This window comes from Primulina eburnea, chromosome 1 (assembly GCF_022965805.1).
Source record: "Primulina eburnea isolate SZY01 chromosome 1, ASM2296580v1, whole genome shotgun sequence".
NCBI lineage: Eukaryota > Viridiplantae > Streptophyta > Magnoliopsida > Lamiales > Gesneriaceae > Primulina > Primulina eburnea.
The window spans coordinates 54,725,509-54,797,597 of NC_133101.1; the positions used below are offsets into that span (position 1 = coordinate 54,725,509).

Below are 72,089 nucleotides of genomic sequence, written 5' to 3' on the forward strand. Positions count from 1 at the left end.
TCTATGATTTACCTAACACGTACTGAAGGGTAATAGTTACGAGTATCTAATCATTGTTCTAGTACAAGATTTTAAAAAAAAATTATTACTTCAGAGGTTCCATTATTTGGAGACTATAAGAAATAAAAATAAAATGATTGGAGCACAAAAATGTTGATAAGTAAAACATATTATATTTTTTACATCGGCTGGATTAAGTTTTAAAAGTTGTATATAAAGACAATCATACCTAGATTTAGCTTTAGAGATGAAGTTAGGCCTAGATCCATAATCTTAATAATAATTCATTATTTTAACATGGTCTTAGAAATCAGACTTACCGTTATGTGTTGAGCTATCTTAATGAGCAACCGCTAATAAATTGTAAATGTCTCGACCCAAATATTCATTCCTGGGAGTAAGATGTTCGTTTGGTATCTGAAATCTCAAAAATTACAAATGAAATATGCAGTAAACTGAGAGTTGAGGTAAGTGTTAAACACTTTCTCCTTAAGACGAATTTGTTCGGAGTGCTTCGATTTATGGAAATTCTTTGGTGCTTCAGTTTATGGAAATTCTCCCATAAGATACAACTCTTCTTACAAATACATCACAATGATTTTCAAGAACAATAACCCAAAATAAAATGTACTCTCTTTGAGGCAGAAAGAAATAAGATGCGCAATAATTCAATTTATGACAGTCAATATATTAAAAATTCAAGATGAAACTCTTCACAAAAAATTTGAAAAACCTAATATTATATATATATATATATATATATAATATTTTATTTGAGATGAGTCACTATTCCAATTATTAAAATAAAAAAGTAATATTTTGACATAAAAAGTAATATTGTTTCATTAGTGACTCAAATAGAATATTTGTCTTACAAATTTGACCAATGAGACTGTCTCACAAAAGTTTTTATGATATATAAAAGTATCAGAAAACCCAAAATCATAACCAAAATTAAATGAAATTACGTAAATATTTAAATTTAGTTTATATTTTCAAGAAACATCATATTTAAATTAAATTTTTAAACAATCGAAAATATTTTACATTTAAATGTATTTTATATTATAGTTCTGAATAAGATGCATAATAATAATTTCAATTTATCGACGATCAATAAATAAAAAATTTACGATGACACAGTTCATTAAAAATTTAGAAAATATAATATTATATATAAAAATATATTATATTTAATATTTTAGATTGCATGTAGAACTAAATATATAAAATTATCATAAAACTTAAAACCACAACCGAAATTAAATAAAAAAATTATAACCAATGCATATATATATATATATATATATATATATATATATATATATATGTATATATATAAATGTATCATGCTGGGATATTTAATGTATTAACTTCTAGTTTTTTTGACATGGAAAATATTTGAATTAAAATAAATTAATGTGGCAAAAATGCATATAGTGAGATTTTATAGATGACATTTGGAACTAATAAGATGATCTCGAGGCATATGTACAATTATCAATTGGTACAATAAGTCATCAAATTTTGATGTATGAATTAATGGAGCGGGTGAACACATTACCAATGATTATGAATTCAAATTTCAAAGAACATTTTCTTGAGATAGTCTATCACACAAAATTTGTCCAATGCGATTTACATTGCTAGAGTAGTTCGCAGTTAATGTGTTTGCTCTATGATTTACCTAACACGTACTGAAGAGTAACGGTTACGAGTATCTAATCATTGTTTTAATACAAGATTTTTTTTAAAAATATTATTACTTAAGAGGTTCTATTATTTGGAGATTATAAGAAATAAAAATAAGATGATTGGAGCAAACAAATGTTGATAAGTAAAACATATTAGATTTTTCACATCTGCTGGATTAAGTTTTGAAAGTTGTATATATAGACAATCCTACTTTGAGTTAGCTTTAGGAGTGAAGTTAGGCTTAGATCCATTCTCTTAACAATAATTCATTATCTTAATATGGTCTCAAAAATCAGACTTACTGTTATGTGTTGGGCTATCCAAATGAGCACCCATTAATAAATTGTAAATGTCTCGATCCAAATATTCATTCATGGGCGTAAGATGTTCGTTTGGTATCTGAAATCTCAAAAATTACAAATGAAATATGCAGTAAACTGAGAGTTGAGGTAAGTGTTGGACACTCTCTCTTTAAGACGAATTTGTCCGGAGTGCTTTGGTTTATGGAAATTCTCTAGTGCTACAGTTTACGGAAATCCTCCCATAAGATACGACTCTTCTTACAAATACATCACAATGATTTGCAAGAATAGTGACCAAAAATAAAATGTCACACCCCGAGCCCGGACCCGCGGCTGCGTGACTGCACAATGGGCCCCTATAGCAACTACTTCGTATTCGTCCTCGCTTTACGAAAATGATTAACCCAAGTTGTTATAGAAGTCCATTGTAAGCCATTATAAACTCATTTTAAATCTTGATTTTTTTCGATGTGGGACAAGGGTATCACAATCACCCCTTCTTCAGAACGCGACGTCCTCGTCGCGGCCTGACCTTTCGATCCACCATAACCTAGAATCTAGAGATGGCTCCTACACGTTAAAGAGGTGGCTCCCGTCATGTAGCACTTTGCCCCGCAGGTTCAAGAGGTGGCTCTCATGCACGTAGCACTTTGCCCCGCATAGCACTTATTTCCCGGTGTTCCATGCCGGTGACCTGGCTCTGATACCATTCTGTCACACCCCGAGCTCGGACCCGCGTCTGCGTGACTGCACAATGGGCCCCTATAGCAACTACGTCGTATTCATCCTCGCTTTACGAAAATGATTAACCCAAGTTGCTATAGAAGTCCATTGTAAGCCATTATAAACTCATTTTAAATCTTGATTTTTTTCGATGTGGGACAAGGGTATCACATAAAATGTACTCTCTTTGAGGCAGAAAGAAATAAAAGGCAGATAATATGAGTTCAATGGTATCCGGAAAAATCTCATGCAAAAGTGTTTAATGTTGATCCTTGATCATGTTTATATAGTTATCAATCAGTAGAGACATGATGTTTCGTCAATGTGGCGTCCCTTCGGTGCTTCTCTTGGTGCATGAAACAATAGCTTAAGTTTTTTCTTCTTATTTTGATTAATTTAAATTCATTAAGCTTTAAAACATTACAACAATCTCCACATGAATGAAATTAATACATTAATGTACGTGATATAAAAAAAGAGTATATACATAAATATTATCGCAATAGGATATGTGGTTTTGGCTTTGAACCTCCTTAACATAGTGTTACCGGATTTACTAGGTCACAAAGTGAACTTGATGTCTTGAAATTCTTGGCAGTTTGTGTAAAACCAGACAACAATACCTACACAATAACTTCCCTACCATTTTTATTTGGTTCTTTATTGGCTATGTCCATTTTGACGATGTAACATTTCTTGGTTTCACAAGTGTTTCGTTGAGGCGGCCCGTCCTCACAGTCACATTTGTGCAAACCACATGCATGAAAATTATTTAAAATTTTTATTTATTTTATTAATGTTTAAATGATATATTTTATATGATTAAATGTTTAAATTCATGATTTTATGAATTAAGGATTTTCCCCGATATTTGATACTAGGTCGGGGAAAGGAGATTGCGAACGACCAAGATGAAAATATTTTTTGATAAATATTTTTAAAGCTCAATAATATGATTTAAATAGGAATAAAATTTTCTAAAATTACAGTAATCTAAATTATTTTACGAGTCGAGCCTTAATTTATCGGAGAAGTCGATTTTAGTCAAACAAAGTTCTTTTAAGGACTCGAAAGTTTTATTTTTTGAAAATGATTTTTGTAAACTTTTATTTTATAATTAAATGGACCTTAATGGACCTAATTTTCCTAGGAGTGATGTGCCTAATTATTCCTAAACCAAAAACCTTAAAAATCCTAACTTTTAACACATGAATTTCGAAATTATAAAACCAAGACTTCTTCCCAATCATCTCTCAAAAACACTTTCTACCAATACTACGGTGTGGTAAGCGAATTTCTAGAGTGAAGCTGATCCGACTCTGTACCGCCTTTTCGATTTCCACCATTTCATCTGTTCTCACGCGAAAATCAAGTTAGTTTCTGTCTGATGTTTTTTTTCAGTTACAAGTTTTTATGTGAGAAGCCTTGACTTTCTCGTTCGAGTTTAATTTTTTTGTTTGTCATTTCGTTTGCTGTGGTTTTGTTTACATGTGTGTGGATCTGAAGATTGGTTTCTGGTGAGTCGTTAGATGAGAATATATGCTATCTGTATAGGTTGGGTGTAGGGGAGATAAGTGTTCGTTGTCTCTGTTTTGGCGGTTTTTGGACGAGATCTTAAACTTCTGATTGCTTGAGATACGATTTTTAGTGTGCTGATTTCTGGAGCTTTTAACTAGTTTGATATTTTTGGAGTACCTAATTTGTAGTTAATAGTAGTGGACAAGATAACAACGGAGGATTGTTAACTCGGTGGATTGATAGCATGAAGACTCTAGTCGCCGTTCCTCATCAGAAGAATCACCATCAGTATTATGATAGCAACCCTGGCCACAGCACTACAAAATTGGTATCATTTGGAAGATGTCGCTGCTGGCCATTTTCAGGGATTAATTGCGGGACTTCTCATCGCGGAGCTGGGTTACTCCAACTCCTATGAAATCTTGCTACTCCGCCATTCCTGTTACACAAAACCCCGTCCCCACCATCAATGAAGCCAAAAAAGCTCCAAAAGAAATACAAAAAGCTGTGCAATCCCATCCCATTTAATAGAAAGTTTGAAATCAATGATAGGTCACCCGATGATGGTTTTCGTTTTTCTGAGCGTTGGGCTGGACCTGCCTATTCAAATTCCCCTCCTCCCGCGCTTTTACCCAGCCAAGTTTTCCCTCCAGCCCTACTAGAACTGTGTCCCTTGACTTGGCTACCCTCGCCCTGTGAAAATGATTTGTGTATCATCCTGATTCTGCACCTGCTTCTCCATCCAGGTTGCACAGCCTGTTGCCTGGCGATCTTTATAACAGCTCCGACTCTGCTACTAAAACCCTGCGTCGCATCCTTAATCTTGACGAGATAGAGATGAGATCTGTAAAGTGCTCGTGAATTTGTTCTGAAGTAGTGTTGTGAAGTAGAAAGTAGTAGCAATACTAAGAATGACAAAACTGATACAGGGATAATTTCTTATTAGGATTCCTTTCGGAAGTGTTGTCATGAGTGGTTGGCGGTGCAAGTGCTCTAATGGGTTGTTGGTAACCTGTCTCCATATATATGTAAAGTGGATTATGTCTGTTTAGGAAATTTGACGGTTGCTCAGACATGGATTTCTCCTGGGTGAAAGCATTGAATAAAAACTTTGTCTGCCCAATATCAATGAAAGATTAGAACAGATTGGAGAATTGACGCTTAATTGTGCATATTCAGCATGGAGGAGTCCACAATGTTTCGGAATTGCAATTGAGGTCTTCGATGTATCTCTTCAGGGTCTTCACTCATGTTTTCCCTGTTTTTTAGTTGATTTATATCTTCTAGTTAGGTACATGTATATGCTGTAGATCCCTAATATGGTTGTCTATAGATTTTATCTTATCAACTCCTTACCCACTCTCTGCCTGATGTTCAACTTGGCCTTCAGGATTTTCTATAGCCTTCATGAGTTTTCTATATCTTCAGTTGAATACCAACTATATGTTTCCAATTTAGTCTCTATGTTATTGACTACCTGAATTGTGTCATCATTGCTTCTTCCCTGTACCTCAATGCCTCTATTTTCTTTTCTTTTGAAGTGGTTCTCACTTCTGCGTCTTAACCTGCAAGATGTCGTTTTCCCCTTCTCCATCTTTCTGGTTTTTGAAAAGGAAAAATGGGAAGGAAAATAGATATAGCTTATCTGTATGCTTTCAGCTTTTAGGTTTGATCCTTGTTGAGCTGTCTTCTATTCGCGTAGCTTATCCTCTTTGCCGAAGTGGTTCATGATGTTCTATGCTCTACTTCCGAGTCCTTGGGCTTGATCCATGCGGACGTGTCTTTTTTATTAGCTTTGCCTATTCCACTATGTTAAAAGTTGGTTCTAGATAGTCTATTGGCACGAGATGGTTGGTCGTGATTCCATTTGAGCTCTCTATGAAATGCTGGTCCAACCACTTCTACACCTGGTGCTAAAGTTCATTTTCATTGGAGATTGTGTTCATGCCCAACTGTAAACCTGGTAATTTTACTAGTTTTTGCACCTCTCTTTATATTGATCTTATTACATTTCACTTTTAATAATGTATCTTTTTAATGTTTTTGTTGCTAGTGTTTTGTATGGGTGCTGATTGAAGAAGATACTTCTGGTGGCTGTGTCGGTTCCTTGTTAACCTTTTCATGAAATTGGTGCACTTTTATGTAGCTCTATACACTGTTTATGTACATGTAACGAGCTTGTGGGTTCTGAACTTCTGGGAGACTTTTGTAATCTTTTATATCTTTCTAGTTTTCTAGACAAGGATCTTGATAGGCAAGAATATTACTCTCTCTCATAGAGGTTTGCCCTCTTGGCATATTTCAAGGTTCTAATATGTTATCATCTGATAAAATATGGTAGGAATCTACATAGCTCTGAGGTAACTTTTTTCTCTCCTTTTCGTTTCTGTGTGCGGAGTTCATGTTTTTTAATGACAAAAGTGTGGTTTTGCTTCTTGGGTTATGTGATTGTAAATACCTTGAAGGTGACTCGTCAACTTGCTTTCCAGCTGGGCCGTTCTAAATCATTTAACTAGAAATTATGTATTCAAGTTGAATTTTTTGTGATTTGTATTCAACCAGCCGACTTTGTTTTCTGGTACTGTTCCGAAAAGGAATCAAACCTCTTTACTCATTTCACTATTTTTAAAAAGACTTTTGCCTATCATGGATCATATTATGCTTGAAACGAAAAAAAATGTGGTGATAATTATTTGACTAATCTTAATTTATAATTATTTGTAAAAAATCAGAAGTTAGAGCTCAATTTGTGACGTAGAAAATTTCCGCCCATTGAAACGAAATTTTTGGATGGTATTTATTTTATACTCTTGTTTTTAGTCGAACATGAAGTTTCTGGAAGTTTTAAGAGTTTCAGAAGTGATTCTTATTAGGTCTCGTCGCGTAGAAATATATTTTCACAATCTCATTTACGTTTGCCTTTTTTTTTTTATAGTTAAAGGTGAGTTTTGGAGTGAACATTTGAAGGTGGTTCCAAAGAATTTATTTATTTTACAAATCCAAATTTCTCTAAAGACCTGCATTTGGATTATACGCTTGGAAGAAAATTAAGAATATTAATCATTTATTAATAAGGCTTTCGTGTTGAGATGATACTCGAACCAGATAATACCAGTCCTCTTGAGAAGCACACCAGCAGTGATTTTTTTTTATAATGAAGGATTGATCTATGTTGTGCTAGTATGATACATACTTATGCTCAAAGAAACGATATCTCACTTCCTTTTGTTTAATTTTGGTCATTCTAATCTGCGTTTCGTTATACGAAAGCAACTATGCTTGATCGTTCTATATCCGATGTCTCATACGAAACTCCATTCGTTCGTACGCGTCACTACATCGATTTAACTCCCTCCCTAGACATCGATCTATAGACAAGAGTGTTTTACATAGACGTAAGCCAAAATGCTCTGGCATCGGCTCTTACATGTTATACTGTGGTATCAATCGAAGTGGGTTCTGAATATGGATAGGCATAAAGTGCGACTACAAAACCATAAAAGCATACCTCGAAGCAAATTTTTCATTAGACAGCCATATTGCTCCATCATAGGATGTACTGGACTCGAACGAACCAGTAGAAAGTGATGGAATTCACTGTTCAAACCCACTATGGAAATGGAATGCTGGAATATCTATTGCTGACACAAGAGGGGCAGAGAACAGAATCATGATTCAACTCGGGTTATTATTAAGTATGGAAAATCAAGTTTCACTTATTCCACAAATGTCATTCTGCGCGCAGCGGTAAATCAGGCGCAAGTCATTTATCAGATCTGAAAAGGTTTAAAACCATTCCAAAGTATCAATCCCTAGATAATAGCAATCATTGTTACCAGAGTTTTAGGCCTCGAACTGAATTAACCTGTAAATAATATCTTTCCTTGGTCAAGAATGTCTCCGCAAGTGTGACAATAGCTCAAGAAATTTGGTGATGGAGAATTGAACAGTGATTTCAAAACCACTTTCCATTCCCTTGGTATCAGAAGTTATGTCATCACATTTCCGCAGCAATTCTCCACAATACAATCATCGAAAATATGAGTGGTTTTTGGATTCGGGCCGTGGGTGATCACGCAAGTGTAATCCTCAGAAAGCTCCATTTCTTTCAAAGATAGCTGCCTGCTAAAGTTCTTTTCCGGGTTGCTGGAAAAAGGGCTGAAGCACTGAGAATTCCTAGTCTTTATTCCGAAATCCGCCAGATTTCGGAGATTGAGCCGGAGAATGTGAAGAGGTATGATCATTGGATGAATCTGTACCTTAAGTTTGATCCAAACAGAACCATTCTGCTCATGGTCTAAGTTTCCATTTTCATCATTCTTCTCCTCATCGAGTGAATCAATAAGGGCCAATCCAATGGCTTCTTGTTCTTGTTTACTTGGAGGATTGGATAGACTGATATCATAGCCAAAGGGTTCACAAAACTGGATGAAACTTTGGGGTCAAGGATTGAAGTGGTACTCATTACATTAGCTTCTGCATCAGAAAGATTCTTGGTAAAGAAGAATCTTGGTGATCCCAAGAAAGATGAAATTGGGTGTGGGAGTTCTAGTAGGGAAAAGCAATGAATTGCTTTGATCCGCCATGAGAGCTTGCTTGCTGGCCACAGTTCTAGATCATATACTCTCCATTATTACACTAAAACCAGTAAATCTTTTCAAGCCGATACTTCTTCTGTAACGAACCGAACTGCAAAAACAAAAATACCATAAATGAACAAAATTACGAACACGCGTAGAAACAAAGGGATAAAGAACATCAACTAAAGTTAAAAACAAATAATAGATTTCTAAAATAAAGAACTAACCAGGACTCTGACGTTTTGTTAATCCATGAACAGCTGATGAAAGACACAAACAAATGAGAAGGAAATTCCCCTTTTCTTCGCCTTAAAAGAACAGAAACAAAAGTGGGTTCCTCTCAAAAGCACATAACTGATTAAAGAAGTATAAGTAACAAAGTTGATTAAATTTTTTTGGTGAGATTTAGAATCTCTGCTAAATCTCATGGCCTCCATATTCAGAACCATCACAGTAAATATAAAACCCCGTCTTTCCTTAAAAGATAAATTAATAATCTTTTCACACTTTCCTTCCTTTCCTCGACAAAATATGAGCTTAATCCCCATCAAGCTTGCAGCCCAGATACAAATCACACAAAGTTTCCATTTGCTATTTAATTTTAGCACTGGGAGAGAATATCTACCAAATGGGCTTGTAGAAACTTTGCAGAAAGAAGAGCTTCGCTAAGAAATAGATCAACAATGGCAGATTTTGCTGCTTTTAAAAGAAGGGAAGAGGAAGAATTATTAATTATTATTATTTTTTGAAAATGATGGGAAATTAAAACAAGAAAAAGCAAAATTAACGAATAGGGCCCCTTCATTTAATATTTTCCCCCATTTTGGATTTTGCATGAATTGTTCACGACAATAATTTTCTAATTTTTTTTTTATAAAACTATTATTGGTGTTTTTGATGTAATTTTTATATATTACGATTAAATTTAATATGATTGTTTGAATAATTATTTAAATTATTGATAAAATATATAATATATGTAAATTTATAAAATTTCATAATTTGAGATTATGTTAAAGTAAAATAACAATCTTCTATTATGAGTAGGGATGTAATCGAGTCGAGCCGAGCCTTCTGATGTTTGAGCTTGGCTCGTTAATCGAGCGAGTCTCGAGCTTTATTTGGAATATATGACTAGATGCGTGTTATTAAGTTCATTACGCATTTCGAGCGTAAACAAGTTTAATAAATATGAATTATACATTTAAATTTTCATAAATTAATTAAATAAATTATAATATTTAAAGAAAAATATATTATTCTCATTAAAATTTGTAAATTTATTATAATAAATAATTTATAGATTTTTTTTATTATTTCATAAATAATATGCAAAATCAATAAATCAAATATCAAAACTATTATTTTTTCATCTAAAATATTACTCATGAACTTACCAACGAACATGTTCACGACTAACGAGCCGAATACTGTAAAGTTTAGTTTGGTTTGTTTATCTTAACGAATCTCATTAAACGAGCTCAAATTTATCGAATCGAGCTTCGAATAGTCCACAACGGTTTGGTTCATTTACAACCCTAATTATAGATTGATTTTGTTACAGCTGTCTTCGATATTTTGGATGAGCGAAGCTGTTACTAATAAAAAATTAGAAAAAAAATTAGAAAAAATATTTAAAGAACTATATAATATTTTTTCTATAAAAATTTAAAGAATAATAAATATTATTAAAAAATTCACAATTTTTGACATTAATTAGAATAATGAATTTTGATTAAAAAATGTAATTAATATTTAGAGCATGTTATAAAATTAATATTAAAGTTCTAATAAGATGCACAATAATTTCAATTTATGACCGTCAATATATTAAAAATTCAAGATGAAACTTCACAAAAAATTTGGAAAACCTATTATTATATATAATATATTTTATTTAATTTTTTTAGATATATGCACATATATATATATATATATATATATATATATATATATATATATATATATATTTAATGTTTTTAGATATATGCACATATATATTATATATTGTGTGGTGTAATAAGTTTATTGTGAGACAACAATATTACCTTTTATTTTCATAATGGCAGAGTGACTCGTATAAAAAATAAAAATATGTGAGATTGTTTGTGTGTGTATATAAGTCTATTGTGAGACAATCTCACATATTTTATTTTTTATGAGTCACATTGCCCATTAAATTCAATTCTTAATAACATTTCTTGAGATAGTCTATCCCACAAGATTTGCCCAATACAATTTACATTGCTAGAGTATTTGCAGTTGTTGTATTTGCTCTATGATTACCTAACACGTACTGAAGGGTAATGTGTACGAGTATCTAATCATTGTTCTAGTACAAGATTTTAAAAAAAAATTTTACTTCAGAGGTTCCATATTTTGGAGACTATAAGAAATAAAAATAAAATGATTGGAGCACAAAAATGTTGATAAGTAAACATATTATATTTTTTACATCGGCTGGATTAAGTTTTAAAGTTGTTGTATAAGACAATCATACCTAGATTTAGCTTTAGAGATGAAGTTAGCCTAGATCCATAATCTTAATAATAACCATTATTTTAACATGGTCTTAGAAATCAGACTTACCGTTATGTGTTGAGCTATCTTAATGAGCAACCGCTAATAAATTGTAAATGTCTCGACCCCAAATATTCATTCCTGGGAGTAAGTGTTCGTTTGGTATCTGATCTCAAAATTCAAATGAAATATGCAGTAAACTGAGAGTTGAGGTAAGTGTTAAACACTTTCTCCTTAAGACGAATTTGTTCGGAGTGCTTCGATTTATGGAAATTCTTTGGTGCTTCATTTATGGAAATTCTCCCATAAGATACAACTCTTCTTACAAATACATCACAATGATTTTCAAGAACAATAACCCAAAATAAAATGTCTCCTCTTGAGGCAGAAAGAAATAAGATGCGCAATAATTCAATTTATGACGTCATATATAAAATTCAAGATGAAACTCTTCACAAAAATTTGAAAAACCTAATATTATATATATATATATATATATATATATATATATTATTTAGAGATGAGTCACTATTCCAATTATTAAAATAAAAAAGTAATATTTTGACATAAAAAGTAATATTGTTTCATTAGTGACTCAAATAGAATATTTGTCTTACAAATTTGACCAATGAGACTGTCTCACAAAAGTTTTTATGATATATAAAGTATCAGAAAACCCAAAATCATAACCAAAATTAAATGAAATTACGTAAATATTTAAATTTAGTTTATATTTTCAAGAAACATCATATTTAATTAAATTTTTAAACAATCGAAAATATTTTACATTTAAATGTATTTTATATTAAGTTCTGAATAAGATGCATAATAATAATTTCAATTTATCGACGATCAATAAATAAAAAATTTACGATGACACAGTTCATTAAAATTTAGAAATATAATATTAATATAAAAATATATTATATTTATATTTTAGATTGCATGTAGAACTAATATATAAAATTATCATAAAACTTAAAACCACAACCGAAATTAAATAAAAAAATATAACCAATGCATATATATATATATATATATATATATATATATATATATATATATGTATATTAAATGTATCATGCTGGGATATTTAATTGTATTAACTTCTAGTTTTTTTGACATGGAAATATTTGAATTAAAATAAATTATGTGGCAAAATCATATAGTGAATTTTATAATGACATTTGGAACATAATAGATCTCGAGGCATATGTACAAATGCGTTCAGACTTACTTCAGAGATATCTTCCAATTCCTCAAGCTGGTGCAGTCTGAATCCTCTTGAACATAAAGAGAGGAATCATCATCGGTACCCATAAGTAGCAAGTATTTGCTTTTACAACGATGTTGTGGTCCGTATTTTTCGTCACAATTGAAGCATAAACCTTTCTCCCGTTTTTCTTGTAATTCTGTTGGTGAAAGTCGTTTGATGGGCAAGGAAGAATGAGATGCAGTAGGTTTTGGTTTGGGTAAAGGAATAGTAGAACTAGAGGAGTGTGTTTGAGAAAAAGGTGTTGGCAATGATGTAGAGAAAACGTGTTTACCGGAAGCTTTAAGAGCCAAAGCTCGAATGTCATGATACTTTTGCTCGTATACCCTAGATAATGCCATGGCTTGAACTAATGAAGTAGGTTGCACTATAAGTAGCTCACGTTTGAGTTCTGGTTTCAGCCCATTAACATAAAAACTAATAAGAAGAGATTCGGAGATTCCAGACACTTTATTAGAAAGCAATTCAAATTCGGATTGGCTATGTATCTGCATCAATTTGGCAAGCTGACCTTGATAAACTTCAGGAGTTGAGTACATATTAAAAAATTGTTCTGCGCAAAATATCCATTCACCCGGGTTTGAGCCATCAAACCGAAGAAGTTCAAGGCGTAGAGAGCGCAAATGATGAGAAACATCAGATCCAGAAGTAGCATCAATACGAAATGGTGGCGGTCCGAGAATGCCTTGTCCATGGTTATCTGAATTATTCACATTACGCTGGGAAATAGCTTCAATTCGAGAATCCATTGATAGCATTAACTCTTGAAACTGCTGGAGAGTTTTGGAGATGCCATCTAAGCGTCATTCTTGCTCTTTCAATGTATCATCAATTCCCTTTGAGGCCATGACAACGAGAGCACCTTGATAGAATCTAGTTAATTAGATTCAATATTTTAAACCTTCTTTGAGTGAGGTTGACTCCTGCTCAAGAACCAAATTAAAAATAAACAGAAGAACTTAGAATAGGAAGTAGAAGACAGAATGAGAAAGAAGAAAGGGATAGAGACACAAATAATTTCTTATATATCTCCTTGCCCATTACAAACCCATATGAATATATCTATCTCAGTAGTCATTAGCAACTCTTAAAATTCTCTTGTATCTTAGCTTGCTACTTGGGAACGTAATCTTTCATCATCCAACGTGGAGCTTTACGAGTCCTTACCGTTTGATCTTCCCACTGATTGGCTTTCTTTGTTTCTTTCTCCTGTGCTTCTGGAGCTTTCCCAATTTCATTTGTATTCCCAAGTTCTCGAGAGTCATCGGTAATAATTTCTTCAGAGTGGGACTCTGTATTTTCAGCCCACTTTCTTACAACACTTTGGGCCATGGTGTTGTCAATAGGTATGTTCAATATGCTATCACCACTTATCACAAGATGTTGTTGCCCACAAATGGCAATAATATAAAGAAATAATTCAAGATTGAAGTTCATATTTTCAAATCTATAAAAGCTTCTATATATATCAAGATCCAAGGAAGATGAAGACATCATTCAATTTCTTCATTTTCTTTCAAATAAATTTATAATTTTTCTAATTGTAGTTTAGGTGTATTGTATTTTCAGCTAAACATATTTATCCTCATCTACATGAGATTACTATGTAATAATATTATGTATGTTTAAATAAAAGAATCAAACTTATGTCTATTCCATATATTATTTTCAAAATTAAACTTATTTCATGTACACCCCGAGATAGGAAATGATATAGAGTTGTCTTAAATGACGTTGAAGGGATCTACTTTAAGAACCATATGTTGTGACTGCGTGATTAATTTGTGAAGAACAGTTTGTAAAACCAGATGGATATGACCCGACTACATTATGATTAAAAAGATAAATGGATAATTTATTATAAGGATACATGATGGGCCATAAAAAAAAAATGACATATACTCTGAAAAACTTGCATAGTCTTATGCTTTTGGACAAAATCAATAAATATAACAATGCCAAAATGCTCATATCTCTAAAAAAAAGAAGAGAAAAGTAAAAAAAGAAAAGAAAATACGTGTAAAATGAGAATAAAGACTGAATATAATTTTTTAAAACAAAATGAACTGAACGAGGACAATGAAAGAAAAAAAAAACTAAATTAAGAATAACCAAAACAGGAATTACCCCTAATTTTCTCATAAATATTTATCTCCGATGAATTGAACCTTTACTCCAAGATTTGTGACTCAACAAGTTTTAAGAGCGTGGATCTCAAATGCGATTTGTGATCTGGTCGTGGAAGGGCAAAATGGTCTTGTCAGCGGTTTACTGTCGGTGACGTAAGCCGGTAATTAGCTTCCATGTTCAGGGTAATCTCGTAAATTCGCCCCCTCCACAACTCTATTCAGTGTTCCCCCTCGCCCTGCATTTCATAGCGAAACCGCAAAAAGGAAACCATTGCTCCGCCGTGCAAAGCCGAGGAATCTGAGCTTTCTTCCCAATCATCTCTCAAAAAACACATTTCTACCAATACTACGGTGTGGTAAGCGAATTTCTAGAGTGAAGCTGATCCGACTCTGTACCGCCTTTTCGATTTCCACCATTTCATCTGTTCTCACGCGAAAATCAAGTTAGTTTCTGTCTGATGTTTTTTTCAGTTACAAGTTTTTATGTGAGAAGCCTTGACTTTCTCGTTCGAGTTTAATTTTTGTTTGTCATTTCGTTTGCTGTGGTTTTGTTTACATGTGTGTGGATCTGAAGATTGGTTCTGGTGGATTCGTTAGATGAGAATATATGCTATCTGTATAGGTTGGGTGTAGGGGAGATAAGTGTTCGTTGTCTCCTGTTTTGGCGGTTTTTGGACGAGATCTTAAACTTCTGATTGCTTGAGATACGATTTTTAGTGTGCTGATTTCTGGAGCTTTTAACTAGTTTGATATTTTTGGAGTACCTAATTTTGTAGTTAATAGTAGTGGACAAGATAACAACGGAGGATTGTTACTCGGTGGATTGATAGCATGAAGACTCTAGTCGCCGTTCCTCATCAGAAGAATCACCATCAGTATTATGATAGCAACCCTGGCCACAGCACTACAAAATTGGTATCATTTGAAGATGTCGCTGCTGGCCATTTTCAGGGGATTAATTGCGGGACTTCTCATCGCGGAGCTGGGTTACTCCCAACTCCTATGAAATCTTGCTACTCCGCCATTCCTGTTACCAAAACCCCGTCACCAACCATCAATGGAAGCCAAAAAAGCTCCAAAAGAAATACAAAAAGCTGTGCAATCCCTATCCCATTTAATAGAAAGTTTGAAATCAATGATAGGTCACCCGATGATGGTTTTCGTTTTTCTGAGCGTTGGGCTGGACCTGCCTATTCAAATTCCCCTCCTCCACGCTCTTTACCCATGCCAAAGTTTTCCCTCCAGCCTACTAGAACTGTGTCCTTTGACTTGGCTACCTCGCCCTGTGAAAATGATTTGTGTATCATCCTGAATTCTGCACCTGCTTCTCCATCCAGGTTGCACAGCCTGTTGCCTGGCGATCTTTATAACAGCTCCGACTCTGCTACTAAAACCCTGCGTCGCATCCTTAATCTTGACGTTACTGATGAATGAAGGATTTGGATCATTTAGTGCTCCTGTGAATAAGTTCTGAAGTAGGTTAGTGGTAGACTATAGAATGAACAAAAACTGATACAGGGATAATTTCTTATTAGGATTCCTTTCGGAAGTGTGTCATGAGTGGTGGCGGTGCAAGTGCTCTAATGGGTTGTTGGTAACCTGTCTCCATATATATGTAAAGTGGATTATGTCTGTTTAGGAAATTTGAAGGTTGCTCAGACATGGATTTCTCCTGGGTGAAAGCATTGAAGTAAAAAGCTTTGTCTGCCCAATATCAATGAAAGATGAGTAGACAAGATTGGAGAATTGACTGCTTAATTGTGCATATTCAGCATGGAGGAGTCCACAATGTTCGGAATTGCAATTGAGGTCTTCAATGTATCTCTTCAGGGGATCTTCACTCATGTTTTCCCTGTTTTTAGTTGATTTATATCTTCTAGTTAGGTACATGTATATGCTGTAGATCCCTAATATGGTTGTCTATAGATTTTTATCTTATCAACTCCTTACCCACTCTCTGCCTGATGTTCAACTTGGCCTTCAGGATTTTCTATAGCCTTCATGATTTTCTATATCTTCAGTTGAATACCAACTATATGTTTCCAATTTAGTCTCTATGTTATTGACTACCTGAATTGTGTCATCATTGCTTCTTCCCTGTACCTCAATGCCTCTATTTTCTTTTCTTTTGAAGTGGTTCTCACTTCTGCGTCTTAACCTGCAAAGATGTCGTTTTCCCCTTCTCCATCTTTCTGGTTTTTGAAAAGGAAAAATGGGAAGGAAAATAGATATAGCTTATCTGTATGCTTTCAGCTTTTAGGTTTGATCCTTGTTGAGCTGTCTTCTATTCGCGTAGCTTATCCTCTTTGCCGAAAGTGGTTCATGATGTCTCTACTCCGAGTCCTTGGGCTTGATCCATGCTGGACTGTCTTTTTATTAGCTTTGCCTATTCCACTATGTTAAAAGTTGGTTCATAGATGATCTATTGGCACTAGTGGTTAGGCTGATTCCATTTGAGCTCTCTTATGAAAGCTGGTCCAACCACTTCTACCCTGGTGCTAAAGTTCATTTTCATTGGAGATTGTGTTCATGCCCAACTGTAAACTGGTAATTTTACTAGTTTTTGCACCTTCTTTATATTGATTCTTATTACACTTTCACTTTTAATAATGTATCTTTTTCATGTTTTTGCTAGTGTTTTGTATGGGTGCTGATTGAAGAAGATACTTCTGGTGGCTGTGTCGGTTCCTTGTTAACCTTTTCAGAAATTGGTGCACTTTTTATGTAGCTCTATACACTGTTTATGTACATGTAACGAGCTTGTGTGGTTCTGAACTTCTGGGAGACTTTTGAATAATCTTTTATATCTTTCTAGTTTTTCTAGACAAGGATCTTGATAGGCAAGAATATTACTCTCTCATAGAGGTTTGCCTCGGCATATTTTCAAGGTTCTAATATGTTATCATCTGATAAAAATATGGTAGGAATCTACATAGCTCTGAGATAACTTTTTTCTCCTTTTCGTTTCTGTGTGCGGAGTTCATGTTTTTAATGACAAAAGTGTGGTTTTGCTTCTTGGGTTATGTGATTGTAAATACCTTGAAGGTGACTCGTCAACTTGCTTTCCAGTGGGCCGTTCTATCATTTTACTAGAAAATTATGTATTCAAGTTGAATTTTTTGTGATTTGTATTCAACAGCCGACTTTGTTTTCTGGTACTGTTCCGAAAAGGAATCAAACCTCTTTACTCATTTCACTATTTTTAAAAGACTTTTGCCTATCATGGATCATATTATGCTTAAGAACGAAAAAAAAAATGTGGTGATAATTATTTGACTAATCTTAATTTATAATTATTGTAAAAAATCAGAAGTTAGAGCTCAATTTGTGACGTAGAAAATTTCCCCATTGAAACGAAATTTTTGGATGATTATTTATTTTATACTCTTGTTTTTAGTCGAACATGAAGTTTCTGGAAGTTTTAGAGTTTCAGAAGTGATTCTTATTAGGTCTCGCGTAGAAATATATTTTCACAATCTCATTTACGTTTGCCTTTTTTTTTATAGTTAAAAGGTGAAGTTTTGGAGTGAACATTTGAAGGTAGGTCCAAATGAATTTATTTATTTTACAAATCCTAAATTTCTCTAAAAGACCTGCATTTTGGATTATACGCTTGGAAGAACCAATTAAGATAATTAAATCATTTATTAATAAGGCTTTCGTGTTGAGATGATACTCGAACCAGATAATAACCAGTCCTTGAAGCTACACCAGCATGATTTTTGCTTTATAATGAAGGAAATGATTCTATTTGTCTGGATGTTACAACTTATGCTCAAAGAAACGATATCCATTTTTTGTTTAATTTTGTCATTCTATTCGTTTCGTATACGAAACAATGTTCGCTATCCATCTCACAAATGTCTTATCGATACACCAGATTTAGAGCCCAACGGATTTTACAATAAGAGTTTTTTACATTATATCTCTGCCTCTGGCTCATTATGTATATGTATCAACGAGAGAGGAATTCAAGAGAATAAGAAAGCCAAAAAAAAAAAATTCAAGAAATATTTCACATTGATGCACGAAACTCAGTCCTTGAGCCACGTCATGTTCCCACTCAACTAAAGGGGTGGAAAATTTGGAATTCTTTGTTCAAAATCCCTTTTGAAGATGCTAAATTCTTCTGAAACAAGAAAGTGGAGCAGAGAGAATCATATTCAACTCGGGTTGTAAAAATTATCATCCAACTTCGGGTTCTTCATTCCGTCCATGATCATTTCTTGGCAGCGGCATTCATGCTGCAAAAGGCTTTTTCACCTCTAAAAAGTAAAACCAATTCCAAATATCAAATCCCATGAATAATGAAGCCATCAATGTGTTAAACAGAAAGTTTAGGCCTCGAACTGAATTAACCTGTAAATGTAAATATCTTTGCCTTGGTCAAGAATGTCTCCGCAAGTGTGACAATAGCTCAAGAAATTTGGTGATGGAGAAGTTGAAACAGTGATTTCAAAACCACTTTCCATTTCCCTTGGATTATCAGAAGTTATGTCATCATCATTTCCGCAGCAATTCTCCACAATACAATCATCGAAAATATGAGTGGTTTTTGGATTCGGGCCGTGGGTGATCACGCAAGTGTAATCCTCAGAAAGCTCCATTTCTTTCAAAGATAGCTGCCTGCTAAAGTTCTTTTCCGGGTTGCTGGAAAAAGGGCTGAAGCACTGAGAATTCCTAGTCTTGATTCCGAAATCCGCCGTAGATTTCGGAGATTGAGCTGGAGAATGTGAAGAGGTATGATCATTGGATGGAATCTGTACCTTAAGTTTTGATCCAAACAGAACCATTCTGCTCAATGGCTTGCTAAAGTTTCCATTTTCATCATTCTTCTCCTCATCGAGTGAATCAATAAGGGCCAATCCAATGGCTTCTTGTTCTTGTTTACTTGGAGGATTGGATAGACTGATATCATAGCCAAAAGGGTTCACAAAACTGGATGAAACTTTGGGGTCAAGGATTGAAGTTGGACTCATTACATTAGCTTCTGCATCAGAAAGATTCTTGGTAAAGAAGAATCTTGGTGATCCCAAGAAAGATGAAATTGGTGTGGTGGGAGTTCTAGTAGGAGAAAGCAATGAATTGCTTTGATCCGCCATGAGAGCTTGCTTGCTGGCCACAGTTCTAGATCTATCACTCTCCATTATTACACTAAAACCAGTAAATCTTTTCAAGCCGATACTTCTTCTGTAACGAACCGAACTGCAAAGAACAAAAAATACCATAAATGAACAAAAATTACGAACACCGTAGAACAAAAGGGATAAAGAACATCAACTAAAAGTTAAAAACAAATAATAGATTTCTAAAATAAAGAACTAACCAGGAACTTGACGTTTTGTTAAATCCATGAACAGCTGATGAAAGACACAAACAATAGAGAAGGAAACTTCCCCTTTTCTTCGCCTTAAAAGAACAGAAACAAAAGTGGGTTTCCTCTCAAAAGCACATAACTGATTAAAGAAGTATAAAGTAACAAAGTTGATTAAATTTTTTTGGTGAGATTTAGAATCTCTGCTAAATCTCACTGGCCTCCATATTCAGAACCATCACAGTAAATATAAAACCCCGTCTTTCCTTAAAAGATAAATTAATAATCTTTTCACACTTTCCTTCCTTTCGTCGACAAAATATGAGCTTAATCCCCATCAAGCTTGCAGCCCAGATACAAATCAACACAAGTTTCCATTTGCTATTTAATTTTAGCACTGGGAGAGAAATATCTACCAAATGGGCTTGTAGAAACTTTGCATGAAAGAGAGCTTCGCTAAGAAATAGATCAACAATGGCAGATTTTGCTGCTTTTAAAAGAAGGGAAGAGGAAGAATTATTAATTATTATTATTTTTTGAAAATGATGGGAAGAAATTAAAACAAGAAAAAGCAAAATTAACGTAATAAGGGCCCCTCTTCATTTAATATTTTCACACATTTTGGATTTTAGCCATGAATTGTTCACGACAATAATTTTCTAATTTTTTTTTTATAAAACTATTATTTGGTGTTTGATGTAATTTTTATATAATTAACGATTAAATTTTTAAATATGATTGTTTGAATAATTATTTAAAATTATTGATAAAATATAATAAATATATGTAAATTTATAAAAATATTCATATAATTTGAGATTATGTTTAAAGTAAAATAACAATCTTCTATTATGAGTAGGGATGTAATCGAGTCGAGCCGAGCCGAATTCTTGAATGTTTGAGCTTGGCTCGTTTATAATCGAGCCGAGCTCGAGCTTTATTTGACGAATATATGCATGACTCACAAGCTTATTCAAGCATTTATCGAGCGTAAACAAGTTTAATAAATATATGAATTATACATTTAAATTTTCATTAAATTAATTAAAAATAAATTATATATTTAAAGAAAAATATATTATTCTCATTAAAATTTGTAAATTTATTATAATAAATAAATTTAATAGATTTTTTTATATATTTCATAAATAATATGCAAAATCAATAAATCAAATATCAAAACTATTATTTTTTCATCTAAAATATTACTCATGAACTTACCAACGAACATGTTCACGAGCTAACGAGCCGAATACTGTAAAGTGTGAGTTTGGTTTGTTTATCTTAACGAATCTCATTAAACGAGCTTTTATCGAATCGAGCTTCGAATAGCTCACAAACGGTTTGGTTCATTTACAACCCTAATTATAAGATTGATTTTGTTACAGCTGTCTTCGATATTTTGGATGAGCGAAGTTGTTACTAATAAAAAATTAGAAAAAAAATTAGAAAAAAATATTTAAAGAACTATATAATATTTTTTCTATAAAAATTTAAAGAATAAATAAATATTATTAAAAAATTCACAATTTTTGACATTAATTAGATAAATGAATTTTGATTAAAAATGTAATTAATATTTAGAGCATGTTATAAAAATTAATATTAAAGTTCTAATTAAGATGCACAATAATTTCAATTTATGACCGTCAATATATTAAAAATTCAAGATGAAACTCTTCACAAAAAATTTGGAAAACCTAATATTATATATATATAAATATATTTTATTTAATGTTTTTAGATAATATGCACATATATATATATATATATATATATATATATATATATATATATATATATATATATATATTTAATGTTTTTAGATAATATGCACATATATATATATATATATATATTTATATATGTGTGTGTGTAATAAGTTTATTGTGAGACAACAATATTACCTTTTATTTTCATAATGGACAGAGTGACTCGTATAAAAAATAAAAATATGTGAGATTGTGTGTGTGTGTATAATAAGTCTATTGTGAGACAATCTCACATATTTTATTTTTTATAGGAGTCACATTGCCCATTAAATTCAATTCTTAATGAACATTTTCTTGAGATAGTCTATCCCACAAGATTTGCCCAATACAATTTACATTGCTAGAGTAGTTTGCAGTTGTTGTATTTGCTCTATGATTTACCTAACACGTACTGAAGGGTAATGGTTACGAGTATCTAATCATTGTTCTAGTACAAGATTTTAAAAAAAAATTATTACTTCAGAGGTTCCATTATTTGGAGACTATAAGAAATAAAAATAAAATGATTGGAGCACAAAAATGTTGATAAGTAAAACATATTATATTTTTTACATCGGCTGGATTAAGTTTTGAAAGTTGTATATAAAGACAATCATACCTAGATTTAGCTTTAGAGATGAAGTTAGGCCTAGATCCATAATCTTAATAATAATTCATTATTTTAACATGGTCTTAGAAATCAGACTTACCGTTATGTGTTGAGCTATCTTAATGAGCAACCGCTAATAAATTGTAAATGTCTCGACCCAAATATTCATTCCTGGGAGTAAGATGTTCGTTTGGTATCTGAAATCTCAAAAATTACAAATGAAATATGCAGTAAACTGAGAGTTGAGGTAAGTGTTAAACACTTTCTCCTTAAGACGAATTTGTTCGGAGTGCTTCGATTTATGGAAATTCTTTGGTGCTTCAGTTTATGGAAATTCTCCCATAAGATACAACTCTTCAACTCTTCTTACAAATACATCACAATGATTTTCAAGAACAATAACCCAAAATAAAATGTACTCTCTTTGAGGCAGAAAGAAATAAGATGCGCAATAATTCAATTTATGACAGTCAATATATTAAAAATTCAAGATGAAACTCTTCACAAAAAATTTGAAAAACCTAATATTATATATATATATATATATATATATATATATATATATATATGTATATATATAATATTTTATTTGAGATGAGTCACTATTCCAATTATTAAAATAAAAAAGTAATATTTTGATATAAAAAGTAATATTGTTTCATTAGTGACTCAAATAGAATATTTGTCTTACAAATTTGACCAATGAGACTGTCTCACAAAAGTTTTTATGATATATAAAAGTATCAGAAAACCCAAAATCATAACCAAAATTAAATGAAATTACGTAAATATTTAAATTTAGTTTATATTTTCAAGAAACATCATATTTAAATTAAATTTTTAAACAATCGAAAATATTTTACATTTAAATGTATTTTATATTATAGTTCTGAATAAGATGCATAATAATAATTTCAATTTATCGACGATCAATAAATAAAAAATTTACGATGACACAGTTCATTAAAAATTTAGAAAATATAATATTATATATAAAAATATATTATATTTAATATTTTAGATTGCATGTAGAACTAAATATATAAAATTATCATAAAACTTAAAACCACAACCGAAATTAAATAAAAAAAATATAACCAATGCATATATATATATATATATATATATATATATATATATATATATATATGTATATATATAAATGTATCATGCTGGGATATTTATTGTATTAACTTCTAGTTTTTTTGACATGGAAAATATTTGAATTAAAATAAATTAATGTGGCAAAAATACATATAGTGAGATTTTATAGATGACATTTGGAACTAATAAGATGATCTCGAGGCATATGTACAATTATCAATTGGTACAATAAGTCATCAAATTTTGATGTATGAATTAATGGAGCGGGTGAACACATTACCAATGATTATGAATTCAAATTTCAAAGAACATTTTCTTGAGATAGTCTATCACACAAAATTTGTCCAATGCGATTTACATTGCTAGAGTAGTTCGCAGTTAATGTGTTTGCTCTATGATTTACCTAACACGTACTGAAGAGTAACGGTTACGAGTATCTAATCATTGTTTTAATACAAGATTTTTTTAAAAAATATTATTACTTAAGAGGTTCTATTATTTGGAGATTATAAGAAATAAAAATAAGATGATTGGAGCAAACAAATGTTGATAAGTAAAACATATTAGATTTTTCACATCTGCTGGATTAAGTTTTGAAAGTTGTATATATAGACAATCCTACTTTGAGTTAGCTTTAGGAGTGAAGTTAGGCTTAGATCCATACTCTTAACAATAATTCATTATCTTAATATGGTCTCAAAAATCAGACTTACTGTTATGTGTTGGGCTATCCAAATGAGCACCCATTAATAAATTGTAAATGTCTCGATCCAAATATTCATTCATGGGCGTAAGATGTTCGTTTGGTATCTGAAATCTCAAAAATTACAAATGAAATATGCAGTAAACTGAGAGTTGAGGTAAGTGTTGGACACTCTCTCTTTAAGACGAATTTGTCCGGAGTGCTTTGGTTTATGGAAATTCTCTAGTGCTACAGTTTACGGAAATCCTCCCATAAGATACAACTCTTCTTACAAATACATCACAATGATTTGCAAGAATAGTGACCAAAAATAAAATGTCACACCCCGAGCCCGGACCCGCGGCTGCGTGACTGCACAATGGGCCCCTATAGCAACTACTTCGTATTCGTCCTCGCTTTATGAAAATGATTAACCCAAGTTGTTATAGAAGTCTATTGTAAGCCATTATAAACTCATTTTAAATCTTGATTTTTTTCGATGTGGGACAAGGGTATCACAATCACCCCTTCTTCAGAACGCGACGTCCTCGTCGCGGCCTGACCTTTCGATCCACCATAACCTAGAATCTAGAGATGGCTCCTACACGTTAAAGAGGTGGCTCCCGTCATGTAGCACTTTGCCCCGCAGGTTCAAGAGGTGGCTCTCATGCACGTAGCACTTTGCCCCGCATAGCACTTATTTCCCGGTGTTCCATGCCGGTGACCTGGCTCTGATACCATTCTGTCACACCCCGAGCTCGGACCCGCGTCTGCGTGACTGCACAATGGGCCCCTATAGCAACTACTTCGTATTCGTCCTCGCTTTACGAAAATGATTAACCCAAGTTGCTATAGAAGTCCATTGTAAGCCATTATAAACTCATTTTAAATCTTGATTTTTTTCGATGTGGGACAAGGGTATCACATAAAATGTACTCTCTTTGAGGTAGAAAGAAATAAAAGGCAGATAATATGAGTTCAATGGTATCCGGAAAAATCTCATGCAAAAGTGTTTAATGTTGATCCTTGATCATGTTTATATAGTTATCAATCAGTAGAGACATGATGTTTCGTCAATGTGGCGTCCCTTCGGTGCTTCTCTTGGTGCATGAAACAATAGCTTAAGTTTTTTCTTCTTATTTTGGTTAATTTAAATTCATTAAGCTTTAAAACATTACAACAATCTCCACATGAATGAAATTAATACATTAATGTACGTGATATAAAAAAAGAGTATATACATAAATATTATCGCAATAGGATATGTGGTTTTGGCTTTGAACCTCCTTAACATAGTGTTACCGGATTTACTAGGTCACAAAGTGAACTTGATGTCTTGAAATTCTTGGCAGTTTGTGTAAAACCAGACAACAATACCTACACAATAACTTCCCTACCATTTTTATTTGGTTCTTTATTGGCTATGTCCATTTTGACGATGTAACATTTCTTGGTTTCACAAGTGTTTCGTTGAGGCGGCCCGTCCTCACACTCACATTTGTGCAAACCACATGCATGAAAATTATTTAAAATTTTTATTTATTTTATTAATGTTTAAATGATATATTTTATATGATTAAATGTTTAAATTCATGATTTTATGAATTAAGGATTTTCCCCGATATTTGATACTAGGTCGGGGAAAGGAGATTGCGAACGACCAAGATGAAAATATTTTTTGATAAATATTTTTAAAGCTCAATAATATGATTTAAATAGGAATAAAATTTTCTAAAATTACAGTAATCTAAATTATTTTACGAGTCGAGCCTTAATTTATCGGAGAAGTCGATTTTAGTCAAACAAAGTTCTTTTAAGGACTCGAAAGTTTTATTTTTTTGAAAATGATTTTTGTAAACTTTTATTTTATAATTAAATGGACCTTAATGGACCTAATTTTCCTAGGAGTGATGTGCCTAATTATTCCTAAACCAAAAACCTTAAAAATCCTAACTTTTAACACATGAATTTCGAAATTATAAAACCAAGACTAAGGCTCTAAGACTCTTAGTTGGCTGCTGAAAACATATATAACACACAATAAAATTTTTGAAAATCACAAGGCAAAAATATAAGGCACGCCGCTTCCTGTTCGCTCCTCTTCGCAACCAGCGCCGACGATTGAATTTTCGAGCATTTTTAACGCAAAAGCACGTTGATAAACTTTATTTTTGCACTATTCAAATCATAATATGTGTGTTTTATGTTTTTAAGCATGAAAAATATATTGCAGTAATAATTTAACGTTTGAATGATTATTTTTCAAAGTTTTGATGTTTCTATACAAATATGAATCATGTTGTGAATTCTAAGGGGATTGCTGCCAATACGGGATGTTTATGGGTCGTAGAAAGAGTCATTTAATGGAAGAACATAGGCTGGAAACGAGCAAGGTTAAGGGGAATATGAACCCAGGGTTGTTATGTTTTGGGGGGCATGCTTGTGGTTAGGGATCAGCTAAGGGGTGAGACAGTGCCCAGGGCTTGGTTCAGGCCATGTGTTTGCTAAAGACGTGTGGTTGAAGGGGACTAGGGGGCTAGGATGTATCGGCGGCTTGTGGAGAGTCACAAGCCCAAGGACACTGTGGTGTACGCGGTTCATGGGGCTGCTTCGCGGTTCATGGGGGTAAAGTAGGAATGATTAATCTAAGGGTTAAATTTGGGAAGAAAATATTATGTTTTGAATTAATTCGGGTTTAAAACTCTTCACGGTTTAGCTATTAAATTATTTAATCGAGAGGCTCGGGTTTAAGTTTAAAAAAATTATTAGAAGTCAAAAATAAGTTTATATGATTATAGGGGATAGGCTCGAGTTAAGAAAAGTAAGAAAAAGTCAAAATCAAAAAGTTTGGATTGTAGGGTAAAATGGTCATTTTATGTCCCGAGAAGTTTAAAAGGTCTGACAGTGTCCCGAAGAATCATAATACATGTTAAATAATATGTTTAAAATGTTTATGTTGAACATATGATATTTTTATGATAAATTCTAAAGTTGTGTGATTTTCCTGAAATACTATTTTTACGATTTTTGAAGGACACAATATTTTATAATAAAATGAAAAAAAAGTATTTTGAAGGATGTGAATTGACTGTGACACAAATGATATGTGAGACATCCGTTTTAAGAAGGAACGATGAATTTACAAATGGGGATATCGTGAGGGAAAAATCATCAGAGGGATTTCGTTTACGGGAGAATGCCCCATAGGGAGCCCAACGATCATATTTCCATTTTGGCCATGGCCCAGTGAAGAGAGTTGCTGATGCTCTGCCCCCAGGTACTTGGTGTATATAGACTGATCGGTCGACCACGGAATGACTTGATAAAGGATAGTCATTTTCAAGGATCAAACATAACCCAAAATGATATACGATGATGAAAGACTTTATGATTTAATAATTTATTTACGCTTACAAGTTTTATGCCAGCTCATATTAAATAGAAGTATGATTTTTAATGCATGTGACTGTATATATATTATTTGTTAAGTATGGTTAAAACGTGCTGAGTCATTAAATTCACTAGGTTTGGATGATTGAACGTGAGGGTGATGTTGGGGGAGGCGCTGACGATTGAGTGGATCGGGTCCAACAGTACATTCCCAAGATACTTTTATTTTTCCACACTACTATATTTATATTTAAAGTTTTAAAGAAAAGATTTTGAGGATTATTTTATTAAATTTTATGTTTTGTTTTGAAGTTTAGTCGTTGGATTATTTTAAATGGACGTATGATTTTACGGTTGACATTGTATGAGATTTTATGCAATTAAAGATTTTTAAAGCTTGAGTTTATTTTTAAATGAGGGGTTCAAATTTCATGAAATAGAATTATATATATGAAAAAAAAATTCCTAGTAATTATTTAAATTTTAAAGTTAAGAGTAAATGACGTTTCAGTATCCTATCGTACTCCTTTTTTTACAAGCTAATGAACCATTACAAGTCCAATACTTAACCTCACTAAATTGGTAGACAACAACACTCATCGTCATAGGAATGAGAAGAGAAAATTCTTGAGTGTTAGCCTAAGTTTTTGTAATTTTGTTTTCCATTGAACCAAAAACTTGAGATCTCCAATTACCAAGATTGAGTTTTAATTATGAGAACTTTATTTTGTAGGTTTTAAACTCATTCCTCTAGACAAGTTGTACACATGATCTCTATTCATTACTTTCGTAAGCGGATCCGCGTAGTTTTCCTTTAATTTGACATAATCAATAAGGATGACTCCATTTGAGATCAATTGTCGCACTATATTATATATTCGACGAATATGTCGAAACTTACTATTTTACATATTATTTTGTACCCTTACTGTTGTCAACTGACTGTTGTAATGTATTACTATTGCAAGCACTGAACTTTCCCAAGAATGAATATCTTATATAAAGTTGTGAAGCCTTTCTGCTTATTCTCCAGCTTTATCTAGTGCAATAAATTCCAATTTCATTGTAGATATAGTGATGCATGTTTATTTTGATGACTTTTAAGAGACCGAGACACCACCAATGCTAAAAATTCAGTCACTAGTGGATTTGAAATCTTTGGTATCAGAAATCTAATTAGAATCACTATATCCTTCTACCACCGCATGATATTTGTATAATGAAGTCTATACTCCAAGACGTGTCTTAAATATATAAGCACCATTGTCAAATCATTCTAATGAATGTCACTTGGATTATTCACGAATCAAACAAACTTACTTAACGGACAAGCTATGTCTGGTCGAGTACAAGTAGTAGTATACATAAAACTTCCAATAATTCTGGATTATTCCATTTGGGATGTTGGTTCTCCATGTTTTTTAGCTAGATATAAACTAGCATCCATCTGCGTCCGAGGATGAGTCAAAGGTATTAAAATTCGTCAAAACATTCTCAACATAATGAGATTGTGATATGATTATTGCTTCTGAAGTTTTATAGATTATAATCTCTAGTATAACATCAGCAATGCTCATATAATTCATATCAATTTTTTTTTCAACATTTTATTTGTTTCTCAGATCGTGTCTTGTTTAATCCACATTATAAGCATGTCATATACATATAGACACACTATTATATAAGATTCTCGAGTGTCTTTAATGTGAATGCATTTGTCACACTCATTAATCCTACAATAATTTGACATCACTTTTTCAAATTTCTCATGTCACTGCTTGGGCGCTTGTTTAAGTTTATATAAAGACTTTTTTTTTTACCCCGAACAATGTAACCTTTGGGTTGTTCCTTATATATATCTTCTTCATGTTCACTGTTCGAGAATACAGTTTTGACATTCATTCGGTGTATATCAAGATTATGTAAAACTGCTATTGCAGTGAGTACTCGAATGAAAGTTATTCTAGAAACTAGTGAATACATATAAAAAAAAATCAAAAGTCTGGTATCTTTTAGCCACCAATCTGGTTTTGTACTTTTCAACAGGTCTATCACCTTTATGTTTTCTTTTCAGGATCTATTTGCATCTCAACAGTTTGTTACCTGGTCGAAGATCCACAAGTTCCCATGCATGGTTTGCATAATGAAGTCCATCTCGGTATTAACGGCTTCTTTCCAATAAGATGCTTCAGGACTAGACAAGGCATCTTGCAACGGTTTTTTTTTTTCTTCTAATATATAGTTGTTGAAATCTGGACCAAAAGTCTTCAAAGTTTTAGACCTTTTACTTCACCTATGTTCTTTTTCTTTTGAAGAACCTTAGTTTTTTCTGGCATTTTTATCTTGAATAGGTTCCACATAAGGTGAAAAAGCTTCATTCACCATCTCTATCTTTCTTTTGCTAGATCATTCTTCTTTCATTTCTTTGCAACGAAATATATTTTAAAAAAACACGACTCAATTTTCATGTCTACACTCATTTCAGAAAGTTCATACTTGTGCATTATAAATCTATAGGCACTGTTGTTATGTGTATATCCGGTGAATATGCAGCCGACTATCTGCAGTCTAATTTTGAATTTCTTTGGCTTTTATATTTCAACCTTAGTCAAGCGCCCCCACACTTTCCAGTATTTGTAGGAAGGTTTATGATATTTTCACAATTCATATAGCGTTTTATCAGTTTTCTTGTGGTGCATCTTATTCAAAATATGATTAGCCGATAATATTGCTCCCTTCACAAGTTTTGGGTAAGTCAAAGTTTATCAGCGTGTCATTTCAAGGTTCGAATTTTGCTTTCTGCGATGCCATTAGTTTGAGGTAAGTATAGTGCGGTAGTTTGATATATTATGCCCAAGGATGAACAAAACTCATGAAAAAGTGCTCCATATTCTTTTCCTCTATCACTCCGAATCTTTTTTATTTGTTTACCAAGTTGATTCAGTTTTTGAATGACTCAAGCGCTTTAATTTTACTTCTTAAAAGTTAATAGTATTTCGTTAAATCTTCAATAAGCATTGCATAATACTTTTTCCTTCATCTAGTTTGCACAAACTTTAAATCATCAAGATCCGTGTGTATTAGTTATAGAGGAGTTGTACATATTCCGATAGAATGGAAATGAGCTTTGATCATTTTTGCTTCAACACATATCTCCCATTTATTTCCTGGATCAATGTTGTATTTGGACAACAATTATAAATTCATCAAATGTCACAGAGTATTAAAATTACGTGTCCTAAACGAAAATGTCATAAATCAATACATTCAAGAAAGTAAATATAATAATACTTTTATTGTCATCAACATTGCGGCAAACATTGATATATTTAAAATTGGCATTTTTTTTGTCAATACAAGCTTATTAGACCACCAGTCTAAAACCATGTTTGACCAACAATTAAAACAAAGCGAGGTTCTTTCTTCTGTCTGGTGCATGAAATAAAACATTAAGGGTCACTTCCATCCCTGATGTCATCTTGAAGGCTACCTTTCCAATCCAAATATCTCCGATGTAGCCGAATTTTCATGTAGAGCTTTCTTCCATAAATTAGGGTGTATGTGGAGAACATCTCTTTATCGGAGCAAAATACGGTGATTAGCACTCATATCAACCCATCATTCATTAGGGATGTCCACCATGTTTGTCTTAAATATTACTGCAGATAAATTAAGTTCAAAAAAATAAAATGATACCGATCTTTCTTGAACCACATTTGCTTGCTCTTTCCCTTTCTTTGGTTTCTTGAAGTGCTTTTCCTCGTGGTTGTGTTTACCGCAACTGTAGCAAGTTCCCTTGAACTTTTTTTTTTTTTTTGACTTGGTTGGTGTTTTTGTTGCCCCGTAGATTTCCTCTTCTTCACTTTATCACATGTCTACATAATATTGACTTTCGCAGCCATTTTTTTCATCCTGGATCCTTAGTCTCATTACCACGTCTTCCAATACCAACTCATTTCTTTGTGCTTTTTGTAGTTCTTGAAATCCTTTCAAAGAGGAGGGAGTTTCTTGATAATGATAGTAACTTAGAAAAACTCGCTCATACTCATCCCCTTCACACGAATCTTGTTCAATAATACTTGTAGTTCTTGAACTTGACTCACAAAGGATTTTGATTCCATCATTTTTGATGTCCAGGAACCGTCCCTCTATGATTTTTTCAAACTAGCATCCTTCGCCCTATTTTTCTTCTCGAGCATTTCGCAGAGTTCCTTTGCAGTTTTGATTTGACAATGCACAGAGTAGAATGCATTGTCCAGTCTATTTAGAATATAGTGTTCGTGCATAGAAATTCACTTTGGTTTTCCATCCATCCAGTGCATCCCTCCTTTTAGGATCGACTTCATCCTCTACGATGGTGGGAGGATTCTCCTTGAAAAATTTGTCCAAGCTTAAAGTTGTAAGATAGAACATTTTTTGTTGCCATCGATTGAAATTTTCACCATTGAACTTCTTGGGTTTCTCCCCTTATGCGATTAGAACATTTGTTTTTTCAGTAGATGAAGTGACCATCTTCGCAATTTCAATATAAGATTAATCTTAAGATTGTTGTTTGTATGGTACTTGAAATCTAAAAAATGGCAAATGAAATATTTAGTAAATTGAGAGTTGATGAAAGTGATAATCACTTTCTGCTTAAGAAAAATTTGTCTCGCCTTGGTACCTTGGTTTATGGAAATTCTTCCTCAAGACACAACAATTTCCCTTACAAATACAAGAGGTGCTTTTTTTTAGTAGAAAGAAATAGAATGTAGACAATATGAGTGCAATGATATTCATAAAAATATGTACACGTGTTTAATGTTGATTATTGATCATGTATATATAGATATTAATTTGTAGAGATATACAGTTTCATCAATGAGGTGTCATACATTCAAAAGTAAGATGAAAATCTACAAAAGACACAATTTGGATGCAAAAAATCATGAAAACTCGTAAGTTTATGTCAACCAGTGCCGTCAGGCGCTTCCTCCACCGACCTGGGAACGGTCCTGGCCTCCCCTGCATCTTGGATTATTGCCTACCGCATTTGGGGAGCCTCAATGCCTGGCGCATGGAACGATCGTTTGAGTTTTTTTTATTTATTGTCTTTTACTTAATTTTCATTAATTAAACCTTGAAACATTTCAACATAAGGAATGTGTGTTAAATGTCCTACATCGGCTTAATTAAGTTCTTGAAAGTTGTATATATGAATTTGAACAATATTCCCCCTTAATTTATCTTCTTTATGGGTGGAGTTAATCTCAAGTCTATAATCTAACAAAACCACTTATATTTTTTTTTATTTTCTTAAGAAATGTTCTTTTAATTTAATTTTAAAATATAAATTACGTACAACTAATATATTAATTTATATTATGAAAAAAAGTGCAATTAATTATTTTTTTTCTTCCAAATATTGAATTGATAATCTCTTGTGATCGTGTATATATAATATCGGTTCCTGTTTGCCCTTTTGACTTAGTTTCCCTTCTGTCGCTAATCTGTTCCCTCTCTAATAATGATGCTTATCATTTTCCTATCAATAATATTTTATGTAAATAATATTAAATTCTTTTATTATATTATATTATGTAATTGAATAAATAAAATAAAATAAAATAAAATAAAATGATTCTGTACTTGTAAACATGGCTCGCACGATAGTGAACCTGGGATTCTTTTCAATGTTTATTTGTATTTTGCAGGAGTATTTGTTTTTTTGAGTAACATATGATATATATACTATTTTCAAAATCTTTGATTAAAATTTATTATTTCACTCTATTTTATCTTTATATTTATTATTTTAATTAATGTATAAATTCATTTTGCCCGATAAACATATACGTAAATAATCAAATTAATTGATGAACGATTATTATAGACAATTCAACTGATACATATACTACAAGCTAGTATTAGGATTGAATGTTTACCGATTTATTGAAAATATAAATGATGATATCAATATAACTCTAATATTTTTAATTGTTTAGTAACCAAACCCACGTGTTGATATTTGATATCTCGCGGTCGAAGAAATTATCACATCCCAATAATCGACATCTCAACAATTTTATTTATTGAAATTCATGAGAATTGAACATGTGACATTGATACTGAGATAAACTGTAGGATCAAACATTTGTTGTTTACAAAAACTATAGCTGATATTAACAATTCAACTCCGATATTTTAAACATCGCAACAGTCTGATCGCCACTCTTCGATTGCATTTTCGGTAGAGACAATTTACATCTCAATACAAACAATTACTATATTAATTATGAAAATATTTTGAAATATGACGTTTGAACTATTGTAGAGTTAAAAATATACGAGTTATGACATCACGACCGGTTTTGGTTATTGATAAACGACAAATATCGGGTCAGCTTAATTATTATTACTGTTAGAGCTAAAATAACGTAAACAGCTTCAATAAGTTATGAGTTAGTGCATTAATTAAGAGAATAATATTGTAGGTTATCGATAATTGTTTATCGTAGATGAGCAATATAAACATTTTCTATAATTTAAAATTAAAACAGGAAAAATATACATCTTTTTGTCCTTATAATACCCAAGTCATCCCAAATATTTGACAAATTGACTCAAATACATATATATATATATATATATAATATTGTGAAGAAAAATGACATTAAAGTCACGTCTGTGAATTTTACGTTATAAAAAAATTAAAAATAAGACAAAAAATAGCCCTCTCAAATACACAATTTTTATTTGATAAAAAAATATCATAAAAATCTATTTGTAATAAATTTATCACTTATTTATAACTAATATATTTCAATTTTCACCCACTTCTCAAAATCTTATAAATTATTAAAATTATTATTATTTATCCATATATAGGACTCGTGATCTGATGACTAGTTTCCTTTTTGGTTAGTACAATTTTTGGTTAGTTCAATAAAATGACAAATTTCTATCAATTATAATAATTTGATTTGACATAATAATAATAATAATGATAATGATAATAATAATATGTTTACTAAAGCAAGAAAGTCTATTCATTAATATTGCTAGTTTTGCTCATAATATTGCTAGTTTTGCTGTTTATTCTCCCACACCGTTTGTTTGGTTGAATGGGGAATTCTCTTCTTGGTTGGTTCGACTTGTAATGGACGATTTTCATCAATAAAGTTGCAGGTTTTCCGGTCAAAAAGAAAGTCTATTCATTAACCACTCTTTGATTATGACATTACCCTCTCCACTTTCCTCGAAGATTAACTTAAAATCATAATTAAAAACTGTAGGACCGAGTGCTTACCGCTTTACCAATAGCTATAACTAGTGGTAATGGTACAACTCAAATCTTTTAAACCGCACAACAACTCAAGCACCACTGTTCGATTGCTCTACCAAGCAGGGACAATTATTGCATCCAACAAAAACTACCAAAATTTTCATATTTTAAAAACTAAATATAATGTAAATTATTAATACATTTCATGAAAAAAAAAAATAAAATGAAGAATTTTATAAAATAATATGCACAAACAACGAGTGTGCTCGATTTATATCTTTTTTCCGTATTTTATATCATTTTTTCCTCCAAAATGTCATATTATTTCTCATATTTTATATCATTAAAAAAATAAGATATATCATTAAAAAAAGATATAATGGTTATATGACAAAAGAATTTACGTTTTTATTAATATAATCGAAGTCGAGTCGGGTAATTATTTTATTATTTATTTTTTGAAGATTTTATTATGATATAAAATATGAAAAAATAATATTAATTTTGGAGAGTGTAAATCTAATATTTGAGTAAGAAAATAGAATCGGTGTTGAATTATTGGAGACGCATGCGTAGGACAATGCCAAAAATCATGCGCAATATTTTGTACCAACCGGACAATTTCCTTCATCAATACAAGTAGATAACATTTATTCTCCATCCCCACATTGATGTAAATCTGTTCTATTTTTATTTTTTTTTTTAAAAAACCTTTATTTTCATGTATACATATTAATAATACACGTTCTTCGATAAATTTCAAATATATAGATTTCAAATGTATATTGATAGTTTCAGAAATACAAGATCATAAACTTCAAATCAATTATCTGCATGTTTATACAGTATTTTTTAGTTAATTATGATGAATTTCAAGTTCACCCAACAAGAAAGACATTTGAAATCTATTTTATTATGTGTAAACAGTGTGTACATAAACAATATATGGATTTAAGATTTGATCCGTTGTTTCATTTTTAACAATAAAACTATAACCGAAATTCATTGATTTCAAATTCATCCATCCAAAATACAACATTAAATTACATTGATTGCATATACAATCCATTATAATCATTTGAAATTGTTACTGAATGAAATTAATCGATAAAAAATATTAACAAATCGTAAATTAAATTTTATTATATGAATACATGTGTTAAAATATGATATTTACTATAGATAATTGCTTCGATATGATTGATTGGTCACGTTTGATTAATTATTCAAGTGATGATGTCATTGGATTTGAAACTTTTCATCATTAATAATAAAAATAGGTAAACTTTACTTGAATTAACGAGGCTTTTTTATTTGATTTTATTAAATTTAATAATAATAATAATAATTATAATAATAATAATAATTATAATAATAATAATAATAATTATTATTATTATTATTATTGTGTGGCAAATGTCTATTTGTGGGCACTTCTTATCTTGTAGCATGGTCAATGGCCCCTATCGACAAAATAATTCGAAATCAATTTTCAAAGAGAGGTAGGTAAGACAGTTAATCCTAGTATTCTTACTTGCACGTCGTGTTTTGATTGTTCGCAACCTATATTTGTTATATAAATATTTCCCAAAATAATTACTACAAATTTTTAACAAATCATACAAAATTTTAACGAGATTTGTACTTCATTTTAACAACAACAAAAAAAATCAATATAAACATTCAGTTTGTCGAAATCTCATGATAAATTCAATATAAAATCTTATCAGATAAAAACAAAATCTCACGAAATAATTGTTATAAATATCGACGTAAACAAATATATGTTTTTAATCTATAAAATATGAGATTCTGAGATCAACGAACTTTAGCATATATGACGTAACATTTTTTTATGTACCGAAAATACCCATATTGAATTACTAAAATACCAAATTTTTGTTTAATGAAAAATGTCACAAAAAATCTGTTTTATTAAATTTGAAACTTATACATATTTTATCCACTTTAATTTTTTTTTTAAAATTTATAAAAATATTTATTTATCTTCATCTATTTATATTATTAAAATTTTAGAGATATCAAATTTAAATAATTATTAAAACTGTGTAAGGACGCAACACCTACAAGGAAGCCTTAGTTAATTATTATCGACTCACTTTGGCCAAGCTAAGACAAGACATCACCTGCTTTTTAAAAATAAATTAATATATATGACTCAAAATTTAAAATTGTAATTGTAAATGTTCCTAGCTTTTTAGAAGCCAGGCATGTGGTCTTGGATGGATGGATGTCAAATTTCTTAAATTGTAACGAGTCACATTTGATCATTATCCCAACTATATATATATATATATATATATATATATATATATATATATATATATATATATATATATTAACTCGTGGTGGATCTGTTCCAGCTCTTTGGGTAGAAATTTCCAAGTGCAGATTCTTGATTAACAAGTTGTGCCTTGATGGATACTGATATCCGCCACTCTCGATGGATGGGGAGTTCTCAGCAGTGGATCGGTAAAAAAACGTGAGCTTGAGTCAAAAGATTCCGGTGATAGATGTTTGGTTCTAATCACAGAGTGCATGCACGCCAACACCAGAAACTGCTCGACACTAAGGGCGGAGGGAGGGGCCTCACCCGCAGGGGCAGCCCTGAGGTAGGACGGGTCGGGCAACCGCCTAGGGCCCCATTCACTGGATTCATTGACGAACACAGTGACATCTGATTATGAATGAGATCATGCGACCAATAATGATAATGAATATACAGAATCGGGGTCACATTTCAAAGCAAAATATCCGAGTCATAATGATGCAATAGTGGAAGAAAAAGGGACAAGCGACGAAACTCAAGCCAAAAGTACAGACGGGGGCTGTAAAAAATACACAATCAGTTACTACAGAACAAATCGTGCTGGTGTGCAATTACAAGACAAAATGAAACTCAGATGAAATTAACCAATTAAAGATTCTAACAAGCTGAAACATTGTATTACTCGACTACTAGAGGGCAACATAAAAGCTTCCATGCAAAATATTGGACAGCCACAAAAATGTTGGTCCAAACACTCAATTCAGAAGCATTATGTGATCCATAGAAAAATCCAAACGAATTATTATTGGACTCGTTAACTGCTATTTCATGAACAAAACCTAAAGCTTTAGCTGTGTACATCCAAGAACAGTTCCCCGGCACCTCGTTATAGGAGCCACCTGACGCCAAACCGGTCTCTCGCTGCCTAGTGTCAGAACATCAACATCAGATGTAGCCTTGATGTCCCAATTCATCCTGTCCGGCCCGATGACACCTCCAATTACGTAAATATCGTCTCCCAAGCCTATCATGGCAAAACCAATCTTGCGACGAAACTCGGATGCAGAGACAACCAACTTACTTGAATCCCTTTCCTGTTTGTAAATCTGGCCATGACTCATTATATAAAGCTCACCCTTAACAACTGCCATAGGACCCTGAAGCCAACCATAATCATGAACAGTCCAACCCTGCTTAATATTTTCCAAGACTTGTACTGTTGACAATCCCTTGTGCAAGATATGAACTTTACCCCCAATAACAACACCAGTACATGCAGAATTATGTGTGTGGTGGAGATCAGGTATAGGAACCCACTCATCCTTTTCGGGGTCGTATATTTCGGCTTTGGAGATTGATTTACGGGAGTTGGTAAAACCACCAGCAACAATTATCTTTCCATCTAATTCACAGCATGCAAACATGACACGAGGGACGGTCATGGCTGCACACAAGGACCATTGCCGAGTTATTGGATCATATGACCAAACCTCGTCTGATGCAAAACATCCATCCTGGTCACCAGTCAAAGGGTCCACAGCATCACTACCACCACCTAGTACATATAGCTTTCCTGCAGCAGACACGACACCAAAGTGTGCAAGGTGCCGAATATTTGAAGTAAGATCCGGGAGAGTAATCCAAAGGTCATGTACAGGATCATAAAGCTGCCACAAATTGTCAGGGTCATAAGCGCATACACATATGAACTCCTCGGTTGCATTGACCTCCTCACGGGCTTTGAAAAGCTCATTGCTGTGAATGGCATTGCGCCAGGAATGGGAAACAAGCTCTAAATTAGGATGTAGATAAAAGGGGACTCGTGCAAGACACCTAAGGGCCACAGCATCTGGAAGGCCTTCAATGAGTCCAGACATGATTATAGCAGTATGTCATATATTTCTCAGCTCCAACAGAATTGATTTGCAGCTAGGTGAGAAACGGAAGCACCTGTCTGATACATGAAATTGAGAAAAAAGAATGTTAACGGGAATATAAAAACAACTATGCAAATTCATTAAAAAACATATGGCTTTCCTTCACAAGAAAAAGTTCTCGATAAATTTGTTAGTTGCGAATATATAACATACAGTATCTTGTTTGTTACTGATAGTTTTTGTTTATATCATTCTGTTCATATAAATTCCAATCAATTTTCCGACAGGAATATTTTACTAATAATCTTTATAGACTGTACAACAAAATAGATTCTCTTGGAGCCCAAATAATTCAAATCCAGCTAGCTTGCCAAGGTCACCTGCCTCATTCCTCTTGATTAATAAAACACAATTATAGCTTCCAGATAAGCCAAAGGAAAAGCATGTGCTCCAGATTAGAGGAGGATATTCATTTCCATTTTTTTTGGAAGCAGAAAGACTTCAACATGTCAACCTTCTCTATTAAGTCGAAAGTTAAAGGAGAAGGAAACTTCAACTGAAGGGAGCCATAAAATTATAAGGTAAAAAAAGATATAAATTATATAGATGTATTAAACACGATAGGTCTTTCACATATTGTAATATATATCATATCATTAATGAATTCAAATGCAATAATAAATATATCAACAAGAGAATTTTTATTTTTATATAACACATATTATTGTTTAAACAAAAAAGTCGTAATTTCTTGGTTACTTTTTTTATTGATATTGAGCATGGTCAAGATAAACCTATTAACCATATCGGATACCATACAAATTTAATCCAGCTCCAGTATCCAATTTATATCCACAAAAAATGCATATTCATTCAAGAATAAAACTGACACGATACAGCACATGTATGTGTCTATTTTAGGATTATTGTGGATCATTAGGAAGAAATTCATAACAATTCTCTACTAATACCCATCTACAAATTAAGCTAAAGTATGAAAAGGTCGGAACTCCAAACCTTACAACAAGTCGCGTCCACAAAAGCATACAGTTTTTAACAGGTCAAGGAAATACATGCAAGGGAAATAGAACCACATACTGAATTTTGATATAATGATTCAATAAACTTGATGTGGAACAATGCTTGTTCAGTTCAGAAAATTATCCACTCCGGTCATCAAGGACGAGATCAGAGACAGAAAAAAGTCAGCATGTCTTTTATGCTCAAGCCGCACAATTAGCCATGGCAATCACAATACAGTTGTATAACGAAGCCAAGGGTCTACACATGACCCTGAAAATCCACATGGCTTAGTGACTAATTAAACATGACTTAGTGACATAAAAACATGGCTTAGTGGTCGAATGATCATGGAATAGTGGCTTGAGACAAGGGATCATGGAGTAGTGGCTTGAGACATGAGATCATGGAGTAGTGAGGTGCCTTACCAATTCTCTATAAAAGGGCACCAATTGCCACACATAAATCATTCTAAGTTTCTATCAATTTTCGAGTGTTAAATTTCTGTCCAAATCCAGAAAGTTTTTCTCGTCGTTTTAAACATCGGAATCCGATCTCCACCGTTCAGAATATACCTACACGTGTTTGGAGCAACATATCCAAAATTCAGGTCGATCCAACGGTTCAATTACATGCAAACATTTTTACAAAGTGACTGGCTTTTCAGTGTCAAGCTCCAACTTGTTCATTCCAAGATTTTTTAACAATCTTTCAAGTATGTGGGTTTATATGTTTTAAAGATTATGTATATTTTAAAATTCGATCGTCTACTGCATGATCATGATGTGAATAAGTGTGGATTTCGAAAATCACTAAGTTACTTCAAATAGTTTCGTTTCATTCCGTCTGTTTGTTCGTTTATGCTTATACGTTTTCGTTCTATGTTGGTGTCATTCTGTTCGAACCAATTTTTCTCTGAATGATAAGTTATTTGTTTGAATCTGATAATGGTGCATCGGGAAAGCCTTTGAGGGAAAAGGGTCCAGAGGGAGCCTGTCTATGGGAGAAGGCCCCAGACAGAGCCCATTTACAGGAGAAGGCCCCAGAGGGGCCTGTTAGGAAAAAGGGTCTAGAGGGAGCCTGTCTATAGGAGAAGACCCCAGAGAGAGCCCATTTACAGGAGAAGGCACCAGAGGGAGCCCAAGATCAAGGATAGCCCATGATCATTATAATCTGTCTGATAAGTTCTGTTATGAAATGTTCAGATTCGAAGTTCTGATTGCTCTAAATCTGATTTCTGTTCATCCAACTCTGAAACTCTGATTTGTTCAATGATTAACTTATGTTCATACTTCATCCAACTCTGATATACTATGTTATGTAAAAGAAGAAGGTTTTAAAAGTATTATGTATCAAATGTTTTCTGGTATTTGATCGGTCCTACTTTCTGAGTGTTTCCCAAAACGCTCACCCCCTTACGTCCCTCTCCAGATGAGAATGAAGATGAGAATGGAGAACATGTAGAAGAAAAGGAGCAGGAGCAGTTCTGAGGCTGGTAAAGAATTAGAATGAAGTAATTCAAGTTCTGGATATTCAAGTCCATTAGTGTTCCTTTGTCTTTTTTAGTAATGTTTGTACTTTTCGCTTCCGTAACCTCTGTATTTTTCTTCATTTGTAAAGACAATGGAAAATTTATGAAATAGATTGGTATTTTGCTATTTGCTAAGAGGCTTATTGTTATTTGATTAATAATGCCGGATGTCACCGACGCCGGGGTCTCGGGGCGTGACACATCACACTTGATTATACATTGGACAAAACCAGGAATCCAGTTGAGGAGGGGCGTAGCACTTATAATGTATTTGGGAGTGAAATGTATATTTTTAGAAAAAAGCACACATAAAATGTCCTCACCCACGCCTTGATATTATAAAAGGTTGTCTGGATAATTGAACAAACAGATAATGACATGATCTTCCCAGTTAAGCATGCAAAAATAGAACTACCAGTTCAAACTAATAGACAGTGCGGCATCAGATTTCAGATTGCATTACAATTGCAAACACCAGCTCGTTCTCTTAAGCGTAAGCTGCGTAACTAATTGATGAAACAAACAAGAACCCCCAATAAAATTTGTAGCATTTTTACGCGAATAATTCCATAGTTCACCACATGTATGCAAAGACCAAATTGTTTCCATTAAAAATGACCTTCAAGGCTCTGAAAGTGAAATCCAAATGCATTAAAATCAAACACCAAACGTAGGCAACAAGTGCGTCCCAAAACAAATTCGGAAAACCCAAAAATTCGCCATCAGAAAGGGGAAAAAATTCAATTCTTCATTTAAAAAACCAAATCTTCCAAATTGAAATTCAAATCTAAAGTAAAATTAGAAACGCATCCATAAAAACACAAACACCGCGAAATTTCCACGAAAGGGTCACCTGAATATAGAATCTAGGAAAAAAATCACTGTAACTTCACTTAAGTAGATTCCAAACGAAATTACAAACCAAACCCAGAAAACAGAATGCCAGAATCAAATAGAAACAAAACAAACCTGAATCACAAAGAGACCGATGAAGAAACCAATTCTCCAGCTCCCTCGTCCCTAAAACACAGGGAAAAAGGAGGAAAAAAAATACTTATGATTATGCACAGAAGTCTCGCCCGCCGTTCAACCAGTAAATTGCAAACGTATTAGGACGTCAAAACACACAAATCTTTCTTCCACAAATCAATGAAGCAATCCAAAGTGTGAATATCTTGCAAAGGAGTTTACTCTTGGAATAGGGAATAGAATTAGGCATAATCTGATAGGGGAGTTTCGTTTTTAGCTTCCAAATGTCACGTGTCCGGCACGTGTTCGCTCTTCGCGTGATGAAATTACAACCCCTTTGTTCCGTTTCCATTTCTTTAATTTTTTCTTCCTGCTTTTATTTAATATATATATATATATAAATTTTGCAAACATCCTATAATGTAACTCTATAATAATTAATTTTAGCCTCTAGGTAAAATTGTTTTTTTGAAAAAAAAAATTATGAATATTTTTTTTGTGATTTTGGTTATATGTGTTACCGAATTTTAGTATTAGTCAAATTTTTTTTTGGCAATCGAGTTCATTTTTTGATCTGATGTTTATATAGCATCAATATAGTGTTGATGTGACGCTGATACATGTGGGGTCATATCAGCAATCCGGATGAAAATGACTAAAATTTCAAAAAATTGGATGATGCAAAAAAAAAAAAAAAACCAGTAATTTGATAACACAAATGACCAAAATTACAAAAATACAGACATACATGACTAAAAACAATTTTCTCTAGCTTTCATTAAAAATATAATGAAAAAAAAAACCACGCGTACATACAAATATGTTATATTAAATTTGGCAAAAACTTGTGTGAGACGGTCTCACGTATCGAATTTGTGATACGGACTCTTATTTGGGTTATCAATGAAAAAGTATAATTTTTTATGCTAAGAGTATTACTTTTTATTGTGAAAATAGGTAGTATTGACCCGTCTCACAGCTTAGTATTCGTGAAACGGTCTCATATGAGACCCATTAAATTTAATGCATATGTACAAACGCTAGAGTTGTAGTGGACTTCTCCAATTTTTTTTGGAAGGGACTCGGTTTATCAATTAATTGTAAAATTATTTCTAAATTACATAATTTTTATCTTGAAATTATACATAAATTCCCCCTAAATTTGCTTATATTATATTATAATTTAATAAGTATTTATTTTATTACAAAATGAACCGAGTTGGTGGGCACTTTTTTGCAAGCTGGTTCCATCTATAACACAGCAGGGACGGTGTGTTCTTCCTATCACATAATTAAATGTTTTGTTATGAAGTAAACATACGCGCTTGCCGTTAATTTTTTTTAATTACCGTCTCATTAATCGATTTTGTGAGATAAATTTTTTTTATTTCAGTAATTCATGAGAAATTATTATTTTTTGTGTTACAAATACAACTTTTATGTAAATATGAACAGACTTGACCCGTCTCACCGTATTACAATAGTCCTACTCTTTTTAATTTAAAATATGTATGTCTTCTAGAAAAATTCAATGACTAAATGTAAAATTGTGACATAAACAAGAACAAAAGTGTGCTAGAATTTTCTTGAAAAGAAATTTTTATTCAAAACTCAAAAGTCTACAATTAATTAGTCTTGTATACTTCTAAATTGGAAACTTGGGAAGCCGTACTAGGAATATTCCATTTTGACATTCCATGCTCTTCTTGTATATCACGAGTGACTCGCATCTCAATCCACATTATAATATTGACTTTTTTAAAAGAGAAAAACGAAATTTCATAAAAAATATTGCTTTCTTAATTTATTATCACATTTATTTTTTGCCTTTTAAATACAATTTGTAAAATATCGTAATTCGAGATATCTTTTTAAATTTGAGATATTGATGTCAGATATATCGACGACCGAACCTCAAATATGGTTCAAGAGATTTCCGCCTCATGTCCAAATTTGAAGGGGCTAAAAAAATATATTATATATTAATTTTAAAGTCCAAACAAATTATTTTTAATTTGTAAAATCTAAGTAACCTAAAATTATTCATGTATATGATGACGTATGATTCTGTATTAGTTTATTTTATACATCATTCAAATAAATTTTTTTGTAAAATAAATTTAAATAGTATTTTTTCTGTCAAAACGACAGAATATATAATATTTAAATGATTTTTTTGAATATTTTTGTTATATTATATGATCAGTTTATGCATATTTTATATACTATATATCATTTATTATTTGATATTTTAAATGTTTTGTTTTACAAAATCATCTCACTGATAAAAATGAAATTACCGTGATTTATTGTTTAAAGAGACCCATTGTTTTAAACTGAGTGTTACTTCAAAATCTTGGGATAATACAAAAGAGCAGTGGCAACGAACGCAAAAATCCACAGAATTTCAAACAAGATAACAATGGTGTTGGCTTAAGTATCTACATGTGCCGGGAAATCTCAGAATCCGGCGGCAGAATAAGCACACGAGAGACACAGGAGAAGGATTCTTACAAAACTGAATGCTTCTCTGGTATTGCTTCCTCCATTGGAGGCATGGTTCGCAGTCGCGGTCGCGGAGATCATTGTTTCAGTTCTCATGACATTTCACGGAACGGTCACGGCGCAGATATTTTTTAAAAATTAATATAAACTGAAAATTTTGGAAAAATATTTAAAAATATGTAAATCAAAATAAATATCTTTTAAATAGTTTATTTGATTAAAATAGTGACAAAAACTTGTGTGAGACGGTCTCATGAGTCGTATTTTGTGATACATGTCTTTTATTTGGGTCATCAATGAAAAAGTATTATTTTTTATGCTAATAATATTACTTTCTATTGTGAATATCTATAGGATTGACCTGTCTCACACATAAAAATTCGTGAGACAGTCTGACAAGAGACCTATTCTAAAACAATATAGTAAATATATTTTTAAAATTTTATTCATACCTTATTGAATCACAAAGCATATATTTGTTATATATCAAAATTTTCACAACCCTCTCAAAATTGAAATATACTATTAAGAAAGTTTTGGATTATAATCAATTAAAATTTTGAAAAAATTTCAATTGGAGGTACATATGTTAACACAATTGGAATCAAATTTCTTCAAAACTTACTTTAGAGTTACATATTATTTAACATAAACTAAAATACATCAACTAAAATCAATATTTTACAATCAATTTAATTATTTTATTATTACACATTCTGATGAACATTGTTCAATATAAATAGCTAAATCTCAATGTAGTTTTTCTTTCTTTGATGGATGGAGTGAGAAGTAGACTCGAGATTCACAGTTAAATATTCTTTACAGCAAGCCTTGCAATTGTTTGCTTGTGTATTCAAGTATTCCAGAATACTTTGCTCCTATATTCATTTTTTTTTTCTTTTTACCGTTCTGTTTCGTTCCGTACCGTTTCGTCGATCCGTGCCGTTCCACCGATAACACGACATTTTCTGTCTACGTAACAACGCCCCAAAGTATCAACATTCACACCCCGGAACTTCGTCAAGGTGGGCCTCGTTCACATTCTAGAACGATCGTTCCGATACCGTTTCAGCAAAAGATGATCACTGGCATTAAAGAATTCTGATAAACTTCCAAGAAACGACGTTGTTCATCGAATACAGTTGATGATTAAAAGACTTGGAGTAAAAACACAAAGACAACCTTCTGATCGGTGGATTCAGCCGAGCCTTGCTGAAGATGGTACATCTAGTTAGCATTTTCACGTTCCATTATGTTCCATCGTTAAAGTGCCGCTATAACGTCAAAGAAAAGTGCTACAAAGCAATCACTGATTTTTCATGGAACTTTGGAACGTCAATGACCATTCCCGTTCCGGAACGGGCATTCCGGCCGCGTTGCTACTATTCCGACGAACCATGATTGGAGGACCCATGTAAGGACCGTGTATCGTATTATCGTAAATCTTATATGATTATCGATAATTCATGAATTTGATGTGAGATTATACATTTGATGTATATTACGACAATGGAATTGAGAAATGAATATTGTATATGAATTGATGTTGTACGAATTTGATTTGAGAGGCCGGACGCCAATATAATACAAAAACAAAAAATTTGTACAGAACATGTGGCGCCCGGGCGGTAGAAAATGACCGCCTGAGCGCCAAGGAAGAAAGGGCTAGTGTTCTCGGACAGAACACTCCGCGCCCGAGCGGTAAATTTTGACCGCTCGAGCGCGGCAGAAATGTTTCTCGGAGGCAGAATGTCTCGCGCTCGGGCGCGAGAATTCTACCGCCCGAGCGCGAGAGCGGTGCATTGATAAGAACGAGCTTTTGTCTTCGTTTTTTTCATTTTCTTCCTCAGTAACTTCGAGATACACGAAAGAAATTTTATTTCTTTCTTACAAATCGACTTTGAAACGCCGTCTAAACGCGAAACAAATTATATATTTGTAATATGCGCGTCGAGGGCTTCAGACTAAGGTAATTTTCTTCTAATTTCAGCAGCTTTAAATATCAAAGTGCTGGAATAGCATGTATTTGAAGTTGAATTTCTGATATGTAGTAGAATAACCGACAATAAATTCGTATTTGAAGTCGGAATTTAATTATAATATGATTATGATTTGATATGAATTTTTGAAGTTTCAAATGATATTTGAAACTCAAATTAATGATTTTGGAATATGTTATTGATTGAAATGAATATGTTATTGATGTAGATAGATTATTATACTGCAATCTAAAGCTACATCAACTGGAAACGAAGAATTGAGGTATGTTGCGACCGGGTAACATACGACAGGTATCTGTATTATATGATATATGATTGAATTGATTGGATTGGAATACGTGTCTATGTGCCTATTTGATGATATGGTGTGGCATACATGACATTGAGATTTGAGTATCGATGTATAAAATAAATGTTTTGTTAACACACATCATTTTATGCATACATCGATACATGACATGCACGTTGAGCTATGATCCTTGGATACCCTGATATGATTTGATTGGATTCCGGGGTTTGTGAACACAATCGCTATGCCGGTATTATATGACCCGTAAAGCATAGACAATTGTGGCCCCATATGATTGGATTTGAGATGTGGGATTGATGGCGCTTCGTCGACGCTATCATATGTGTATTCCCATATCGGCCGGTGTGCCAGCTTGAGCATTGATTTGATTTGATAGCGATTCGATTGATTCTGACATGTGCTCAGTGGATGGGCATTTGACCTGATACCTCCACGACATACATGCATTGCATACCATATATCATTGTTTAGATATCTGTGGTATATATGATTGGTTGTTCCATATGGAGCTTTGCTCACCCCCAAGGGGGCTGTTGTTGTCTTTTTGTGTGGACAATGGCAGGTACTCCAGGATATCAGGAGACCAGAGAGGGTACTTCTGGTGGGAGCCACAGCTTGGGCTGAGGTTTATGTTTATGTCTTGCTCCCAGTATATATATATATGTATCTATATACCGGGGCATGTCCCGAGGATATGAGTTGTTTGTATATGATTGGTTTTGATTTCGTGTGGGCATGTTTTATGATTTGAGATTAAATACTATTTTTAGTATTATAAATCTAGAAGAGATGTTTTGGGCTCGTCGTAAAAGAAATTTTAAACCCGTTTTCCGCTGTGATTAATTAACCCTAATCAGATTACATTGTAATAACGATTAGGAGCTAAGGCCTGGCTGAAGGATATCGAGCACTTGTTTAATATTGTTGAGTATACCAAGGCTCGGCGACTGAAACTTGCTTTGTATCAGCTGAAAGACCGAGCTAAATCTTGGTGGGAAGTCGCTGAGATTGGATTGAAAGAGGCCGGGACTGAAGTCACATGGGATGTCTTCAAGGCCCAGTTTTTGGAGCAGTATTCCCCTCCTTCGTATTATACTGCTCAGGAGAATGAATTCAATAATCTGCAGCAGGGAACGATGACTGTTGCAGAGTATGCTTCGAAATTTTCTACTTTACTGAAGTCTGCACCTCACGTAGCTGGAAATGCGAGGGCAAAATATAACAGGTTTGTAAATGGTTTACATCCTACTTTGTATACCTATGTTGTTTCTGGATTGCCTACCAGCTACGCAGAGGCAGTTGAACGAGCTAAGGCAGCCGAGGCTGGACTTAGGTGGGGAGGTCCCCAGTATTCTCCTCCACCACCAGTGTCAGCTCAGCAGCCTACTTTGAGGCCGAGAGGTAAATATTTAAGAAGACTGGTTATGCTTCTTCGTCTTCTTCGAGTTCTAGTGGATCCCAGAGAGGGAGTCCTGTGATTGCTCCCTACTGTAGCCATTGTGGGGGTAAACATACTATCGAGCAATGTCGAGGTATGTTTGGTACTTGTTATCAATGTGGGCAGGAAGGCCATTTCTCTCGAGTATGTCCGAACATGGGTATGACTTCTGCTCAACCCCAGCCAGGATTTAGAGTTGGCCCTGGTATGATGAGACCTGCTGTTCCTGTTCCATCTTTTCAGCAGTCGAATGTCCCACGATATCGAGGACCGGGTGGTCAGAGTGCCCAAGTTCCTCCTCAAGTGAGAGTGTATGTCATGACTGAGGATCAGGTGAGAGAAGCTCCTGGTGGCGTGATTGCAGGTATTTGCACGTTTTGCGATTATCCTGCACGTGTTTTATTTGATACAGGAGCATCTCATTCATTCATATCTCATGCATTTGTTGCATCTCACGATATTGAGTGTACCCCGTTGTATGATACTTTGTCAATAGCCACGCCAGCAGGGAAGATTATATTGTCTGAGAAAGTTGTGCATAATTGTGTATTGATATACGAGGATAATGTGGTATTTCTGAATTTGATTGTCCTCCCTATGCACGACTTTGATTGTATTGTTGGCATGGATATCTTGATGACGAATCGAGCTACTGTTGATTGTTGTCATGGAGTGATTCGATTTCGACCGATTGATGGACCCAAGTGGAATTTTTATGGCAAGGGTTCCCAAGCCAAAATTCCATTGGTATCTTCCTTGGAGATGTCTCGATTGTTGACTAGCGGAGATGAGGGTTATCTTATCTACGCTATTGATATGTCGAAGAAGGAGTCTTCCTTGTCTGAGATTCCTGTTGCGAAAGAGTTTCCAGATGTGTTTCCCGATGAGATTCCTGATTTTCCTCCTCATCGTGAAGTTGAGTTTAGTGTTGATCTTGTGCCGGGGACTGCACCTATATCTAAAGCTCCCTATCGCATGGCACCATTGGAATTGAAAGAATTGAAAGAACAATTACAGGATCTTCTCGATAAGGGATATATTCGACCGAGTGTATCACCTTGGGGAGCTCCAGTTTTATTTGTTCGAAAGAAAGATGGTACGATGCGAATGTGTATCGACTATAGGCAAAACTGAATCGGGCTACTGTGAAAAACAAGTACCTACTTCCGCGTATTGATGATTTGTTTGATCAGCTTCAGGGTACTTCTGTTTACTCGAAGATTGATATTCGTTCTGGGTATCATCAAGTACGAGTTCGAGACGAAGATGTGCCCAAAACTGCTTTTCGTACGAGGTATGGCCACTATGAATTCCTGGTTATGCCTTTTGGTCTTACGAATGCTCCTGCTATCTTTATGGATTTAATGAATCGTGTCTTCCGTGATTATCTAGACCGATTCGTTATTGTTTTCATTGATGATATTCTTGTGTATTCGAAATCGAGAAAGGAGCATGCTGAACATCTGAGACTGGTACTTCAAACTCTTCGTACTAGTCATTTGTATGCCAAGTTGTCCAAATGTGAATTCTGGATGGACAAAGTGGTATTTTTGGGCCACGTCATTTCGAGACATGGCATATCTGTTGATCCTGCGAAGGTCGAAGCTGTATTGAATTGGCCAAGACCTACGAATGTTCCTGAGATCCGTAGCTTCATGGGTTTAGCTGGATATTATCGTCGTTTTATTGAAGGATTTTCGAAGATAGCTAAACCTATTACTCAACTGACACAGAAGAATCAACGATTCATTTGGTCAGATGAATGTGAAGCTAGTTTTCTTGAATTGAAGACGAGATTGACCACTGCACCTGTATTTACTATTCCCTCAGGTACCGGAGGATTTGTGGTGTGTACAGATGCGTCTGGTAAAGGTTTGGGCTGTGTTCTGATGCAACATGGCAAAGTGGTTGCTTACGCGTCTCGTCAATTGAAATCTCATGAAACACGTTATCCTGTTCATGATCTTGAATTGGCTGTCATTGTGTTTGCTTTGAAGATTTGGCGCCATTACTTGTACGGAGAAAAGTTTGTTATCTATTCGGACCATAAGAGTCTGAAATATCTCTTTTCTCAATCTGATCTGAATATGAGGCAACGCAGGTGGATGGATCTCCTGAAGGATTTTGATTGTGAGATTCAATATCACCCTGGATCGGTGAATGTTACTGCGGATGCCCTGAGCCGTAAAGTTCATGATTCTGTTTTAGCTTCTGTTTGTGTCGCCAAGATACATGAGGATATATGTACTTCTGGTTGGACTTTTCACTCGAATTGGAATTCTGTCACTGTCTCAGCATTGCAAATTGAGCCGAGTTTGATATCGAAGATACGAAAGGCCCAACGAAGCGATGCTCAGATTCAAAAGTCGAAAGAACTTGTATCTGCAGGACATCAGTCTGGATTTCAGATTTCTTCTGATGGTTCTTTACGACTTAATGGTCGGCTGGTAGTTCCTGACGACTCTGGTTTGAAATCTGCCCTTCTTCGAGAAGCACATTGTAGCAAATACAGTATTCACCCTGGAGGTCGGAAGATGTATTTGACATTGAGACCTCAATTCTGGTGGAGACGTATGAAGAAGGACATTGCTGAGTTTATTTCTAAATGTCTTGTCTGCCAGCAAGTGAAAGCCGAGAGAATGAAACTGGGAGGATTGCTCCATAGTCTTGAAATCCCGAAATGGAATTGGGAACATATTGCTATGGATTTCGTGACTCATTTACCACGTTCGCCCAAGGGCTGTGATGCTATTTGGGTGATTATTGATCGGCTTTCGAAATCTGCGCATTTCATTCCGTATGAGCGGACTTATCCTTATAAGAGAATGGCCCGTTTATACATTGAGAATGTTGTGAGACTGCACGGTGTGCCAGTCTCCATTGTATCTGATCGTGATCCCAGATTTGCTTCTAAATTCTGGGGTAGTTTTCAGGAAGCGATGGGTACGCGTTTGGCTATGAGTACTGCTTATCATCCTCAAACTGATGGCCAGACTGAGCGTACGATTCAGACTCTAGAGGATATGTTACGTGCGATTGTGATGGACTTCAGAATGGGATGGCAAGATGCCTTACCATTTTGGTTGAATTTTCGTATAATAATAGCTTTCAGACGAGTATCGGTATGGCACCGTTTGAAGCTCTATATGGGAGACGATGTAGATCACCGTTATTCTGGGATGAGATTGGTGAGAGACAATTGACTGAACCTGAAATGATACAGGAAATGAATGATAAGGTCAGTTAATTCGGCAGCGGATGAAAGCTGCTCAGGATCGTCAAACGAGTTATGCGAATAAACGAAGACGACCCTTGGAATTCTAGAAAGGTGACAGAGTGTTTTTGAAAATATCTCCCTTTAGAGGCACTGTTCGATTCGGCATGCGAGGGAAGTTATCTCCTCGATATGTTGGTCCATACGAGATTCTCGATCGAGTTGGTGATCTTGCGTATCGATTGGCATTGCCACCAGCTTTATCTGCTATTCATGATGTGTTTCATGTTTCTATGTTGAGGAAATATGAACCTGATCCATCACATGTACTTGCACCTGATGAGGTTGAACTTGATCCTTCTCTTTCCTATGTTGAACAACCTATTCGCATTATGGATCGAAAGGAAAAGATATTGAGAAACAAATCGATTCCTCTAGTACGAGTGCAATGGACACAACATGGTGTTGAAGAATCAACGTGGGAATTGGAGAGTAAGATGCGAGATTCGTATCCGCATTTGTTTGATTCTACGACATCTATTCCATTGTACTCGATGTATTCTGATCCTTATTCTGATTTTAGCTTTGATATGTACTATAACTGGTAACAAATGTATGTTTGCCCATGTTATGTATATAGAGATGTTTGAGATTTCGAGGACGAAATCTTTTAAGAGGGGGAGAAATGTAAGGACCGTTTATCGTATTATCGTAAATCTTATATGATTATCGATAATTCATGAATTTGATGTGAGATTATACATTTGATGTATATTACGACAATGGAATTGAGAAATGAATATTGTATATGAATTGATGTTGTACGAATTTGATTTGAGAGGCCGGACGCCAATATAATACAAAAACAAAAAATTTGTACAGAACATATGGCGCCCGGGCGGTAGAAAATGACCGCCCGAGCGCCAAGGAAGAAAGGGCTAGTGTTCTCGGACAGAACACTCCGCGCCCGAGCGGTAAATTTTGACCGCTCGAGCGCTGCAAAAATGTTTCTCGGAGGCAGAATGTCTCGCGCTCGGGCGCGAGAATTCTACCGCCCGAGCGCGAGAGCGGTGCATTGATAAGAACGAGCTTTTGTCTTCGTTTTTTTCATTTTCTTCCTCAGTAACTTCGAGATACACGAGAGAAATTTTATTTTTTTCTTACAAATCGACTTTGAAACGCCGTCTAAACGCGAAACAAATTATATATTTGTAATCTGCGCGTCGAGGGCTTCAGACTAAGGTAATTTTCTTCTAATTTCAGCAGCTTTAAATATCAAAGTGCTGGAATAGCATGTATTTGAAGTTGAATTTCTGATATGTAGTAGAATAACCGACAATAAATTCGTATTTGAAGTCGGAATTTAATTATAATATGATTATGATTTGATATGAATTTTTGAAGTTTCAAATGATATTTAAAACTCAAATTAATGATTTTGGAATATGTTATTGATGTAGATAGATTATTATACTGCAATTTAAAGCTTCATCAACTGGAAACGAAGAATTGAGGTATGTTGCGACCGGGTAACATACGACAGGTATCTGTATTATATGATATATGATTGAATTGATTGGATTGGAATATGTGTCTATGTGCCTATTTGATGATATGGTGTGGCATACATGACATTGAGATTTGAGTATCGATGTATAAAATAAATGTTTTGTTAACACACATCATTTTATGCATACATCGATACATGACATCAACGTTGAGCTATGATCCTTGGATACCCTGATATGATTTGATTGGATTCCGGGGTTTGTGAACACAATCGCTATGCCGGTATTATATGACCCGTAAAGCAAAGACAATTGTGGCCCCATATGATTGGATATGAGATGTGGGATTGATGGCGCTTCGTCGACGCTATCATATGTGTATTCCCATATCGGCCGGTGTGCCAGCTTGAGCATTGATTTGATTTGATAGCGATTCGATTGATTCTGACATGTGCTCAGTGGATGGGCATTTGACCTGATACCTCCACGACATACATGCATTGCATACCATATGTCATTGTTTAGATATTTGTGGTATATATGATTGGTTGTTCCATACGGAGCTTTGCTCACCCCCAAGGGGGGCTGTTGTTGTCTTTGTGTGTGGACAATGGCAGGTACTCCAGGATATCAGGAGACCAGAGAGGGTACTTCTGGTGGGAGCCACAGCTTGGGCTGAGGTTTATGTTTATGTCTTGCTCCCAGTATATATGTATATGTATCTATATACCGGGACATGTTCCGAGGATATGAGTTGTTTGTATATGATTGGTTTTGATTTCGTGTGGGCATGTTTTATGATTTGAGATTAAATACTATTTTTAGTATTATAAATCTAGAAGAGATGTTTTGGGCTCGTCGTAAAAGAAATTTTAAACCCGTTTTCCGCTGTGATTAATTAACCCTAATCAGATTGCATTGTAATAACGATTAGGAGCTAAGGGCCCCACAACCCCTATGTTCTAGGAACTATTTTTGACCCGGCCCTTGCATCCATAAAACAGTCTCGACTAAAATATAAAGCAGGTTGACCCGGAGAAGAAGAAGATGAAATACTCGATTATATATACCTGATGGAATATCTGGCTCTGCCAGTATGGTTGGGCTCTTAGGGATATCGTCGGCTGGAGATTTGGGGGGAAGGTGGACTTTCTAGGGTTGCTGCAGAACTGGGCCCGTTATTAGAAGCTGTTTCATGATCAAGTTGGAGGGGGTCATATGCATGATCGTCGAACGAAAACTAAAAAGCTAATTGTCTGTTTGGACTATCAATGTGAGTAAATGTGCGTATATATCTTACCATCACACTAGCTCATAAGTGGCGTTTCCACGGACCACATTGCAAGAGCGGTGTAATTTTTAAGTTTTAATTCATAGTCATGCAAACAACAAAAATAAAAACTCTTGAATATACTATAACACAATAAGGTCATACATATTACGTTGATCATGAAACACATTTTAGTTACTGTATATTTCAAACTCGTTCCTAGTCGATCCAGTCGTCTAAACTAAAGATAAATGTCGCTCGAGTTTGTGACTATCATTTGTGATGTTATATGCCACATTTCAACGGTATGAGCATAAAGATGTCTAGTAATACAGATTGATGCTCATATGATGAGTTAATGAGCACCCCTCCCTCGAACTTCTCAAGTGGTTATATTTTATCGAACGAATTTGCGGTTGTGGTTGTACATCATTAGTTCTTTGACCCGGGACAATATTTTGGGCCCCTTAACTCCTAATCGTTATTATAATACAATTTGATTAGAATTAATTAATTATATCAGAAAACGAATAAAAATTTATTTACAATGATCCCAAAACGTGTCAACTATAATTATAATAGTAAAAATAGTTTACATAAAGTCTCGTCTGAACACATCATAATATAAAATAAGTCTACACGTGATTGAAATAAACTAAATACAAACAACTCATATCTGCATGACATGCCCTGAATTTGGATGTGACTCCCTCCAGAAGTATCTTCTCTGGTCTCCTGATAACCTGGATTACCTGCAATTGTCTACACACAAAGAAGGACAACAATCCATTGGAGGTGAGAAAATACTTCGTATAGAACAATTATAATATATACAACATATATTTATAAAATGATTTATGATATGAAATGCATGCATGACGTGGAGATATCAGGTCAAATGTTCATCTATTGTGCATGTATCAGAATCAATCAAATCGTAATAAAACCAATGCTCGAGCAAAAACACTAACATCAGTTAAGTACAAGGGAAGCGCCATCAAATCTCAATTCTCAACCAATAAATCATAGGAGTCAACAATAACTATGTTTTTACATGTCATATAGTGTCAAACATATTATCGTGCTCAAAACTTCAAAATCAATCTCAAAATCCAATGATGTCATTGTATCCAAGGATCATAGCTCAACGTGCATGTCGCGTATCGATGTATGTATAAAAAAAATGATGTGTCTTAACAACATATTTATTTTATGCATTGATATTCCCATCATGAATGTCATGTCAAAATCAACAAATAAGGCATATAGAGATTTAGAGGAGTGTATTCGTTGCAGAGATTTGCTGACTTTTTTAAAATAACAGAATTTTGTGGAGTTGATAGATTTATACAGACTTTTGCAGAATCTTACAGATTTCTAAATATTTTCACAGAATCTTGTAGATTTATTTTGCATGACTTTTATTGACAATTGTAAATTTTTCATAAAGCCCTATGGACTTTGTAAATTATTATTGTGATTTTTTAAATTTATTCGAACTAACAATTGAACGTGAATAACTTTTATTTATTTCAAATATTTTTCTCTCTCAGTATAATACTTTTTACATATTTATTTGACAAAACACAATAAATAATTTATTACTAAATTTTTTGCAATTAAACTTCAATTATTCAAGCCAATTAAATATGTTTATTTAAATAATTAATATTTTTAAAAAATACATAATAATGATTTTCAATAGTAATAAATAATCAAACTTAAAATAATTTAATTCATTTTACATAAATTGTATAAAACATATATCAAATTTGTTTTTGACAATATGTCAAAAAAATAAAAAAATAAACAAAACAATTATTTGTACTTGAAAATAAATAATAAGTATGTTAAAATATTTGTAATTAGTGTAAATTTTAAAATTTTTAATTTTTAATTTTTTTGTTATTAGTGTAATTATTTTGAAATTTATGAGTTTTTGTGACTGAACTCCAAAACTAAAATGAACGATGTTAATAATTTTGATTTAAAACTATTGTTAGCAATAAAAAAATTATGTTTTTAAAAAATACAAATAAAAGAAAAAAATATATGGATGGGAAAACAATAAAAAAAAAATTGTGTTTGTATTGAATATGTGAGTTTGGGAAATTTTTTAATTAAATGTATATCAAAGTCTTTAGATTCAAAGACATTTTTTGAAATTTTATTGTGGTAACTTAGGCTTTAATTTTTGTATTTAATAGAATTACACAAAGTCATTAAAAGTCTATTGACATTTTGAATACCTATAAATTTTCTAGAGTTTTTAAAAGTCAAGTTTGAATACTATATGACATTTTAAAATTCTACAAAAGGTTACATTGAATACCATTAAACTGTTATAGAGTATATAAAAGTCTAAATTGAATAACTCTAAAATTTTAAACTCCATAAAAGTCATAACTCTCCTGGCGCATGGGTAATAGCCAATCAATCATATATCATATGACACAGAAACATTGTACGTTACTCGGTTGGAACATATCTAAAATCTTTGTCAGAAAGAAATGAAGGAATGTTTTTTCGGGAAAATGTAGAATAACACACCTACCGAGACGAAAGCCAAAGGTGAGTCTCGTAGGTGGACGTATCGAACCGAAGTCCCCAGTTTAATATAGCTCTATCCGAAATTAGGATTTCGGCATAAAAAATCAATCTATATAATCCAAAAATTAATTTCAATTAATTAATCAATTCATTCAAGTGCAACTCCAATAGCATATTTAAGTGTATCAAATCTGTTTTACGCTATTCAGTTTAACATTTTAATTGTTAGGATAATTATATTGTACTATAAATCCTAATAACTCTTTATTATACAATCAATAATATACATCTATATATTTATAATCAAAATTTCAAGTTTTATAATTGTTTTGAAACATTAAAAATTCATATAAAATGGAAATTGTAATATAATACAATTCTGACTTTGAGAGTTAGTTTTTGTCGGCTATTATATGCATATATTGATTTCGAATTCAAATACATGTTATTCCATCAATTCGATAAATAAAGGTGTTGAATCCAAGAGAAAATTATTTCAAAAGAACGTTCACAACACCAGAATTCCAAATATATAAGTTATTTTGAGTTTTGACAACGCTTCAGTATAGTTTTGGTTGATAAAGCTTAACTTCTCACTGTTCTTCGCAGATGGAGAGGAAAAAAAGAAATGAAAATAATGGCCAAAACCATGCTTATCAGCCTTAACTCTCATGTAGCTAAGGAGGTGCACTGCTTAGCGATTTTGGAGCACGGTCACGCCTATTGCTATCTGGAAGGTGTTTGACAGAGTTTGGCACGTAGGCGTATGTCTTCACTGCGCGAGTATGTGCCTTGTTCTATCAAAACTCTATTTTTCACTTCGAAGTAGAAAAGGTCATTAACATTAAAGTTGGAGATCTATTTATTCGCTTTCATTCGAAGTTAGCCTCATTCAATTTGAGCATTGGATGCGAACTGTATGTTCATTCTCATAAAATGTGTTAGTGTAGAAATTTCAATACATATGACACATTGCGAGGTAATTTTGCTTTTATTTCATAATGGATTTGGACAAATCTCAAAACCTAAAAGTTTTAAACCTATGTATTAGATTTCTAATGAAATTAATTTCATCTCATTTGAAATAATACTCAGATTATTATGCTAAAAATAGTAATGGGATGTTACTTCTCCATTGTAATTCAATATACTTTTCAAACATAAATCAAATAACATTCAAATCATTAATTATCGAAGCATATTTTGCCACTTTCATTGTCAATTATATATTTAATACACTCTATAATATGAAAATATAATAAATTATCGAGAATCAAATATGATTTATAATAATACAATGTGAAGGCCTTGCAAACATAGATGCTTTTATGTATTAGTGTTGCACTTTAACTCATTTACCGATTCTGTGTGGGTCATCAGTGACGAGATTGGGTTCAGTTTTGATATACGTAGGAGTCGATGCATTATAGTATATGATTTACATATCACCTACATGTGTGAATATCCTATATGATATGATGAGTATTAAGTGCAAGAAATGTCTGACCAGAATAAAAATGTATTCTAGGATAAAGTGGTTCCCTAGTTGCACATATGATGCAACTATGATCATTATTATCGAATTCATATGCATCTCTCGATATACCAGTGGTTGCATATTCAATATGAATATATGTGTGAAAGATACCATATTGTACGCTAACAATAACATATTGGTTTTTGCAAGTGATATCTATGGCATCATTAGGCGATTCTATTAGATGTTTTTACCATAGTTTGATGAGTGCATTCAATCATACAGAGTTATGACATTTTTGTGATCAAGAGGTTGAAAATGAGGTTAATTAGGGTTAGTCCGTATAAGAGAAACATGTTATTTCAAATCACACGAGTTTACAGCTAATCGTATCCCTGAACTATTGAGAGTCACACACATATTGATTTATGTGTCTGTTGAGATAGTCAAATTCAAGGAGTTGGATCTTGATGATTTCATAGTTTGATGGAGATCAAATAGACGACTTACAAAGTGTTTAAAGTGGATTTCATATTTGGAAGTTGTGAGAATTAGCAGTGCAACTGTCCAAAATTGAGGAAATAGTTCCAAAATTGCTAGCTACCAAGATTGAATCTTTAGAAAGTTGCTTTTCGAAATTTTGAACTTTACGTCATAATGGCGAGTTTTGTACCTTCATATGTTGGGTTTTTTTATCGTCGATTGAGATTATAATGAAACCACGATCATGGATGTTTGATTGATTAAACTTGGTGTATATATACTAATAAAATCTCATTACTAAGTGTAAAACTACTACTAGAAGTTATGAGAAGTTGAGCAGAGCATCCTACTCAAACACCTACCAGCATGTGTCTTGGTCAAAACTGTAGTAAGAATTCTAATGAGATTCTAGTACTTTTCATGACATCTATGAATATAAAGTTGATGATCAAACTTATATGCTAGACATAATACAATCAAGATTTCAATAAAATCAAGATTGTCAATAATTCTCGCTTCTCTCTCTTCACATAAAAGTTTTCGGCCACCACCCTTGAGAAGGAATCCCACTGCTGAGCACCACTTCACCGCCACGATCTCTGTCGATAACCGTCACCTTCCAGTCGAAAATCTCGATGCAAATATCTTCTAGTATTCCAGTACAAATTAGAAAAGGAATGCAATGAACAAACATGGACTTGAATCGCAGATTTAAAACTAAATTTGATACATTCGATTGTTCGTATGAATTTGCAACAAGAATATCTCCGCTTAAATCCGGAATAGTTAAAGCCAAACATTTAACACTAAAGTAAACTTTGAACCACCCCCTATGAATAGATTTTAGAATATCAAGTTAAGTTTTGATTGTCAAAACAGAATTTTTTAAAAAAATCTTACACTTCTGCTGAGTTTTGGGTGCTGAAAAATGATACTCTAAGACAATGATGACGGAGTCGATGAGTTTCTGCTCACGTAGTCGAGGCATAGGGACTGCCCCACAAGTGCATTCGTGCAGCCTGATTGTGCTGTGGTTCTGTCAAAAACATGAGTACTACTAACATAACTAGGTTTATGTAACTCGTTTTCGAAGCCATTTTTGGAGTAATTGGTTATGTTTGTGAAATGGGATTTTTGAAGACCAGAATTTTGCAGATGAATTTGCTGGATTCAGGTTTAAATAAGACGTTTCTTGGGGCAAACAGAATACAAGTCGATAGGTCCTGTTTTGTTAGGCTACTTTGGGACTAATTGATGCCGGGAAAATTTATGCTCAAGAATGTAGGAAATATTATACAAGTAACCCTGGCCACCTAAAATTGTTACCCTCTTCAAGTAAAATGTTAAAGTAGTTGAGCTCCATAACAGCATTTCAAATCCACTCATTTCGCCTCCAAATCGAATATAACGATCAACACATATATTTATTCATATCTGGAGTTTCCAGCTTCAAAATTACAAGTTTCAACACTCCATTTTTTGAAATTTTTTCCAGAAAAACGGATGGCTCACTCATATGCGCAATCACTGGTTGCAACTCTGCTAATGTTTTTGTTTCTTGAGGCGAATGCACAGATCAGCACGCCATGTACCGGTTCAATGATCAACAGTTTCACCCCATGCTTAAGCTACGTCACCGGAAGCAGCGCCACGGCTTCTTCCCCTACCCAAGATTGCTGCAGCGCCTTGGAATCTCTTGCATCTGACAGCATGGATTGTGCCTGCCTTATAATCACCGGGAACGTCCCTGTCTCAGTACCGTTTGTGAACGGAAACTTGGCACTCTCACTCCCACGACTATGCAAAACTTCTGTTCCAGTGAAGTGCAAAGGTAAATAAATCTCCATGGTTGAATAATTCTTCACAATCTTTTTGGTCTAGGGTTGCTGAAGACTGAGCACTTTCTTACATTTGCAGCCTCCGGTGATCCCTTACCGGCTCCAGGTATGTTCCCCAGAAGAGAAAACACCAAATTCGACGCGTAATCTATACATACGTGGTTGTCTAAAAATCGATAACTCGCAGGTCCTGTTTTGTTCGGGCCAAGTGCAGCTCCAGCTGCGGCTTCCACTCGAGGTAGCAGTACTAAAATTACTATGTAAATATATATATTACGTAAAAAAAAAGATGTACACTTGAGATATAATTCATTTCTTGGTTTCAGCTTCTAAAGCGGCAGCAGAGGATGCGCCACCACCAGCAGAAACTTTGGATATCTCTCCCGAATCTCCTCCTGAATTTTCATCAGCTCCAAATGCGAATCCGGGTATCAGACCCGTGGTCGACCCGAAATCGGATTCAGATTTATCCACTGCTTCATTGCCTTATGTCGTCTTGATTTTTGTAGGAATTATGGTTTTCAAGTTCTGAAAAAATCTCGAGTGTGTTGGAATGTACGTCTTATTTCTCCTGTGCCAGACAAGTTCGAAATCATGTTTTCTTGATCCATGAAACTGACCAATATAGTTCCCAGATCACGTCACTGGTCTAGTACTTGTTTCCTTTCATTTTACATTAAGTGTTCGGTTCGGTTGGGTGGATTAAATAAAGATAGATTAATCGTTAAATATTTATCTTTAAAATTTTAAATTGTTTTAATAATCATTTTGACTCGGTTTAAGATCCAATTTTATAGATAACTATTTGATTAATAAAATTTGATCTTAAATCGGGTCAAAATGATTATTAAAACATCTTAAAATTTTAACGAGAAATATTTGACTATTAATCTATCCTCTTATCTAATCCATTCAACCAAACACACCACTTTCTTTGGATCCATTCGAGTAATAGCCGGTCACCCGGATCTTCACGGACTTACCCGGATTTTCTCCAATTGGGATATGCCATTTTTTTTTATATGTTCTATAAATAGGAACCAACGAAACTGTTCTTAACTAAGGATTTCAAATAACAATAGTTTCACCTCATATTTATTTATTATTTCCATATGTTAATTATTTTCGCAGAAGTTGCAAATACAAAACAAACCACCTACAGTCGATTTAACACAATCAAATCTAGCCGTAATTCCAAATTTTTGGTAGCAAAAGTCCCAACAATTCTGCGTGCCGCTTGGGGTATCATAATTGCACGTGATTTCGGGATGCATTTCATAGCACGATTCACCTAAACTTGGTAATGTATGAATCACCAACCCTGCAATTTTCCAATTATTATACCAATTAATTAAATGGGTTCGCATACAAGTATCTTAACATCGTTTGGTATGAAATATAAGAAATTAATTATTTTTACATCGATTATTCGTCAAACATTTGGCTCGAGTTTTATAATTACATCTTTCATAATATATTATTAACTTAAATTTTTGTTGAATATGATATAATTTGATTTTTGAATATATTTAAATGCCTTCGATTTTTCAAAAAATTATTCAATCTGATTTTCCGACAAATGAGAACAATAAAATAAATTTAAAATCAATCAGAACTAAATAAAAATGAAAACAAGAAAAATAAGGGAACAGTGGAGAAATGCACCTGATAAAAATGTGGCGAGGACGAATACGAACTTCGAAAACTTCATCGTTCTTATATAAAGTTGAAACTAAAACTCGACAATTAAATCTCAGATAACTCTATCACGGAATTTTATAAATTTAATTATCGAATTTTTTTTTACCACTTTTTAAAATAAGAATAGTAAAGTTATTTTCTTTGAACAATTAAGGGGGGTTAATTATATGAAGATATTGTAAGTTTTATCGCAATTACTTTATACTGATTTGGTACCTTTCAAATGGCAACTTTTTTTTTGTTATTTATTATTGATTAAGGCCTTTGTATAGTAGAAGAAAAATGTTGCTATTTTTACGATGAAAATATTATAAATTTAATTAATGGAAATTATTGCTAGCTTACAAAAAATGAAAGAGATGAAGGAGAATGAATAAAATATGACAAAAAATTGTGTGAAACGGTCTCATATGTCGTATTTTGTGAAACGAATATCTTATTTTGGGTCATCCATGAAAAAATATTACTTTTTATGCTAAGCGTATTACTTTTTATTGTGAATATCAATAGGGTTGACCCGTCTCACAGATAAAGATTCTGGAGACCGTCTCACAAGAGTAGGGATGACGACTTTCCCCACGGGTTTGGGGCCTCACGGGGAAAACCCGAAACGGGTATGAGAATCCTCGATTTTTTCGGATTTGGATTCGAGTTCGAGGATTTTTTTTAAATCCCGATGTAGTTCTGGACAGATATGGGATTATTATCCATATCTCCGAACCCGCCCCGAAAATAATATCAATAATAAAATAATATTATTAGTAGTATCAATAATATAATAATAATATCTTTATTAATAATAATATTGATATTAATATTAAAATTATCACTAATAGTAAGAGATAATAATAAGTTTTTGTTTGAGAAAATCTTCGAATCCGTTATCGTCTAGTCATATTAATATTTTTGAAACGAGGATGGAGATAGGAAGTTGATCCCCGAAGTTTCGGGTTTGGGGATTCTCCGAAAAAGCGGGGATGAGGATAAGTATGGGGGTGAGATGGAATTTAGGGATGGCGATGGGGATGACAAACCCACCCCCGCCCCGTCCTGTTACCATCTCTACACAAGAGACATACTCATAAAATATTGAACTTGTTACAATATTATGGATGTCAAAATAATCGAAGATTTAGGTGATCGAATAAAATTGTAATCAAATATTTGACAGATGATAGAAAAATCATATCAATTCTTTGACATAGTTTGGTATATGAGATAAGGGAGGGATTGATAAAAATCCTCCATATCCCATGTTTGGTACATTTTTAAAAAGCTCATGATAGTATCATGGGCCTTTGATAAATAAATTTTTAGAAGGATAAAATGTCTTTTCTATTAGGTGTGATAATTTTAGTTTAAAGATAAAATACACTACAAATGACTTAATCACCTTCAATTTATAAATTTGAATTCAAGTAACAACTTTGAAATGATAAAATTTATTATGATAAGGTTAATTTTGTCATTACAATATGATATATAAATTAATCACTCTTATTAAAATCATACCAAACATTATTTATCCTACATCTTATTTATCCTTAACCTATCCTCATATTATATATCACATGTTTATCCTACAAGACGTTTTGAACTATGGAGGTCTGGTTAAATATTTTGTATTGATAGAAATAGGTTATGGACAATGACCTTCTACTTGCTGTTAAATGTTTTATATTTTGTAGCTTATGCTCGAATTTGGAAAAAGTTTTTGGGTGTGATTTCCCCCTACAGCTGATGCATATTTATAGGTGGAGGAGAGGAGCTTGAAAGGTCATTCAAATTATAGAATTATGACCACTACTTTTTGATATAATATTGAAGACAAAAACTTGTATGAAACAGTCTCACGGATCGTATTTTGTGAGACAGATTTCTTATTAGGGTCATCCACTTTTTATGCTAAGAGTATTACTTTTTATTGTGAATATCAGTAGGGATGACCCATTTCACAGATAAAGATTCGTGAGATCGTCTCACAAGAGACAAACTCGATATTGAAATAAAGGTGGTTCTTGACTCTTGATTTTCTTGAAATTGAAATCAACTTTTATTTTTGGTAATATGGCTTGTTCGACTATCTATAATGGACAATCTGAATTAAATTTAAAAACATGCCTTTCATTGGAATTATGATTTTCAAGTTCTGAAAAATCTGTATTGGATAGTACGCCTTATTTTTCTTTTGCCAGGCATGTTCGAAACATGTTTTCTCGATCCATGGAACCGAACAATATTGTGCCCAGAGAACATAACTTTTCTAGTACTTTTTTCCATTCACTTTACATAGTTTTATCACGTTACGAAGTAAATTAATATTTTTTTTGCATATGATAAATTAGTTTGATAGAAAAAGTAGATAAACTATGTTAGTCAGTTACACCACACTAAATTATTATGTGTGAGTGCGGGAGTTGATAGATTCGTCCAGAAATTGTTGGTAGGATAAATTGAACCATGATCATTGGTCAAACTCTCACAAATTCCACAACTCGAACTCATTGTCGAGCATTTGATATGTTGTTCTATAAATATGAGCCAATGACTCGTATAAATGACATGCAGTGTTCTTAAAAAAGATTAAATAACGATAATTCCAATTATCACCTTGTGAAGATCGATATTTAAACTTAAATCAACCTAAAAAGGTAGCTTCAGGGGGATGATTGTCTAAGTCTATATATGAAACTCCCTGAGATTTTATCTCGCCGACGTGGTATAACTAACATACCCTTCTCACGCCAAAGAATGAATCTGACAAGATAATGAGTAACCCAAATACGGACAGTCCAACACATAACGGTAGAGCCTGTTAAATCAATCTCAAAAGCTAGCTCTAGAGGAAAAATTGTTCAAATTCATATATTCAACTTTCATAAATTTTATCCCAATGACAATAACATCAATTCTCATCTAATATATATTTATTAATATTTCCAATCCAAATGTTAATTATTTGTGCAAAAGTTACAAATACAAAACCAATCACCACCTTCAGCGCCTCTAACACAATCACCTCTAGCCAAATTTCCAAATTTGTTATGGCAAAAATCAATGCAATGCAGCATGCCTCTTGGGGTATCAACATGGCACGGCAGTTCGGGATGCTCTTCATAGCACGATTCGCCTAAACTTGTTAATGGATGAATCACCAACCCTGCAATTTTCCAATGATTATAGCATTTAATTAAAGACAAAAACTTGTGTGAGACAGTCTCACGAGTCGTATTTATGAGACGGATCTCTTATTTGGGTCACCCATGAAAAATATTACTTGCTAAGAGTATTATTTTTTATTATGAATATGGGTAGGGTTGACCGTCGGTCTCACATGAGACTCACTCTTAACTAAATGGGTTATATATATATATATATATATATATATATATATATATATATATATATATATATATATATATATATATATTACGTTATTGACATCGTTTGATGTGAAAAATAAGAAATCAATTATTTCACATCATTATTCTTTAAACATTTGGCTCGAGTTTTATAATCACTGGAGTTATACATTCTTCAAAATATACTATTAATTATATTAATATAACTTAAGTTTTTAATGAATATGATATAATTTGATTTTTGAATATATTTAAATGACTTCGATTTTTCAGAAAATTAACAATAAAATAAATTTAAAATCAATCAGAACTAAATCAAAATCAAAACAAGAAAAATAAGCAAACATTAGAGAAACGAACCTGAGAAAAATGTAGCTAGGACGAATACGAACACCGAAAACTTCATCGTTCTTATATAAACCTACACAATTAGTATTAAGTTTGAAACTAAAACTCGACAATTAAGTCTCAGCTAACCCTATCACGGAATTTTATAGATTTAATTATCGATTCTTAAAAAAAAATTGACTACTTTTTAAAATAAGAATATTAAATTTATTTCCTTTGAACAATTAAGGACGACTAATTATATGAAGATATTGCAACTTGTATCGCAATTTCTTTAGACTGATTTTGTACCATACAAATGCCAATCTTTTTTTATTGATTAAGGACTTTGAATAGTAGAAGGAAATGTGTTACTATTATTACAATGAAAATATTATAAATTTAATTAATGGAAATTGTTGCTAGATTACCAAAAAAATGAAAGAGATAAAGGAGAATGAATAAAATATTGACCTTGTTACAATATTATGGATGTCAAAATAATCGAAGATTTGGGTGATGGAAGAAAATTGGAATCAAATATTTGAGAGATGGTAGAAAATTGTGATCATATCAATTCTTTGTATATAATACTTACCATATTCGAGAATTTCTTCTACTTCACCTATGTAAACCTTTTGATAGATTGAATTTACTTGTCTTTGCATCATTCTTTATTTAGTTTTTATTTTATTTTTAATAAATCTAATTTTTTCCTTATTTCTCTTTATGGGTTGGATTGACTAATATACGTTCTCAGTCATAACCAAAGTTTTAATTTTTTAAAAGTGCGTCGTCGTGAATTTATATTGAATATTTGTAATTATTATTATTATTATTATTATATTATTATTATTATTATTATTATTATTATTATTATTAGTTATCTTAATTAAAAATTCAATATAATTTTTTTTAACATGTTCTAAAAAATAATCAAAATTTATTCATCTAATAAATGACAATTTTTTTTTGAATTTTTGGAAAACATTTATTTATTGTTTACAATTTCGATAGATAAATTTTTTTAGATCTTTTTAAATTTGTAATAGTTTCACTTATCCAGGACAAAAAAAAATTGATTTAACGACGGAAGATTGTTATCTTCGTTTAAGTGTTATACAAATAATATAACATTTTTTATATAATAATTTTTTCATAATAACTATATTATATCAATAATTTAGTAATCATCCAAATGTTAATACTCACTCATTTTAATAATTAAATATATAAAATAATATTTCATGCATCACACGGATAAAATATTAGTGATGATAAAAACTCACATTTGTTACTTGTTTATTTTTCAATATGTACTGAGTAAATCTCTTGCAAATAATGCGATAAACTACATTGGAAAAATCTTATCAACAAATTCATCCGAAAAATATTAACAAGAAGAATCGAACACTATCCGTTGCTTATTGATATATAGGTAGAGTGAGTCTCTTGTGTCTCACGAATATTTATCTGTGAGACGGGTCGACTCTACTGATATTCACAGTAAAAAGTAATACTTTTACTACAAAAAGTGATATTTTTTCATGGATGACCCAAATAAGAGACTCGTCTTACAAAATATGACCCGTGAGACCGTCTCACACAAGTTTTTGTCATTGCAGGTATATAGTTATAGGTTAAGATGAAAGTTAAGAAGAATTATCTATATCTTTTTATGTAATTATTTAGTATTTAATTTTACTTGAAAAATTGGACACATGCAATTATATCTTATAATTGTTGTGAAAAATTAAAAATTTATGGTAAAAAGTAAAAATCTCAAACTCTCAAAATTTACCAAACAACACACGTTATAATATTTTTCTCTCTACTCAATTGTGAATTTCTTCACAAATGCTAAGGCTATTTATAGAACTTCTTTACAAATAATCCAAAAAATAAAATACATCATCACACACTAATTTTCAATATTTACAACTCTTATTTGTCAACATTCAAATATTCAATTCACACATTTTAAATATTATTTTCAACACTTTCACTTGTGATGATGATCATAATGATTGTATTCATTACGTATTTTTATACTGCCTCGTTAAAAACCTTACTAGGAAAAACTCATTGGGATAAAAACCATAGTAAGGGAAAAGAGTGCAGTCACGTAAACTCCCCCTCATGTTGACATGAACAATTCTTCACAAATTTCGTAGATTTTGCATCCCAATATTATATATGTGCTTTCTGAATATTGTCGTAGGAAATGCCTTTGTGAAGTGATCTGATGAGTTTTCACTTGATTGAATATGACGAACATCAATACATTTATTCTTCTCAAGCTCCTTGGTGAATGCGAAAAACTTAGGAGGAATATGTTTAGTTCTATAGCTTTTTATGTATCCTTCTTTCATTTGAGCAACACATGCAGCATTATCTTCATATAGTATCACAGGCTTCTCGCCGAATGATAATCCGCATGAGATTTGGATATGTTGGGTCATTGATTTTAACCACACACATTCACGACTTGCTTCATGTAGTGCGATAATCTCGGCATGATGATGAAGTTGTTACGAGCGTTTGTTTCTGTGAACGCCAAGAAACTGCAGTGCCTCCACAAGTAAATACATATCCAGTTTGGGAACGTGCCTTGTGTGGATCAGATAAGTATCCAGCATCGGCATAACCAATTATACTTGGATTAGCATCTTTTGAATACAAAAGTCCCAAGTCTGTCGTTCCTCGTAGATAACGGAATATATGTTAAATTCCGTTCCAGTGTCTCTTTGTTGGATATGTGCTAAATCTTGCCAACAAATTTACCGCAAAAGATATATCAGGCCTTGTACAATGTGTAAGATACATAAGGGCACCGATAGCACTTAGATATCGTACTTCTGGACCAAGAATATATTCATCATCTTTATATGTTGATTTTTACATTCACCAAAAGATTTTGGTTCATGATCTTCATTATCATTTATAATGTCGATTGCCACATTATAAGAAAATATATCATCAATTTATTCTATATCTTTTCGGCTCCATATTTTCCAGTATTAATGTAATTGATAGATATTTCACGATTCTCGTAAATTTGTGTTTCTGACAAAATATTTTCATCATCATGTGTTTCTTCAGGAACATCATTCTCTATTTTATGATTATCATATGTTTCTTCAGGAACATCATTTTCTCTTTTGTGATCATCGTGTTTCTCTATGAATTTTTTTTTCGAAGATTTTTATCCTTGGAACCGACTGGCCTTCCATGCTTCAAGTGTTTAATGACATCATGAGTATCTTCAATTTGTTTATTCGGAATTTCAATTCGAGCAGAGACATTTGCAGTATGTATATATGATTTAGTTACCCTGTTGTGTCTGCAAATGCATCTGGTATTTGATTTGCTATTCTTTGCAAGTGCACAATTTGTTGTACATCTTTTCACATTGTTTTGTTCTTGGATCCAGATGTAACAATGATGATACATACCATGTAATTTTTTTTTCGGTATGTTTCTTGTCTCCCCCTAACATTGGGAAGATTTCCTCATTAAAATGACAATCAACAAAATGTGTTGTGAACACGTCGCTTGTCTGAGGTTCAAGATATCAAATTATTGATGGACTATCATAACCGATATAAATTCCAACCATTCTTTGAGGTCCCATTTTTTTTCGTTGTGGTGGTGCAATAGGCGCATACACCATACATCCAAAAATTCTCAGATGAGAAATGTATGGTTCTTTACCAAATGCAAGCTGCAATGGGTAATATTTATGATATGCACTTGGTCTGATACGAATTAATGCAGCAGCATGTAAAATTGCATGTCCCCATATAGAAATAGGGAGCTTTGTTTTCATAATCATTGGTCTAGCAATCATTTGCAGACGTTTAATCAATGATTCAGTCAATCCATTCTGTGTATGTACATGAGCAACATGATGCTCAACAATAATTCCCATAGACATACAATAATCATTGAAAGTCTGGGAAGTAAATTCACCAGCATTATCAAGTCTAATTTTCTTGATTTTATAATCGGAAATTGATTCCTCAATTTTATTATTTGAGCAAGTAATCTTGCAAATACAACATTTCGAGTTGTCAATAAATATACATGTCACCATCTGCTGGAGGAATCAATCAATAGCATAAAGTATCTGAATGGTCCACATGGTGGATGGATTGGTCCACAAATATCACCCTGAATACGTTCAAGAAACATTGGTGATTCAATTTGGATTTTGGCTTGTGATGGTCTTATAATAAGTTTTCCAAGAGAACATGCTTTACATTGAAACTTATTATTCTGAAAGATCTTCTGGTCTTTCAGCGGATGACCATGTGTATTTTCTATAATCATTCGCATCATTGTTGACCAGGATGTCCTAATTGATCATGCCAATTGGATAATATTGAAGAATTATCAACTACCATGTTTGATTCAATAAGACTTATATGTGTATAATGCAATCCAGTAGGGAGCATTGGTAGTTTTTCAATCACATATTTCTTTCCTGATTTATATGTGATAAGACACATATACTTCTCATTCCCTTCATTCATTGTTTGAATATCATACCCATGGGAATATATATCATTTAAACTCAACAGATTTCTTTTCAATTGTGGTGAATATAAAGCATCATTGATAAAAAAATTTGTATCATTAGGTAACAAAATTGTGATTTGCCACATCCTTTAATCAAGCCTACAGTACCTGATATTGTATTCACCGTTGTTTTTGTTGGTTTAGTTCCAAGAGATATCTTTTATCTCGGAGGATAGTGTGCGTTGTACCACTATCGGGTATGCAAACTTCAGCTTTGCTCATAACATTTTCCATATTTGAACTTCAAAAGAAAAATATGCAATGAAATAAAATTACTGGCAATACATATTTAAATATAACACATATCATAATTATACAATAAGACATTATTATATTGCTCCAATAAGACATTATTATATGAATACATGAAAAATAAATTATTGTACATTTATATTCTACCATTATATTGTTCATTTTCAGAGAAATCATTGAGAAAATCTGCAGCATCAATATTTTTCATTTCTATCCCACCAACCAGAGACGGATTGATATAAGGGCTGTACTGGGCTGTAGCCCACCCCATTTTCAAAAATTTAGCGACGGTTTTTCAAAACGTCGCTAATATTTGCGACGGTTTGTACAACCGTCGCCGATGGGGATCGGCGACTGTTTTAATTATACCGTCGCTACTAGCGACGGTTTATTCAAATGTGAATAAAAACAGTCGCTATTAGCGACGGTTTTTCAAAAAACAGTCGCTAATGGCGACGGTTGTTCCAAAACCCGTCGTACATCCGTCCAATCAAGTCCAGACCATTTATAAGGATGAGACCAAATACATTTTATTCTTGTTTAAGATTATAACTTGAACTATTTGAAAATGGAACATCAATCTGCTGCAAAGAAAGGAAAAACATTGATATCTTCTTTCTTTAAGAAGAGAGATCGTCAAGCTAGTGAAGATACTTCAATTCCTACGGTCCTTACAATGCAACATCAATCCAGTGAAAGTCTTCTATTTCTCAATATCCAAATTCCTTCAT

At 33.1% G+C, this 72,089-nt stretch overlaps 3 protein-coding genes, 1 long non-coding RNA gene and 2 pseudogenes across 5 annotated transcripts in view; 3 read left to right on the top strand and 3 right to left on the bottom strand.

Annotated features, from left to right (window-relative positions):
• Positions 1 to 8,127: 8,127 nt before the first annotated feature.
• Positions 8,128 to 13,150, bottom strand: LOC140808366 (uncharacterized; annotated as a pseudogene).
• Positions 13,151 to 16,179: 3,029 nt separating this feature from the next.
• On the top strand, positions 16,180 to 17,658 carry LOC140831726 (uncharacterized). The gene is made up of 2 exons (XR_012117916.1): positions 16,180 to 17,287; positions 17,376 to 17,658. It is a non-coding gene; the product is annotated as an uncharacterized lncRNA (long non-coding RNA).
• Positions 17,659 to 18,636: 978 nt separating this feature from the next.
• On the bottom strand, positions 18,637 to 20,568 carry LOC140831739 (FCS-Like Zinc finger 8-like; annotated as a pseudogene).
• Positions 20,569 to 37,766: 17,198 nt separating this feature from the next.
• On the bottom strand, positions 37,767 to 42,827 carry LOC140831750 (F-box/kelch-repeat protein SKIP30-like). 2 transcript variants are annotated; one of them, XM_073195506.1, is made up of 2 exons: positions 42,543 to 42,827; positions 37,767 to 39,095 (listed from the first exon to the last, which is right to left on the bottom strand). In XM_073195506.1, exon 2 carries the CDS (start codon positions 39,020 to 39,022, stop codon positions 37,985 to 37,987), a length of 1,038 nt encoding a protein of 345 aa, XP_073051607.1. In that variant the 5' UTR covers positions 39,023 to 39,095; positions 42,543 to 42,827; the 3' UTR covers positions 37,767 to 37,984. The 2 variants fall into 2 exon arrangements, with proteins under 2 accessions (XP_073051607.1, XP_073051599.1); XM_073195498.1 differs by having other exon boundaries at positions 37,767 to 39,099; positions 42,543 to 42,824.
• Positions 42,828 to 60,746: 17,919 nt separating this feature from the next.
• LOC140812646 (non-specific lipid transfer protein GPI-anchored 16-like) lies at positions 60,747 to 61,760 on the top strand. Its single transcript, XM_073170978.1, has 4 exons — positions 60,747 to 61,128; positions 61,215 to 61,241; positions 61,323 to 61,373; positions 61,462 to 61,760. Exons 1-4 carry the CDS (start codon positions 60,801 to 60,803, stop codon positions 61,665 to 61,667), a joined length of 612 nt encoding a protein of 203 aa, XP_073027079.1. The 5' UTR covers positions 60,747 to 60,800; the 3' UTR covers positions 61,668 to 61,760.
• A 10,166-nt stretch (positions 61,761 to 71,926) lies between these two features.
• The window catches only part of LOC140808374 (uncharacterized), a 2,675-nt gene continuing 2,512 nt past the window's right edge, over positions 71,927 to 72,089 (top strand). Inside the window, exon 1 of the mRNA XM_073165485.1 lies at positions 71,927 to 72,089. This exon is cut by the window's right edge and continues 1,710 nt beyond it. Coding sequence (XP_073021586.1) covers positions 71,927 to 72,089 — 163 coding nt within the window.

Bases quoted from the DNA above. Each gene is read 5' to 3' on its own strand.
- LOC140831750 (XM_073195506.1), bottom strand. From the start codon at position 39,022: ATGTCTGGACTCATTGAAGGCCTTCCAGATGCTGTGGCCCTTAGGTGT.
- LOC140812646 (XM_073170978.1), top strand. From the start codon at position 60,801: ATGGCTCACTCATATGCGCAATCACTGGTTGCAACTCTGCTAATGTTT. The intron at 61,129-61,214 runs GTAAATAAATCT...TTACATTTGCAG, and splicing joins TGTTCCAGTGAAGTGCAAAG to CCTCCGGTGATCCCTTACCG. The intron at 61,374-61,461 runs GTAGCAGTACTA...TCTTGGTTTCAG, and splicing joins AGCTGCGGCTTCCACTCGAG to CTTCTAAAGCGGCAGCAGAG.